At 44.4% G+C, this 59,114-nt stretch overlaps 2 long non-coding RNA genes across 6 annotated transcripts; one reads left to right on the top strand and one right to left on the bottom strand.

Moving 5' to 3' along the window:
- The first annotated feature begins 9,971 nt into the window (after positions 1 to 9,971).
- Positions 9,972 to 48,512, top strand: LOC307212657. 5 transcript variants are annotated; one of them, XR_013837057.1, is made up of 4 exons: positions 24,390 to 24,693; positions 27,168 to 27,225; positions 28,991 to 29,102; positions 48,220 to 48,512. It is a non-coding gene; the product is annotated as an uncharacterized lncRNA (long non-coding RNA). The 5 variants fall into 5 exon arrangements; XR_013837061.1 differs by lacking the exons at positions 24,390 to 24,693; positions 48,220 to 48,512 and adding an exon at positions 9,972 to 10,244 and having other exon boundaries at positions 28,991 to 29,515; XR_013837058.1 differs by lacking the exons at positions 24,390 to 24,693; positions 27,168 to 27,225; positions 28,991 to 29,102 and adding an exon at positions 36,860 to 37,014.
- On the bottom strand, positions 32,040 to 35,290 carry LOC307212721. Its single transcript, XR_013837140.1, has 2 exons — positions 34,578 to 35,290; positions 32,040 to 32,464 (listed from the first exon to the last, which is right to left on the bottom strand). It is a non-coding gene; the product is annotated as an uncharacterized lncRNA (long non-coding RNA).
- Positions 48,513 to 59,114: the final 10,602 nt, after the last annotated feature.

Below are 59,114 nucleotides of genomic sequence, written 5' to 3'. Positions count from 1 at the left end.
ATGTAGCCAGCATGACTAAGCCACTTCTGGCGAACCAGAGCAGTGCACGGAAATGCTGTTTACCTTCCCGCCGGAGCGGTACCTATTTATCTACTTGCACTTTGACGTGCTTTTGAACTGCTAGGTTGGCAGGAGCAGGGACCGAGCAATGGGAGCTCACCCCATTGCGGGGATTCAAACCGCCAACCTTCTGATCGGCAAGTCCTAAGCTCAGTGGTTTAACCCACAGCGCCACCCACGTCCCTTAATGGTTGTTGTAGGTGGGGCTAAAACATGGCCAAAACCACCAATATGCCTCACACATGAGTAACATGTGAAAGGGGCATGCATCTTAACATTCTGTATGATGTATATTATTACCGTACTTTTCTGTGTATAAGACTATGTTTCGTTACTTAAAAATTATGTTTAAAATAGGCGGTTGTCTTATACATGGGTAGTGCCTGGGGAGGGGGCTTGGGATTGGTTGATGCTGCGAGCCACAGATGGTCTCCAGCGTGTTATTGGTGTCTGTGGCAAGTGGTGGTGTTGATTGTGTGTTGCTGTGGCAATTGGGCGGGCAAAAGACTGCTTCTGCCGGCAAGGGGACAGACGTTAGGAGGCTGTTGCAACACGCGTGAGTGATAGCGTCGGCCAGGCGGGTGAGTGACTTTCACTAATCCCCCCTAAGAGAAGCTCAACTACTCTGTGCAATCCTCCGCAAAAGAAAGCTCAACAACTCTGGGGAATCCTCCACATTTTCTTAATTTTTAGTCCCCCAAAATAGGGGGCGTCTTGTACATGGGGGTGTGTTATACACAAAAAAGTATGAAATATCTGATCTGAACAAGTCAAACTACTGAGACCCTTATAGATACAGCTACAATTTCAAAAAGCCATACTCCAAAATGGATGAGGAACAAAGACTGTTGTTGTTGTTATTTTACATTTGGATACCACCCTATACCCGCTGTTCTCAGGGTGGTTGCAACATAATATCACAATACTGTGGTATTTTGGGTTACAGACGCTTCAGGTTACAGACGCTTCAGGTTATAGACTCCGCTAACCCAGAAATAGTACCTCGGGTTAAGAAATTTGCTTCAGGATGAGAACAGAAATCGCACGATGGCGACACGGCAGCAGCAGGAGGCCCCATTAGCTAAGGTGGTACCTCAGGTTAAGAACAGTTTCAGGTTAAGAACGGACCTCCAGAACGAATTAAGTTCTGAACCCGAGGTACCACTGTATAGAAAAACAAAACAGAAACAACCCAATCAACCTCCCCATCTGGAACATATTTTAAATGAGTTTTGGATGTCAATCAGCCAAATGTCTGGTTAAAGAGAAATGTTTCTGCCTGGCACCCAAAAGCATATAATGAAGGCACCAGCTGAATCTCTTGGGGAGGGGCATCCCACAGATGGGGAGCCATTGCAAAAAAGACCCGTTCTCATGTTGCCACCCTCTGGACCTCTCAAGGAGAAGGCACATGAAGCAGGGCCTCAGAAGATGATCTCAGGGTCCAGGGAGGTTCATATGGAAACCCTTAGTTAAGGCAGACATCTCCGAGGGTGGAATTAAATTTTGTGCTAATGTGACCTTTAAAGCCCTAAATGGTCTCGGTCCAGTAAATCTGAAAGAGCGTCTCCAACCCCATTGTTCTAACTGAGGTCCAGCGCCGAGGGCCTTCTGGCGGTTCCCTCATTGTGAGAAGCCAAGTTACAGGGAACCAGGCAGAAGGCCTTCTTGGTAGTGGCATCCTCCCTGTGGAACGCCCTCCCACCAGATGTCAAAGAGAACAACAACTACCAAACTTTTAGAAGACATCTGAAGGCAGCCCTGTTTAGGGAAGCCTTTAATGTTTGATGCATTACTGTATTTTAATATTTGGTTGGAAGCCGCACAGAGTGGCTGGGGAAGCCCACCCAGATGGGCGGTGTATAAATAACAAATTATTATTATAATAATTGCTCCGTCAGTGCAAATGTCTCTCCCTTCCTCCTGGCCTGGGGATTCTCTTGACTCCCTCAGAGCTGATGGCATGAAGAGGGAGCAGAAGGGGGAAAGACGCTGTTGAGTTAGTGGGGCTAGTTGTACCGACTTCTGCTAGTGCAACTGTTCAGCTGAATCCGGCCCATAGATATATTTCATTGGAATACAAGCATACAATGGCTTAGCTCAAAGGCCGTTCACCTGCAGATGGCTAATTTGCAATTTCAGTGATTTTCTGCAGTGCTAACAAAGGACAAGAGAGAAATAAATAATTGCTTTTCATACCAGGTGCTTGTTGAGTGGAAAAAGTTATTTGGACTCTGAATATCTGAATCAGAACAGTGTGAAACTCTATTTGAAGTTATCCCAGATGGTCATTTGTGAAATAAAAACTTCAATTTAATGTGCCAATTCAGTGTTACGGAGGCAGAGAATGTGTCACATTTGGATTCTCTATAGCATTGGCACAGTTTCCCTTCTAAGTGTCTGTGAAAGGCTTTTGACTACTTATAAAACCCATCCTTGCTCATTAATGTAAAATAAATTTTGAAGCCATCACAATATGTACCTCACATTGATTCAAATGAATAAGAATTGAAACCCGAAAGCAAAGCAGCCCAGTCATAGAATATAAATTAATTTTGGATTTGATTTATTGAATACATACTCTGACTGAAATGTTCTCCATTTGTCAGAGTCAGAGAATTGAATCAAAATAGGCTGCACTCGGATAACACTTTATTCCATGTTTTTAACATTTCTTGCATTTTATGTGATCTTTCACACCACATAAAAGCCATTCGTAGTTGAAGTTTAGCATTCATATTTGTGTTAATTGTTTCCAGAAAAAAAACCCTGCTTGCCACACTGTTAACTCAGAAAACCATGGGAATTTTGTGTTGTGATTTCACATGGCAAAATGCAACAGGTGGGAATGTAAAGGAATGCTGGAAATTGGGACAGAAGTGCTAGCATTACAATCAATAAAAGCAGTTCAAATTTTAATGCAAAGTTCCCTAATTCCCACTTCCTGAAACAATTCATGAATCGAAATGCAGCTTGTCCATTGAACTTCTCTGAATTTTGCTATGTGGTTCTCCAGGTTCGTGTCTCCGCTCCTCCACATGCAGCTGCTGGGTGACCTTGGGCCAGTCACACTTCTTTGAAGTCTCTCAGCCCCACTCACCTCACAGAGTGTTTGTTGTGGGGGAGGAAGGGAAAGGAGAATGTTAGCCGCTTTGAGACTCCTGAAGGGGAGTGAAAGGCGGGATATCAAATCCAAACTCTACTTCTTCTTCAACCAAATAATGTAAACAAAGAAATGTTTGGTGGGGGAAATGTACGTAAAAATGCATATATTTCAGGAAATTGCTTGCAAAGGTGTGCATATTAGGGAAAACTGCATACCAAAATATGTATAAGGAGAAAATGCTGATGAGGTTTCATCAGTTTATTTATTTTTTAGAAAAACCATAGACTGATGTGGAATGACCACTCCCTTCTTAAAACGGGGGGCGCCCTTTGTGTGGACGCACGCAACCCCTGGATCTGGAGCGGCTCCACCAGCACAGGCTTGGCTTTGCCTTCCCTCAGGTGGGATACCTGGAGGTCTCCGCCTACCTCAGTCGTCCAATCCCGCCTGGGGGAAGTGTTGCCAAGGAGACCAGGCCAGGTAGGGGAGGGACTACCTGCCCACACAATAGAGGGAGGATCTTACCTTTGAATCCTCAGTTGGCTCCAGAGCTTCTCCCACCCTACCCACCCTCAGTTAAGTCTCATTTTGCAGGTTAACTTTTCTTCACAGGTATGCGGGTGCTGCTACGTCAAGGTCGCTGTTGAAGGGCCAGAAAGGAATTCCCCATGCATTGGCAGGTTTTGCCTTTCCCATAGCAAAACGTCACAACTTTGGCAGTATCAGGCCTTGGGCGGAATCCTTTAGTCTATCTTCCTCTTTGCAGCGGCGATACCAGGGTTCCCCATTAAAGGGGTTTCTGAGGGGAGGCTTTGACCGTACACTGAGAGGTCGTCATTGCTCTCCCCTGCGACGGCGGCGCAACGGGGGCAGCTATCTCTGCTTGAACATATGTTCTCCAGAGCTGGCCCATTCCCCCCCACACACTGGATAACCCTGATGTTCCCTAGGTCCCCATCTGGGGACTGGGGAGGGATAACGTCCAATGCCTGAGCCAAGGTCTACCCACATCTGAAATATAATAAAGTTGTGGCCAATTTAATCCCATAGCACGTTGTCTTGAGTCGTTATTCCACATGACGGGGGGGGCGCCCGGGGTCTGGGGGACTCCGCCTGTCCACGCAAATGAACTGAACTTAAAATGAACTTGAAAAATGAAAGCGAGAAACCAAAATTGACAGGTTAGTCTAGGTTTTCACACAACTTAGGACTCAGCCACACCTCTGTTTACCGACCACTTCCCCCCAGGAAGTGGCTCTGAATCAGAACAAATGGTAGTTTGGTTTTCTGCTGATTGTGGTTTGTTCTGATTTAGTGCGAGAGCAGTGGGGAAAAGCAGTGGCGCAGTGGCAAAATCACTTGAACCCGAACCTAGAAAACTCAGAGCAAGTGGCAAACTGCTCAGACCTGTGTTTTCCAGGCACAGGACAAGTGGGAATGTGGATGAGCCCTTAGTTGAAAAAAAAATCCACAGCATTAGCCCATCTTTTCAAAGTAATGGACTCAAGGTGCGTCCGTGTTTTCCCCACATTCTAGGCCTTGCTTGGGGAGTCCCACTGCTATGTACTGAGTTGAATAGGATCCAAAATGCAGCCGTCTGATTGGTCCTAGAACAATAGGATCCAAAATGCAGCAGTCTGATTGGTCCTAGAACAATAGGATTCAGAATGCAGCAGTCTGATTGGTCCTAGAACAATGCAGCAGTATGATTGGTCCGCAGGAGCCACCCAATCCAGCTGCAGGTGGAAGTGAATCCACAATCTGATTGGCTTACAGGAGAATCCCGGAATTAGCCAATCACATGCAGCCCATTGTGTAAATAATGTATATAAAGCAGATATTGTGGGGGAACTTCCATTCCTCCTCACCACTGAGCTGAATAAAGAGCATGAAATCCACTCTCAACTCAGAGTACATTTCACTGGCGACGAAGGTGGGATCCCGCTGAGCTGACCGCCACACACAGCACCGCAGCACTGCCACCTGCCGCACCACTGCCTCGCACCGTGTATCCAGGCTTCAGCTCCGGGACCCAAGGAATGGCAACCGACAGCAGCTTCTCACCGTTCAAACCAGCATCTGGAGACTCGATCGCCACAAATGGCTTTGGGGGGGCACACTGGGCTGCAGTGGGGAGGCAAGTACAGTAGTACCTTGGGTCTCGAATGCCTTGGCTCCAGAACAAATAGGCTCCTGAACGATCAAAACCTGGAAGCTGAATGTCCAATGGGGCTTCCGCGGCTTCTCATTGGCTGCAAGAGCTTTCCGCAGCCAATCAGAAGCCATGCTTTGGTTTTCAAAAGTTTTGGAAATCAAACGGACTTCCGGAACAGATTCCATTCAACTCCCACGGTACGACTGTATGAGGAATTCCCTGTGTGTAAGCATCCTTGTGCATTTGCTACTACTGGATACAATCCTCAGAAGCCGGCAACAGAAATGATAATTAAAAACATTTCTGGAAGAAAGGATTTGAAATGAATAGAAGTGCCTATTCTTTCTTTGATTTGAAAGATTGTGGCAGCACATCACAACTTACGTAAACTGTGTGGGCATGTAATTGGAATACCTGTTTCAGCTGCTGCAGTTTCTTATATTCCATCTACTTAGAGCGGACCCATCCATTTGATAAGATTTTCTTCCTTCTGGGTTCAGGTTTCCTACAAAAGGCTTAGCAGAAGCCTTTGATCCCGGAAAATCCAAAGATCCTTTGGAAAGCTTTATGAACTCTAGAGAGGGCACATGAGCTGCCCCGGATTGGAATGACCTTTGCCTTTTTCATCTTTAGCTTTTAGGATAAGCCAGCACCCTCTCACAAGTCAGGCAAAAGAAAAAACCCTCTATCCGACTTGCAGTTCCTAATTAAGATTCCACTTTCCCACTCTCAGGTCACAGGAACATTTAACATCTTCAGAGAAAGAAGAGTTGACCAGGGAGGTGGGGAAACTCATACCATCCTATATTGTTAGCAATCACACACAGGGCTTGAACTATTGGGCCAAGGTGGGGGAAGGACTTAATGAAATCTACAAGTCCCACTTCCTGATTTTCCCCTCCCCTGTTTTAGCCAAATCTGCCCCACAGGGCTAGTCCAAGATACTTTGAAAAAGCGTCCCTTCACCACAAAACAAAGAGTATGTCTGGTTCCCTGTAACCTCACTTCTCGCAATCAGGGAACTGCCAGAAGGCCCTCGGCACTGGACCTCAGCGTCCGGGCTGAGCGATGGGGGTGGAGACGCTCCTTCAGGTATACTGGGCCGAGGCCGTTTAGGGCTTTAAAGGTCAACACCAACACTTTGAATTGTGCTCGGAAACATACTAGGAGCCAATGTAGGTCTCAGCGGCCGCCCCCAGTCACCAGTCTAGCTGCTGCATTCTGGATTAGTTGTAGTTTCCGGGTCACCTTCAAAGGTAATCCCACATAGAGCACATTGCAGTAGTCCAAGCGGGAGATAACTAGAGCATGCACCACTCTGGAAAGACAGTCTGCGGGCAGATAAGGTCTCAGCCTGCATACCAGGTGGAGCTGGTAGACAGCTGCCCTGGATACAGAATTGACTTGCGCCTCCATGGACAGCTGTGAGTCCAAAATGACTCCCAGGCTGCGCTCCTGGTCCTTCAGGGGCACAGTTACCCCATTCAGGATCAGGGAGTCCTCCACACCAACTTGCCCCCTGTCCCCCAAGAACAATACTTCTGTCTTGTCAGGATTCAACCTCAATCCATTAGCCACCATCCATATGATTTTATTTATAACCTGCCCATCTGGCTGGGTTTCCCCAGCCACTCTCGGCAGCTTACAGCATATTTATAAAGCATATCTGCCTCCTTCTCCAGTTACCCCCTTCTGTGTGAAACCCTCTTGTGCTGTGGAAATGGGGCAGATGGTTTGTGGAAAAGAGAGGTCATGTCCTAGCTTGGGAACAAGATTGGGGCAAGTCCGACTGCTACCCTGCTACCTTGCCATAGGCACAGAGACACTTGACTTCAGAACCTACAGACCCCCAACCAGGCTGGCATATGGGAGGGCGAAGGCTGGCAACTGTAAGTCATAAAGAATATATATATATATATATATATATATATATATATATATATATATATCTCAGATCTTTCTAAAGCCTTGAGATTTAATCTTGCTCTGCTGAACTGGGTGATGCATTAAAAATGTGACTGCTTATCTCAGCTTCAGCTTACATGCCGAAGTGGATGAGTGAACTTTGCACAGCTGGGTGTGTTTAAAGTAGTTAAACTGTAACATAGGTTGAAAAGGGTCCCGTACCATCCCCTTGGCTCCTCTTGTGTAAATTATTACTTTGTATAAAACTGTTACAGCTAGGTCTGGCTTTCTAAAACAACAACGTTAATTGGATATATGGTCTAGAAGGACCAAGCTCAGACTCCGGGTATTATTATTTTTTAAAGAAAAGAAAGGAATGCATTGTCTTAATGGGCACATACCTTCCAATAATTAAGCAGGCCATCACATTATTTTTGTCCCATGGTTTATACCAGGGATGAGAAAACATCAATCCTGTTAAGGGGTCTCTGTGAGAGGTAAACTATAGTTCCTTATATTCTTTGAGGAAATTCATGTGCTTTAAATATAAGGTGTGCACACAGCCCAGTTATCTAAGGACGGTAACTGATTATCCTGCATAGGTAAAAGTAAAGGTAAAGGACCCCTGGATGGTTAAGTTCAGTCAAAGGCAAATATGAGGTTGCGGCGCTCATCTTGCTTTCAGGCTGAGGGAGCCGGCGTTTGTCCACAGACAGCTTTCTGGGTCATGGGGCCAGCATGACTAAACCGCTTCTGGTGCAACAGAACACCATGACGGAAGCCAGAGTGCACGGAAATGCTGTTTACCTTCCTGCCACAGTGGTACCTATTTATCTACTTGCACTAGTGTGATTTTGAACTGCTAGGTAGGCAGGAGCTGGGACCGAGCAACGGGAGCTCACCCCATCACAGGGATTCGAACTGCCAACCTTCTGATCAGCAAGCCCAAGAGGATCAGTGGTTTAGACCACAGCGCCACCCGCATCCTGCATATATTAACTCTGTGATATTACAGCGTCTGTGGCCATATTAACTGATACCGGCGAAAAATTAGAGAAATGGGGAGATGTGTTTTTAGGGCCTTAAACGTGCCCAGTGCCTCTTGTTTCTTGAGACTTAACACAACAAGTAGTGTTTCTGTTGTTTTAATAATTAGAGATGGTAATGTTGTGGTTCTTTGGTCCCAGAAAATGAGAGGCACTGGATATTTTCAGGAGTAAAAAAATAGCTTTAAATTCTTGCCCCTGTTTGACGTGCTGGGGCCTAATTTGGCAATGTTTTAAAGCAGTTTCTCCTTGATAAGAAAGCTTTTCTGAGAACCTTCGGCATTTGCTCTAGAAGAATGTCGAATGACTGCCCAGGGACTCTCTCTCAGCTGCTCCTTGTTTATCAGGGAACAAAGGCTTTTTTCATATGTTTTAAAGTGGTTCAGAGAAGGTCTGGGATTAGCAAGCATGGAGTAAAACTGGGCCACTCTAGTGAAGTGTGGCGGAGATCTGAATTTACAAGCTTTTGCCCTTGACATAGAAACCTAGCCCAGCTCAAATAATATCATGTTTTTTGGAGAGATAAGCTCAAGTTCATTTCAGCTGAATATATATTGAGACTGATATATTGAGAGAACTACATTTCCCATAATCCCCTGTGTTCAGCAAACACTATGCGCAAGAAATTGTGCAATTTATTAAATTATTTATTGAATTTATATACTGGAGGTCTCAGGACGGTTCACAGAACAAAATCAAAATATAAAACCACAAAAAAACCCACATGTTGTCATGGTCCTGACAGACCTTCTTACTCAACCTGATAAGTTTCAGGAAAGGGTGTTGTGGTAGTGACAGCTCCCAAAATCATGGTGGAGACTGAGGACAATAGGCCCTACTCCCCAAATATTTATTATTATTGTTTTATTTTTAAAGTAAATAATATTTGGGGACACCGTTGACATTTGGTCAAGACTGGAGGCCTGAACCACCTTGGACCCAATCCATGTCCAAATTTTTGTATGTTTTGTATGTAGTTTATCCAATTATACTGAATTAATTCAAGAGTAGGCTTGGGTGATCTTACCCTTCATTAAACATCTGTGTGATTTGAGTTGGTCATTGTTTTCCGACTCTTGGTAAATTATTTCATTATTGGAACTGATAAATTCTAATTAACACCCTCAACAATCCAAGCACAATAGAGTTTCTTCATTAGTCAACAAGAGTTCATTTAACAAAGAACAGCACAGAATTGATTAGACTCCACCATGGCTTTCCCTGATTCACTGAAGTTTTCCAGTCTAGGGCTGGATCTGTAACCCTGCATTCACCAATTCTGGTCCAAATGATTTGGGCTGGGCTGGAACATTATTGACTTCATATAGATCTTGAGAGGGTAATATAGATTATGGTTAAAAGCATGTCCTACTTTATATACTCACGTCAAACAGCCACATTCCTCTTATAAAATTTAAGTACAGTGGTACCTCAGGTTACATACGTTTCAGGTTACAGACCCCGCTAACCCAGAAATATTACCTCAGGTTAAGAACTTTGCTTCAGGATGAGAACAGTAATCGTGTGACGGCGATGTGGTGGCAGCAGGAGGCCCCATTAGCTAAAGTGGTACCTTAAGTTAAGAACAGTTTCAGGTTAAGAACGGACCTCAAGAACGAATTAAGTTCTTAACCCGAGGTACCACTGTATCTCCATTCTGTATTCCAAGATATCAGTTCTCAACTGTCATGAGTGGTCATCTAAGGAACATAGGAAGCTGCCATATAATGAGTCAGGCCTTAGATCAGTCTTGCCTACAATGATCAGTCTTGCCTATCTAGATCAGTCTTGCCTACAATGACTGCCGGTGGCTCTCTAGGGTTTTAGACAGTCTTTCTTCTCCCAGCCCTACCTAGAGATGCAGGAGATTGGACCTAGGACTTTCTGTATGCAAGACAGATGATCCACCACTGGGGCCTATGAACATACATCCAATCCAAAGATTGTATATAACCTTCCCAGGAGTACAGAGGTGAGTAACAGCTAGGCATGATCCTTAAGATGATGGAGGAGTGTTTATGATCCATAACATGCAGTTGGTTGTTTAAACATTTTCTGTGATCCACATAAATGTACAATGGATGTGGATCGGAACTTTATTGCATCAAATGGTTGGGGCCAAATAATGGCTACCAACCCTGCTACAACATACAATGGTATCTTGGGTTACAGACGCTTCAGGTTACAGACACTACAGGTTACAGACTCCGCTAACCCAGAAATAGTACCTCTGGTTAAGAACTTTGCTTCAGGATGAGAACAGAAATTGTGCTCCGGTGGCATGGCAGCAGCAGGAGGCCCCATTAGCTAAAGTGGTATTTCAGGTTAAGAACAGTTTCAGGTTAAGAACAGACCTCCAGAACAAATTAAGTTTTTAACCCGAGGTACCACTGTATAATGTTGCCAGATTCTGCATAGCAGTATCCAAAATTCGTCGGATGATGACCTGTGCCACAAACTAGATTTAATAAACACTCATATCAGAGTGCTCTGTAAACTGATAGCTATAGTCTTTTCTATACAGTGGTACCTTGGAAGCCAAACGCCTTGGCTCCCGAACACATCAGCTCCTGGACGATTGAAACCCAGAAGTGAGTGTTCTGATTTTTGAATGATTTTCAGAAGCCGAACATCCAGCGCGGCTTCCACAGCTACCAATTGGCTGCAAGATGCTCCTGCAACCAATCGGAAGCTGCACGTTGGATTTGAATGGTTCCAGGAGTCGAACAGACTCCCAGGACACATTCTGTTCAAGAACCAAAATACATCTGTACTCACCTTTTATGCTCTTCCACATCCGTTTAATGCTCCTAACCCTTCTTTTAGCTTCTTTTGGATTCTTATAGTCTTTTATATATACCTTCTGCTTTAATAATTTTTAGCTTTCCAAGACATTTTACAGCGTTTAAATGGTCTGGAAACGATGTCAAAGGTCTGGAAACGATGCCTTATGAGGAACGGCTAAGGGAGCTGGGCATGTTTAGCCTGGAGAAGAGGAGGTTAAGGGGTGATATGATAGCCATGTTCAAATATATAAAAGGATGTCACATAGAGGAGGGAGAAAGGTTGTTTTCTGCTGCTCCAGAGAAGCGGACACGGAGCAATGGATCCAAACTACAAGAAAGAAGATTCCACCTAAACATTAGGAAGAGCTTCCTGACAGTAAGAGCTGTTTGACTGTGGAATTTGCTGCCAAGGAGTGTGGTGGAGTCTCCTTCTTTGGAGGTCTTTAAGCAGAGGCTTGACAACCATATGTCAGGAGTGCTCTGATGGTGTTTCCTGCTTGGCAGGTAGTTGGACTCAATGGCCCTTGTGGTCTCTTCCAACTCTACGATTCTATGATTCTATGATTCTATGATTGTATCCCTCCCCTACTTATGCTGGTCTATGACCGTAATAAAGATTTGATTGATTGTACATAACGGCTCATACACCTTGCTTGGGGTGGTTCTCTTCTCTACGAGATGTTTGGAATTTTATCTCAAGCTTTCCTTGGGTCATTTATGGATTTTCCCAAGCTGCTGGCCTCGCTTTAAGAGCCCTCTATTTACGGTGATGCCTTTGTGTATATTCCTTTCCTTTCCAGGAATGAGGCACTACGGATGCAGCTCCGCTAGGGCGGGGGGGGGGGGTGAGATTGTTCAGTGAGAAGAGGATATTGGTTGGAAATTAATGGTGACACTTGCTGAGGAGAAAGACATGTAACAGGAAGATGTTTACTTTCCAGCTCGTTAGTCAAAGGGGGACTACGTTAGGATCAAGGAGATGGGCATGTCAAGATAACGGACTTCAGTCCAAATTTCACACCAAAGCCATACTTTGTGATGCTTGTGAAGTTTGGCATAAACTCTGGAAAGGTTCCTTAGGCATTCAGCTTTAAGAAATAGTCAAATAACAATGTGACATTCTCTTGCGATGCAGCCATCATTCATAGGCTAGGTTCAGATGTAAAGGAAAACCGTTGCTGGCATTTAATTCATGAATCCCTTCAGCAAGAGCCCTGCATAAGGAGTCCTGATTGTGCAACGGGTCTTTCCCCCTCACTTTTCCCCCTGCAACTGCTGAAATGGGCAGGGGGAGCATTGGGAGAACCTCTGGAATAGCATTCTGTGGGAGGAGAGGGGGAATTAATAGCAAATCAATATTCCTGAAAAGTGTACAAGAAATGTATTGTGGAAACCACATGCCAAGCATGAGCTGTGACCCATGCTAATGAGAGGAAGGAATGGAGAGGAGGGGAGAAGCCCGGAGAAAGCTGTGAGACTTGAAAATATGAGCAAATTATACTGAGCAATGCACTTTAATATCATTTTAATCTCCTCGTTCTTTTTCATCCATTTCTGATGTTCCAATATCCTTGACGTGCTGCAGACATTCATATTATCCCACTGCAGCTAAAATCAGTATTCTCTTCTCACAATCACTTTTGCAAAACACAGAGGTGGGTTGAAGTCCTAAGGTAACTCTGGGCAGGGGCGAACAAAGGCATTGTGACACCCGGAATGGGGTGTCGCTACGTAGGGCGCATGTGCAGCATCGCTATGTACGATGCATGCACCCGATGCCGCACATGCGCTGTACATAGCGGTTTGCCGGCGCCACCGCTTCAGTGCCATATGGACGGTGCTGGGATCCTCTGCTTGTGACCGCAGCTGTGAACGGAGGATCCTCTACATGTGGCTGTAGCAGTGACAGAGGGATCCACCGCCATCTGTACGGCGATTGAGCGGCACCGGCGGCAAACTGCTATGTACAGCACATGTGTGGCATTGTTACGTACAGCGCATGCATGCGACACCGCACATGCGCTGTACATAGCAGTTTGCCGCTGGTGCCAGGATCCTCCACATGCGGCTGCAGCGGCATGATGGCTGCTCACTCCCTCGCGGGCCCCCGCGGGGTGCCTTCTTGTCACTCCCCAGACATGACACCAAACTGCAGATGACACCAAACTGGGAGGGGTGGCTAACACCCCAGAGGACAGGATCACACTTCAAAACGACCTTGACAGATTAGAGAACCGGGCCAAAACAAACAAGATGAATTTTAACAGGGAGAAATGTAAAGTATTGCACTTGGGCAAAAAAAATGAGAGGCACAAATACAAGATGGGTGACACCTGGCTTGAGAGCAGTACATGTGCAAAGGATCTAGGAGTCTTGGTTGACCACAAACTTGACATGAGCCAACAGTGTGACGCGGCAGCTAAAAAAGCCAATGCAATTCTGGGCTGCATCAATAGGAGTATAGCATCTAGATCAAGGGAAGTAATAGTGCCACTGTATTCTGCTCTGGTCAGACCTCACCTAGAGTACTGTGTCCAGTTCTGGGCACCACAGTTCAAGAAGGACACTGACAAACTGGAACGTGTCCAGAGGAGGGCAACCAAAATGGTCAAAGGCCTGGAAACGATGCCTTATGAGGAACGGCTAAGGGAGCTAGGCATGTTTAGCTTGGAGAAGAGGAGGTAAAGGGGTGATATGATAGCCATGTTCAAATATATAAAAGGATGTCACATAGAGGAGGGAGAAAGGTTGTTTTCTGCTGACCCAGAGAAGTGGACACGGAGAATGGCTCCAAACTACAAGAAAGAAGATTCCACCTAAACATTAGGAAGAACTTCCTGACAGTAAGAGCTGTTCGACAGTGGAATTTGCTGCCAAGGAGTGTGGTGGAGTCTCCTTCTTTGGAGGTCTTTAAGCAGAGGCTTGACAACCATATGTCAGGAGTGCTCTGATGGTGTTTCCTGCTTGGCAGGGGGTTGGACTCGATGGCCCTTGTGGTCTCTTCCAACTCTATGATTCAATGACACCTGGGGCACACCGTCCCCTGGCCCCCATTGCAACTCCACTGGCTCTGGGGACCAAAAGTGGCTTAACTTCCATATATTAAGATCTAGATGGCTCTCAGACATAAGACCAGAGGACTTCTTCTATTTTGTGGGTTGCTTTTTTGCAATCCTGCCCTGTTGAGTGGCATTTTGTTTCCCATAAAAGCGAACTCCTGAGCTGGTGTAAATATCTCGCCAGTTGGAAAGATGAGTGGTGCCATTTGGCAGAGAGAACTTTGGATCCTGGGTGTTTTCTAGTCTGCCCCCCCCTCCATCACCTGTGGTCTGGCCTGTGCTGGCTGAGCCAGGATGTTGAAAATGTCTGTGACAGAATGTCAGTCCAACACTGGATCTCTCTCTCTCTCTCTCTCTCTCTCTCTCTCTCTCTCTCTCTCTCTGATCCCAGAAAGGGAGTTCTAATACATCCTATAGGATTGCAGCCTTGATCCCAGGAAAGCAAAAAAAAAAAAAAAAAGGGGGGGGGGGTCCCATTCATCTGCTAAACCATCTGAACGCAATTAAAAAAAACAAGAAGTGACACGTTCCATATACATCTTCAGAGGAGACTTATACTGAAAAAGGCTGATTAGAAATAAGTATATCATGGAGTAGAGAGAAATATAAAAGACCTTGCCTGGAGGAAAGTATAATTCCTCCTGCTTCCCTCGCAAGACCCGAATCCTGTCATCTACAACCATTTGCATCTCTGTGTGGCTGGGAGAGCAAGTGGCGACTATGACTCATGCTAGTCGACTGTATCTCCTCCTTTGACTTCACTGTTGCTATTTCCTGATAATAATGAAAATAATAAAGAAGGATTTTGGAGAGGGGGAATAAAGTGCGATGATGACTTTTTGAATGTTATGTCTTTGGATGTCCCATTGACTGACACAACATCTGGCCCTAAATATATTTACTTGTGTCAGTACCAGTAGTTGGGGTGGGTGAATTTGGTGGGTTTTGAGGTTTTCGACATGTCTCAAACTGCTAATTAAATATGTAAAGTTAGTTTGAATTCACAGACTTTCCCACCACCCCTATAATTTAAAGCTATAATTTCTCCTACCCACAGATGATTCACTTTTAAAAAGAAAAACATGGTTTCCTTGTACGTTTGGATTAGGAAAGCACCCAGAAAAAGGCAGATTGACAATATATGTCGTGTCTCAATTTTGCTGTCTTCTACACACACACCCAACATAGATTTTTTTCCTTATTCTCTTCTACCTTTCACATTCTTATTTCATACATCTATTCTTTCAGTGAGTTCTGCCTCTTTTCTTTTAATAGTCTCTCCTGAATGTTTCCATTTATTTATTCATTTGATCGATCAATCGTTTTCTACTCCACATTTCAGTTCAAGGGGGATTACATAAAAATAGCAAAATGCAATTAAGCGGGGGGTGGGGGGTGGAAACTTTTAAAACCAGCAGTAGAAAACATCAAATTAAAAGCACCAACCAAAATCCAGGACAAAGGACACAAAATGCACGTTAATAATACTGGCAATTCACACCCCACCAAAAAAAGGTTTTATCAAAATTAAATGCTTTTTGACTGGCCTGATACTATAGTGAGACAAGACACCTTGATGACCCTCTATGAGCAGGGATCCCACAGCAAAGGGTCCATTTCTTAAAATCCCTTCTTGTCAGCCTCAGAAACCTAGGGTTCTTGAAGCACGTTCTTGCCTCTTAAAGGTAAAGGTAAAGGGACCCCTGACCATTAGGTCCAGTTATGGCCGACTCTGGGGTTGCGGCGCTCATCTCGCTTTATTGGCCGAGGGAGCCGGCGTACAGCTTCCAGGTCAGTTTGCTATATGCTGCAATAAGGCTCCCTTTTGGTGGGAAAGCCAGCCTATGAAATCTAAATAAAATAAAATACTAGTATTTGCAAATTGAGAAAATATTTTAAGAACACCCTCAGCCTCCAGTGCTCTTTGATCCAAAGGAAATGTCTGGACTTGGTGCTGTTGCCCCTGAAACGTCCCAATTCCTGCTTGGAAGTGGGGATTGTGTAAGAGTATTATTGGGAAAGATCCCAATTGTAGGAGTTTATAATCAGCCCACGTCCTTTTCGATGTCTTTAGTATCATTTTACATTCGGACTCTTGTTTCCTTTAGGAGCAGAACTAATGCACCAATAAATGTGCTTAAAACTAAGCCAAATAAGCACACTGATACAAATGGCAGTTTTCGACTTTTTCACTCCGCAGCCTTCTCTCCAGCTGCTCTCCATCGCCTGACAATCCCAATTCGATCAGATAGCAGTGCACTGTTTAGTAGAATCCCAAACCTGTTGTGAGCAAGAAACAGATTTTCTCAGTGTTTCAAGTTACTGACTTTTTGGGTGGCAGAGACTGAAATGGTGGAAATGGGGGAAGGGGCGTGTCAATGCTTAGGATCATCTTGTAAATGTGTGTGTGGTTTTCCTGGTTCAAGAGGACACAGCCTCTCTTTTAAGAAATGCCACCAACTGATAAGAAAGAGATGCTGGTGAAGGTTCTTCTGACCCAGACTAGAGTATGAAATTAATGGGCTTGTAGAAGCTTGCTTCAAATGAGAGGTGAGTTTTTAAAGCCCTGCTATGGCTGAAATGAAATTCTGAGTTGGAGATGAATTCTTGGTTTCCCCCACTGTCCATTGCTAAAAACCCTCCCAACCAGCCAACACACTTCCAAAACACATTCTCCCATCCCCTTCACTAACCTCTCAAACAGTGATTGGATCGACAGTGATGGTGGTAGGGCAAAAGATCATTTTCATTTTATTAGTTTTACCTAACTAGCTCATCTTTTCTCCCAGGAGCTCAAGGTGTTATCAGTCACACACTGAGGTTCATGGTTCAATGAACCCTGGTCTCCCGTGTTTTGTTTCAGTACACCACAACATGGAGAGGGCCTTCTTTACCCTTCCATCCATCCTTCTCCATCCCCCCCCAACATGCTGGTGAACCAGGCTTTATGGTCTAATGTGAACCCCACGTCTGAGAGAGCCAGTGTGGTGTAGTGGTTAAGAGCAATAGACTCGTAATCTGGGGAACCAGGTTCGCGTCTCCGCTCCTCCACATGCAGCTGCTCGGTGACCTTGGGCTAGTTACACTTCTCTGAAGTCTCTCAGCCCCACTCACCTCACAGAGTGTTTGTTGTGGGGGAGGAAGGGAAAGGAGAATGTTAGCCGCTTTGAGACTCCTTCGGGTAGTGATAAAGCGGGATATCAAATCCAAAACTACTCAAATCCAAACTACTACTGTATAGGGTGAAGACACTTGCCCTGGAGACCCCATTTTTGACATGAGGGTTCTGCCTCATGGCCTAATACATCTTCAAGATGATGTAGCCAGTTCATTTTACCATGACTTCCTTTTCCTTGTTCCTATATATGTGGTGGCTCCCCACAGATCTCCAGATGTTACTAGACTAGAACTCCCATCATCCCTTACCATAGGACATGGTGTCTGGGGATGATGGGAGTCCAGCAACACCTGGAGGACCACAGGTCCTCCATTCCTGTCATATCTGTTGCACCACCATTCAGTAATTCTGAAGGGTCCTCTCCCAAAGATCTTTCCATCTGCACAGCAAACCAGGAAGAAAACACTATAAGCAGCAGACCCACCAGCCCCATGACAAGATGCCTAATGGTCATCAGGGAGAGGAAGCAGAAGAGATCCTACAAAGTGCCTGAGGTGGAACCTACTGAGATCAAGTGTGTCAGGAGAGGGCAAGGGGGTGCCTTATATCAGAGCAGACAAGCTTATGCATTTGTCCAAAGTAGCACAATCTACCCCAATGACAAGAGCTGATGCTAGAAGGAAGTAGCGGCACAACAGGGCCAGCTCTAACATTTTACAGACTGAGGCAGCTGCCCCAGGTGGCGAGGGTCCAGGGGGTTCTGGGAACATTGATTGTCAGTGAGGTGTTGGAGGACAAAGCCAGACATGAAATGTAACCTGTCTTGAATCCCTGAAGGTTGTCTGCTGCCTTCCAGTGTGGTGGTGGATACCGTCCTGTTTGTCACCGGTGCTGAAGTAAAATTCAACTGCCAATCCATTCAGGATCTGGAACGGAAGGGGGCATCAGGCAAAACTGTGTCGGTGAATGGCCTGGGATTTGGACTCGGAGGCTGAACCTGAGGAATCCCAGCCTGCACAGGAGTCCCCGCCTCCAGAACCAGCTGAGCCAGGGCTGGGGCTTGAGCCTGAAGGGTCCTCACCTGTTCTGGATCCTCAGGTGCAGGCATCAGCTGAGTCTGCTCTGGCTCCTGAGGTGATGGAGGACCCATTGCCTGCAGGTGCTCCACTCTCAGCCCCGTCAGGGGAAGCTGAGGTTGCCTCTGGGTCCGGTAACCCTCCAGCCTCACCTGAGCTGCGGAGGGCGGAGGGAACTAAGTTCCTGCAGGAGGAGTGCTCGCCTCCAGGCCAGGAGAGGCAAGTTACCTGTGGACCGGGGCCGCCCTATGCCTTGGGGCAGATAAAAGCCAGCCAGCCCCAGTCCCAGGATGTGGGAGCAACATTGTTGGTAGCCTGTTCCTGCCTGCACCCTGTCCTGCTCTTCTGCCAGAGTTCCTGACCTCACCCAACTCCCTGCCTTGGACCCTGCTTCAGCTCTGACGGACAGCCTCCATACCGCACCCTTGACCTCAGACTGGACTCGGACCTCGGCGCACGGTTTACCCTCGGGGACCAGCACAGTCTGTCTCAGGCTGGCCCCGAGACTCAGAGAATGTATGAGGTCCTGAGGGGCCATGTCTCTCAGCAGTGCCAGAAAATTGCTCCCTGGCATTGCAAGGGGAGTGTGGGAAAGGGGCCTGTTTCAGTTCTGTCCTGGAAGGAGTACAGTTGCTAGATGAATTTAGTGTGGTAGCAGTTTACAAGACACATGTCATGCTCTTCTTTCTTAGTCTCTTTTGGCGTTTTTAATGGTGAATGCTAGAGCAAAGCCTCTCCAAGCCGGTGGATGGCAGGGTTCGGAGGCTTCATCGCACTTGTGTTTAATGCATTAGCTGGCAAAGCTTCAGCGCAGGGGTGGCTGGAAGGGGATACATTTGGTAAATGTCTCCTCTCCCCTGCTACCTATCTGATTTCTCTTGAACCAAATTTGCTAAGCTCCAGTCAATTTTCTAATCTCTGCTTGCTGACAGACTGCAGGCCAAGAGAAAGACAAGTTTAAAACCCTGAAAATGAAGTGCATTTTATTTATTATGCTGTCTAAGATGTTTTCAATGAAGCAGACAGAGATAGTGCCTTGCCAAATTAGTGTCATGACTTTCCAAAGGTTTTGGCTAGTTAGGAGACTTCCAGTAAAAATACACGATGGCGCTCAGACCTCTTGTGGGCGATCCACACCTCTCTTGGAGCCTCCTCTTATTATCTTGTGGTTTCTGGTGGAAGGAAAGGGAGGGAGAGCACAACCCCCTATGAATGGCTTTGGACCTCTAGTAACTGTTCTGCAAATTATATTAATAACAAATGGAGAACGAGTTTAATATGCCAAAACACTTGGTTCCTCCCCACCCCCCAGCCCCGTGCCTCTGGTCTTCCATAGCCGTGACAGCGAGAATATAAACAAACATTAGCAAGAAAGCCTGGTTTGATTAACGAGAACCAGGAATAGGAAGATAGACAAGAGCTGAAGAAGGAGAACAGGATTTCGGCAGGCATTAGAAAAGATGACCCTGCAGCTGATTCTTTGAAGACCCCAAATACCAGCAAATGCTCTTCCGGGCTCAAGAGATGCCTGCCCACTTAGACCTTGTCACTTGGCATGCAGATCATGCTCCTCACTGCTCAAACCTTTAAAAGCTGGTTTTGGTTTGCTAAGGCTTCGTAGTCCATAGGCAGCTGCTCCACTAGTTCTTTTCCAACTCCACCCGACTAATTTCCACGTGGTTCAAGTGGTTGCCCCCAGCTTGTTTCTGAACAGCAGGAAAGGGCCATAACTCAGTGACAGGCCATATGCCCAACAACAGGGGTAGTCGGTGCAGCGACTTCAAGATGTTGTTGGGTTCCAGCTCTCATCAGCCCCAGCCAACATGACCAATGGGCAGGCATGATGGGACCATCTGAAGGGCACCATCATGACTACATGACCATTCTACATGAATATGGTGCTGTTCAGCCCTGAAGCTATCTTCAGATCAAGGACCAGAGGCACCAGGGATTGCTATCTGCTCTTTTAGTTTTTGTTGTCTTGCAATATTAATCTTCATTGTCTTGCAGTATTATTGTATAGTGGTACCTCTGGTTAAGAACTTAATTCATTCCGGAGGTCCGTTCTTAACCTTAATCTGTTCTTAACCTGAGGTACTACTTTAGCTAATGGGGCCTCCCGCTGCTGCTACACCGCCAGAACATGATTTCTGTTCTCATCCTGAAGCAAAGTTCTTAACCCGAGGTACTATTTCTGGGTTAGCAGAGTCTGTAACCTGAAGCTTCTGTAACCTGAAGCGTCTGTAACCCGAGGTACCACTGTATTGCAGTATTGATCTTTAACAGAGTTATATTGTTGCATCTTTATTTGTCTTGTAAAGGTGGTCTTGGGATATTTTTTTAAAGGGCTGGGTACAAATAACTTGGCACAAGTTTACCCTGCTGTGTGATCGCTGGGGAGAGGGTAGGAGGAATAAGGTGACATGTGCCCCTCTGCCTGGTTTTACCAGTAGAGGCAACAGCTGCAACCAGGTAGGGAGAAAGCAACCCCTGGTAGCAGCAATCAGAAATACCCAAATGGGGCATTTCAGGGGCACTTGTGCAAATGTCTCATAGGTGTCCTGAGTTGAGCTTTGCAAGCCTGGAGCCAGGATAGTGAAAAATAAGAAAGGACTTACTGGGTTGCAGTGGTGAATCTGACACTCCCCTTTTCCTCTTTAGATTGCACAGCCCATGGTCTACAAGGTAGAGTTATCCACACATCAGCTCCATCAAATACAGTCAACTGAACAGGTAAACAATAGGAAGGCGACCTAAGGCTTCAGCTGATTCAAATGCATGAGCTTAGCCAGTCCTATATGATCCTATTCAACATCCTTTCTCTAGCTGAGTTAGTCCGCGGTTCAGTGCTTATTATGGTTGTACATATTGAAATATAAAGAGAAGTATGTGCATACTGTACTGAGCCATTTGTCAAACCTTCCTTTCATTCCTCCAATATGTATTGTCATCTGAAAATCAGACTTCACAAGTTAACCTGTGGTTTCAAAAATGTGAAGACGAAAGCAGTGTTGGGTGGTGTTTTTTAGTTTAATTTTTTTTAAGGAGAAAACACTACATAAAGTCAGTGTCTGTGTTGCTGGATCACTATGAAATAGACTTTTTTTTTTTTACCACCAGGAAAGTCTCTGAAATCTATTAATATTTCTGGCACCACCTTCAACAAAAAATGCCACTGGTTTCAGTTAACAGTAGGCATTTTAAATCTTATAGCAAGAATGTCAGAAAATGGCATACAGACATTATTTTCTTCTGAGAGATCCTTGAGAAAGTTGGGGGGGGGGGAGGCAGAGCCTGGTTGTGCACCACAGAACAATAATATAGCATTTTGACTTTTACAAGCAATCATACTTAACACAACCATTATAATTTACATCTCCAGATGTCACCGTCCTTTCCAGAAACTCATTGAGGGCCTCCAGCCTTGAGTGATGCCTGAAAAGAACAGGAAGATGCACAGAAAACATTTGGTCCTCCATGCCAAAATATAGTTATAGAAAGAATGACTCTTTAGGGATTCTTGGAGGCAAAGGCATAAATTAATGTTTCAGTGTGCAGGCAGGATTAGATGTATGATCTCATTGCAAGTTTTATCCTCCTATGCCAAGGCTGGGGAACTTGTGGTCATCTAGATATCATTGGACTGCAACTCCCATCATCCCTGACCTTTGGCTGTCCTAACTAGGGATGGTGGGAGTTGGAGTTCAACATCTTCCCTAGCCCTGTCCTAAATAATCAGGAAACCATGACGTCTGTCAGTGGAGATCAAATTTCAGAGATGCAACTTTTTTAAAAAATAAAAAATCTCAGGGCCAAAATATTAAGAGTACAAATTTGCATGGGTTATTTGTACTCATGGATTGGATGACCATGTTAATCATCCTTGGGGCTGGGGCTGATGGGAGTTGGAGTCCAACATCTGGAGGGTCACAGGTTCCCTCATCTCTTCCATATATGTGTGTGTGTGTGTGTGTGTGTGTGTTTTCCTGGGTAACCTATGAACAGTGGATCATGTGGTTCTTTCTCAGACTGTAGCAATCAATGAGCAGACACTTTGATGGATGCCTCCACCTACTTGTAAAGGTTACCAGCTCAGACATGGACTACAAGCAACAGCTGCTAGAAAGCCCCAACCCTTACCTGTCCTTTCAGCATTGCTGCTGACCACACCTGATCATCTTCAGTTTTGAGGCAGCCTATGAGGTTGGGCTATTGAGTATGCATCTGGATCCCTTCACTACTCCTACTGTGGATGCCTGTTTTGTTTCAAAAGTATACAGGCTATATAGGTAAAGGTAAAGGACCCCTGGACAGTTATGTCCAGTCAGAGGCGACTATGGGGTTGTGGCACTCATCTCGCTTTCAGGCCAAGGGAGCCAGCGTTTGTCTGCAGACAGATTTCCAGGTCATGTTGCCAGCATGACTAAACCACTTCTGTTGCAACAAAACACCGTGACGGAAGCCAGAGTGCACGGAAACACTGTTTACCTTCCCAACACAGCAGTACCTATTTATCTACTTGCATTGGCATGCATTCAATCTGCTAGGTTGGCAGGAGCTGGGACAGAGCAACGGGAGCTCACTCCGTTCTAGGGATTCGAACTGCCAACCTTCTGATCAGCAATCCCAAGAGGCTCAGTGGTCAGACCACAGTGCCACCCACTATATACAAAGTACAGGAAAGACATATGGCCTCTGCCCACTTACACACTATGTGAATACTCTCTCAGGACTTCCTTCTTAGCTAATTTACTATTATTCATATTTCTTCTTTTAAGACATAGCTTCCACACCTTTTAACACACAGCTTCCACACCAGGGCCGTTTCCCCTGGTCCTGACACATTTACTCAGTTGGCTCAGGTCAGACACCATGCTAAATCAGTTTGGTCTCACTCCAAATTGGAAAGTCAAGCCAAGGTCTGAAGGCTTTGACACACCCAAGCAAACCTTATTGTAGATCTGCACGTCTACTTTCATTATCTCCCATCAGGAGGAACTTTCTGGTGGTCAGAGCTGTTCGACAGTGGACAGGCTCCCTCAGAAGGTGGCAGGCTCTCCTTCATTGAAGGTTTTTAAGCAGAGGTTAGATGGCCAACTGTCATGGATGCTATAGTTGAGATTCCAGGGGATTGGACTAGATGATCCTTAGGGTCTCTGCCAACTCCACAACTCTATGATTCTATATCAACACTCTGATCTCTAGGTTTAGTGGCCTCAAGAGGTTGGACAAGAGTTGGGACTATGGTTGGTCATATGAACATACGGACAACTCTGCTGGCTCAGTTCAAAGACAAACCAATGCAGCACCCTGATTCCACAGTGGCCAATCAGATGCCCCTGGGAAACCTGCAATCAGGATATGGGTGCAATAATAATATTAAAATTTGTCATTTATACCCCATCCATCTGGCTGGGTTTCCCAGCCACTCTGGGCTGCTCCCAACAGAATATTAAAAACATGATAAAACATCAAACATTAAAAACTTGCATTCAGGTGTCTTCTAAAAGTCCCCAGCCCCTAGGCCAGGTGGAAAAGGGCCTTGCAGGGAGCAGCCTTCAGTACTCACAGCAGGGCAATGTTCTTTCCCATTTGTGAATCTCAGTGACTGCCCATCATGACCAGAAGCCATTAATAGCTTTATCCTTCATGAATCCTCTTTTAAAACCATCAAAGTTGGTGGCCATTTCTACACCTTGTGGGAGCGAATTCCATCATTTAACTATGTGCTATTTTCTAAATGAAAAAGGCCCAAACACAAGAACCTTTCTTCCTAGGGGGAAAGGCATCCAGCTATAGTTAATGTAAAACCATAGTTTTCCAGCTCATCACAAATCATAGTTTTCCAATTTAGACATCACTCACAGCCAAGCTTCCTTAACCATGACTTGGTGTAATATTTGAACTGAACAAATGGATGGGACGGCCAAGTTTAAAGAAATTGTGACCCTAGGCACCAATTAGTCAACTTGTAGCACTCTGGGCATAGTAGATCCAGCAAAAGACTTGTCCCAAGATTCTTTTCCCACTTGATGCCTCTGTGATTGTCCCATCCTTGGAACATTTGGAGGAAATTACTGGAATTATTTCCTGGTCCATTGCAAATAAATGAGCATTTGCTAAAGTCTTTCATGGCAGGCTAGTAGCTGAGCGAGAGGCTGTCGGAGGCTGTCAAGGTTATTCTCATGTGGATTAAGCAATTCCACATTCCAGGGGTTGAAGGCAGGTGATGTGTGAGGTTTCATCTAAGAGGTGAGCCATTAGGACAACTCTAATCTCTTTCTTCTTCTTTTTCTCAACGGTGGTGTCTCTTTTCTGTCTCTCCTCCACTTGCCACAGCTATCAGGGATGAACTTTGACAGAGGTAGTGATAATGTGTCAGGTACTTACAGCCAAACAGGTTGGTGAGGAAAACTCTTTTCTTGTCAAGAGTTACTTTTCTTTTCCCTGTGTAGGATTAAAGAATATATGCCAGGCCACAATTCAAGTCAAGAAAGCTTCCCAGTGTCCCTTGAGAATCCTCTTGTGGTAGCCAAAGACAGAGCAAAGCTCACATGGCCTCTTAATATTCGGCAGATGAAAATAAGAACACGTGTGTTGCGTTAAGGGACTAAACAGCTCAGAGTGTGGTAGTAAGCAAGGCTGAGAAGCAAGCTGGTTGTTTCCCAGGGGGCCTGGCATTATGCCTTCCCCACAGAGTATTTTTGAACTGGTAATCTCAATGTAAAAGTCATCGATAGATACAGCACTTAAATAATATGTATGCCACATCCACGTAGCACTTAAGGGCACAGAACAGCCAACATAGGATCCTCAAGAGGTTGCTGGACTCCAGCTCCTATCAACTGGCATGGCTAGTGACCACGGGTGATGGGAATTGTAGTTACGTCAGTTATCCCAGCTTGAGGATTAACTGTGCACATTGTAAATGTGTGGGACATTCATGACTGAGTAGAATGTTGCATCAGATCATCTTTTAACTTAAAAGTAATGATCAGGGTAGGGACATGGGTGGTGCTGTGGGTAAAACCACAGAGCCTAGGACTTGCTGATCAGAAGGTCAGCGGTTCAAATCCCCACGACGGGGTGAGCTCCCATTGCTCAGTCCCTGCTCCGGCCAACCTAGCAGTTTGAAAGTACGTCAAAGTGCAAGTAGATAAATAGGTACCGCTCCAGTGGGAAGGTAAATGGTGTTTCCGTGTGCTGCTCTGGTTCGCCAGAAGTGGCTTAGTCATGCTGGCCACATGACCCAGAAGCTGTATGCTGGCTCCCTCGGTCAATAAAGTGAGATGAGCACCGCAACCCCAGAGTCGGCCATGACTGGACCTAATGGTCAGGGGTCCCTTTACCTTTACCTAATGATCAGGGTGAATGAATGCCACAAAATAAATCTCAAATCATTTTTGACAACTGTTTGCAGATATTACACCACCATCTTTACCTGCTGATGGCTATTTTTTTTCTTTGTTACTTTTCTCCTCAAGCTGACCCAAGGCATTTTGCAGCCTGATGTGGAGCCCAGTTTATGTCTGACCCCCACCCCCACCCCCCACCCCAAGCCAGCCTTTTTGAAAGAACTGTGATGCGATTCAGAAACCACTTCCAGCATCCACCTCTTCCTTCCACCTTCACAGTGCTGCCTTGAGAAATAAAGGCCTGTGGTTTAGCTTTATAGCATCAAAACTTAGCCAATTCTGATTTGCAATATAATGTCTCCCCATGACAGCATTGCTTCCAATCCTCACTCTTAACTGGCTTTATGATATCACCAAAGAAGACAAATCAGATTGGCTATATGGCATGGTCATGAAGCCAAATCAGAGTGAGGGCAGGAAGCACCGATCCTGCTTACATTTGGCTCATAAAGACACCCAATAATCAATTGTATTTGATGTCTCAAAGCCAAATCAGAGGCATAACATCCCTTCCTGCCCTCTCTCTGGCACAGAGGAAGGTGAAATGAAGCAAATAGCATTATGAAACTCAAGTCACCCCGGTCAGGACTGCAAATAAGTGATGAAGAAGAGATAAGATGAGCAACATAGGGTTTCATTTGAAGGTTGCCACAGAAGACTGAGAGAACACCTAAGTCACGAAGTGCAACAAGAACTTTATTGTCTCTCTTAAACAAGAACAGAACAGACAGGGGACATGCCTTTCTCTATGCACATACAAATAAATCCAGTTCCACCTGGTGTCTAAACTCTATAATCCACAAAAAAAGTTAAACGTTTGTTACAGAATACTTGACTCACCCCTAGTTCTCGCTCAATATGTCATCATGGCAAAAAATAAAAATAAAAAAAATCACTGATCACAGTTATCTCCTTTGAAGAAACATGTAGCAAAATCTGGCAGAGTTTCTCAGGAATGTTTTTGGAACAGAAGCAGCAGCACATGGTGGCAATTATTAGATGATTAACAACCTTAAAGAATAGTATGCATAGATAAAGGAAGGGCATTCTTTTAATTAATAGAAGAGAGGTCTTGATGCAATGTTCCAAGTGGAGCAAAAGGACTTATGTTCACCACCCATCAGCCTACAGACTCCCCAGCCTTCTGAGAACAGTATCCCTTTCCATGTGCTCTGCACAAAGTATTTTCCGCATGTCAGAGAATCTGGAATGACTCCCAAACATGTGGGAAGATAATGTCTGATATGAACAGATTTTTTTTTTTAAATAAAAAAACAACAACATCTTGTTAACAAGCACTTGCCGGCTTTGTTGGAATCATCTTAAGGAGACTCCCTTTAGCTAATGTGATTTTTTTTTTAAAAAAAGTATTTTATTTGGCCTTGGAATGCTCATATTATATGGTGGTGTTTTTTGTTACCCCCCCCCCAATCCTCTCCAGACAAATTTCATTGTATTGTTGCTCCAGGAAATTCTGACTCATGGAATGCTCTTAAGAGGTAAGCTTCCTTTTGCAGAACATTTGAAAAACTGCCTGGTAGAATCTATAGATAACTGAAACTCTGTTGACGAAGGTGAGGATTCCCTAGGGTAATTAACAGGGGAAACAGTTAGATGTAGCTAATGACCGCTCCCCACATTAAATGGGGGGCACCCTTTGCATGGTCGCGCACAGCCCCCTGGACCCTTTTGTTGTTTAGTCGTTTAGTTCTGTCCGACTCTTCATGACCACATGGACAAGAGCACGCCAGGCATTTCTGTCTTCCACTGCCTCCTGCAGTTTGGTCAAACTCATGCTGGTAGCTTCGAGAACACTATCCAGCCATCTAGTCCTCTGTCATCCCCTTCTCCTTGTGCCCTCCATCTTTCCCAACATCAGGGTCTTTTCCAGGGAGTCTTCTCTTCTCATGAGGTGACCAAAGTATTGGAGCCTCAGCTTCAGGATCTGTCCTTCCAGTGAGCACTCAGGGCTGATTCCCTTAAGAATGGAGAGGTTTGATCTTCTTGCAGTCCATGGGACTCTCAAGAGTCTCCTCCAGCACCATAATTCAAAAGAATCAATTCTTCGGTGATCAGCCTTCTTTATGGTCCAGCTCTCACTTTCCGTACATCACTACTGGGAAAACCATAGCTTTTACTATACGGACTTTTGTTGGCAAGGTGATGTCTCTACTTTTTAAGATGCTGTCTAGGTTTGCCATTGCTTTTCTCCCAAGAAGCAGGCGTCTTTTAATTTTGTGGCTGCTGTCACCATCTGCAGTGATCATGGAGCCCAAGAAAGTAAAATCTCTTGCTGCCTCCATTTCTTCCCCTTCTATTTGCCAGGAGGTGATGGGACCAGTGGCCATGATCTTCGGTTTTTTTGATGTTGAGCTTCAAACCATATTTTGCACTCTCCTCTTTCACCCTCAATAAAAGGTTCTTTAATTCCTCCTCACTTTCTGCCATCAGGGTTGTGTCATCTGCATACCTGAGGTTGTTGTTGCGGCACCATTAGCACAGGCTTGGCTTAGCCTTCCCCAGGTGGGATACCTGGAGGTCTCCGCCTGCCTCAGCCAGCTGCCCAATCCTGCCTGGGAAGGCTTTGCCAAGGTGATCGGGCCAGGTAGGGGGAGGGCCTACCTGCCCACACAATAGGGAGAGGATCTTACCTGGGAATTGTCACGTATGAAGTGCCAACTCCATCAAAATGCTGATGCTTCTTCTTAAAGCTGATGTAGAGGAAACGCTTGCCAAGCACTTAACCACAGATTAGTAATCAAAACAGGGGCATGGATTTGTGCCTGCTCAAATTTCCATGGTCTTTCTTAACTATGGTTTGCTGTAACCGTATTTACTTGAGTCTAATGCACCATCAAATCTAATGCGCACCTCAATTTTCAGAACCTTGAAATAATAAAAAAGTATTTGCTGGTGAATGTAAATGTGCCACTGAATCTAATGTGCAACTTAATTTCTGTAATGTAATTTGGCCAAAAAATGTGAGCAGAAAGAAACATACTGGGCTTTAAAATGAATCTTGAGAGGTTTAGTTTAACTGCTTAATCTCTCTTCTGATGTATTTTATACTGTAATTGCTTTAAATTGTCACAGTTGCATCTGTGTTACGCTTTTGTTGCTTTTATGAGCGGTTCATTATGTACTGCTCTGTGATTATATATTAGTTTATGTACCCCCACCCTGGGAGAAGAAGGCAAGGTGAGAAATACTAGAATTTTTTTTTTTAAATGGTTTTATGGTTCATAGTCCTTGATTTTTATGTAGGTCACCTGGAGAACTTAGCTTATGGGGCAGCACAGAATACCACAAGGAAACAAACAAATAATAAATCACTGAGTCATCTGTTCTCTATTGCTCAAAAGAACTGGGATGAAAGGTAGATCCAATTTCCCTGCGAGTCAAAGTATGCCAGCGGAACAAGAATCAGATGTTAGTGTTTTCACTTCGAAAACTTGTCCCTGCATTTGCAACATAACAACTGCACCCTTTTTATGTCAGGTTGTCAACTCTCTTTGCATGTTTCCCTTCGACCTGTATGAAAATGTCATCAGAGCTAAACTGAGCTGTTTTTCACGCCCGCTACCCCATAAACAAGAGAAAGCAGGACAGTCATTAAATTTTATGAATGGAATCCATCTTTTCAGTGCACCAGAAGTAGCGTTCATAGTGGTGCATTTTGAAGCTTTTAAAGGCTACAACGCCACACGGACTAGAGTAGAGCTTGTCCTTGGTTATCATTGCAGCTTTCTTTTGAACTCCAAGGGGCTGATGTTCAGCAGAAAATACCTTGCTTATATAGGGAAATATGCACAGACATACCAACATGTCCTGGCGCAATCTTAGGTGCTTTTGGAGATGCTTGCTCAAACTCACCTTCTGTCCAATTATGTCTGATTCACTTTTGGTTGGGAAAGAATCCCTAGCCGGATGCTCAGACTCTCCTGTAAGACAGCCGAGAGTCTAAGAGTAGAGATGAGCATCCGTGGTCATGGACAGGATTTGGGGCTTGCCCAGGGTTGTTAACCTTCTTATCACAAGATGAAGGTATGGCAGTAATGAAGGTTTGGCAATGGATTGGATGTAGGTGAAGCCATACTTAGAGTGGATTCACTGAAATCCACGTGACTTAAGCTCCATTGACTTCAGTGGATCTAAGTCTGGAGCTCACCTTCTCTTTGGAGGAGTGGGATGCTTAGAAGATGCATAACATACCCTCAAACATTTCTCAGATGAAAACAGGGACATCTTATTCCGTTCTATTTTTCCTAGAAAAAGAGGTGCCGGAACTCACCATGAATGCCTCCCTTGTCCTCTTATAATGGCAACGGCACACAACTGAGAGGTGCCGGAACTGAGTTCCTGTGAGTTCTGGCTGGAAAAATGCCCTGTTTCTATTTTACATCAGTGTCACCCCTCCCCAGACCCTCAATATACATGCACTGCCAACAGCAGTGCACAATTCAAAGTGTTGGTGCTGACCTTTAAAGCCTTAAACAGCCTCGGCCCACTATACCTGAAGGAGCATCTCCACGCACATCATTTAGCCCGGACACTGAAGTCCAGCGCTGAGGGCCTTCTGGTGGTTCCCTCACTGAGAGAAGGGGGGTTGCAGGAAACTGGGCAGAGGAATACAGGAAAGGGATATGGCTGACTGAGCTGACCCAATGGTTGTTACCAAGAGCAGTATGTAGCAATACCGTACCGGCAAATGTCTTGGTTATATGCGGGGACTCAGATGATATATGGTAAAACTTCCACCATCCTACCTTGCGTGTCAGAAGAGGCGCCTCTACTGGATGTTTTCAAGGCCAGCAACGTAGTCTCTATGGTTGGTGGCCATGACTGCCAAAGGGCCTCCTGCCTCCACCATCACTGTAGTCTGATGTGTTGATCCGTACCAGTCGGAGGAGCTGAGGAGCACAGTGGAAACAGCTGGTGCCTCACTCTTCTCCCCATGGGTCCCGCTGCACCACTGTCCCCTCTTCCCCCTGACCCACACTTCCCCATCCCCTTTCCCTGCTTGCAGAATTTGGGACTCTGCATGATATTGGGAGAAGTCATGCTGGCTTAAGGGTTTTTGCGACAGTCCCGGCATCTGGAGTGCTCAGGAGATAGCACATCTAACTAGTTTCTTGGAACAGCTTTCATTTTGTTTAGACAGTATACTTTAAGTTTACCTGCCATGCCAGTTAATCTAGTCCTGGGTGAACTACAACAGCGGGGATATGCCTTTTTCAGACCGAGGGCCGCATTGCCTTCTGGATAACCTTCCAAGGGCCACCTGCCTGTGGTGTGAAAGGCCCCAGACAAAAGAGGTTGGAGCAACAAATGTAGGTGCCAACTTTGTGCAGCAGGCTAGTTTTGTCATACACTCACACAGGCCTTTTTAGATCAACAGTATCAAAGCAATGATTCTTCAACACCAACTTCATTGGACTGGTCATGTTGTTCCGATGCCTGATTATCGTCTTCCAAAGAAAGTACTCTATTCCCAACTTAAGAATGGAAAGCGAAACACCAGTGGACAACAAAAGAGGTTTAAAGACTCTTTCAAAGCAAATCTAAAAAAAGTTGTATAAACACCGACAACTGGGAAACACTGACCTGCAAATGCTCCAGTTAGAGAATAGCCTTTACCAGAGGTGTCATTGACTTTGAAGAAACATGAACTCAGAGTGAAAAGGAAAAATAAGCTAAGAAGAAGGCACATTTGGCAAATCCTCATCATGATCAACACCTGACTGGAAACCTTTGTCTCTACTGTGGAAGGATGTGTGGATCCAGAATTGGCCTCCACAGTCATTTACAGACACACTGCTAAGAGTGTGTTCATGGAAGACAATCTTACTCAGCCACGAATAAGAAATCTCTATCCAGGCATACAAGCAAGTGGCATTATCAATATTCAAGGATGCATTCAAGGCAGGTAAAAACACTCAAGGAAGGTGGTGTCATGAGATAGGCTGTAGGGGTTGAGGAAAGCACCCAGTGCCAGATAGAGAGGCCTGGAGGACAACATTTGATCCTGGTTCTAAGGTTTCCCATAATTGACCTAGAATACCAATGAAGCCACAGTGGTTGCTGCTGGATGCAGTTACTGGAAAATTGCATTTTCTCATATATATATATATATATATATATATATATATATATATATGAAGGCTAGGCTTTATTAATTATTTGAACAATGCAGCCTATCGTGAAGGCACCTGCTTAGAGCAAAGAAGTAGTTTTGTAGTTCTAAAATCTCCCCCCCACACACACACACATTGTTGCCAAAAAGGTAAGGATTAACAATGAATGACGAGAACAATTTTATATTAAAAAAGTAAATACAAACAGCAATTTATTTGGCAGAAAGAGCCACTTCCCATTTCTGGAGCACGTTAAACTGAAGATTATTGACCTCTGCAGCTGCTCTGGGCGCCAATGTAATATTTTATATGGCCCCATCAAACCTTTTTTTTTAATAGGTAAAAATGTTGATTGCTCACAGCTAAATACCAGGAGCTTGTGAACATGCCAACTGGAAAGCATTAGCTTTCCTCAACGGTCCCAACTGCACAGCCAGCATATGGTTTTCTTCACCAGTCAACGGAGCCTGTGGCAAAGGACAAGCAGTCAGCAGGGTTTCTGTCAGCATCTGCTGAAACAAGATGGCGGGGAACTAGGTTCTCCCTAGAGGAGTGGTCCTTCAGATTTCCAGAGCAGTGGTTTCAGCTCAGTTGCTTAGGAACACTAGAAGATAACAATAACAAAGAGTATTGTGGCATCTTCAAGACAAAGGTTGAGATCCAATGTTATGCCAGGATATGTTAGGCTCCACCCAATTTGCTCCAGAGAGACCCAGCTAGACAGAGCAGATCTTGGTGCGTGTGCGTGTGCAGGGTGCTGCAGTGGGGAGCAGAGGAAAGGGAAGTCCTGTCTGTAGGAGTAGGAAGGTCTGTTACACAAAAAGGACACCCCAACTGTATTTCACACTAACACATGTAGAATGGCATATACTTTCATGGACTAGACCAGAGTTTCCCAAACTTGGTTCTCCAGCTGTTTTTTGACTACGATTCCCATCATCCCTGACCACTGGTCCTGCTAGCTGGAGATGATGGGAGTTGTAGTCCAGCAACAGCTGGAGACCCAGGTTTGGGAAACCCTGGAGTAGACTCTGATCAAGGAGTTGCCAATGGGCACATCTGCAGACAATGAACATGTTCTGGTACAATACATATGCTATGGAACTGTCTCCCAGCTGAGATTTGACAGGCATCCTCCTTTTGACTTTCAAGTGACCCTTGGACTTTTTTGTGCTGGCAGCCCTTTGTAGCTGTGCAATTTATTTATTTTTTCAACAGATATTCAGGAATATTCTTTTTTTTTTAATTTACTTTGAATATTTTTATTAGGAATTTCAACATAACAATTTATCAAAAACATCATCCTCATTCCTTCCCCATTTTTTCCCTCCCCCCTCCCCAAAAAAGAACCCCCCCCCCCACTTCCCTCAGCTCCTTACTCTGGTTTTTCAGCACATGTTATTCTCTGCATATTATAAAATTGTAAAGATCCTTAATTTATCTATCTATATATTACCAATAAGAAGTTTGTGGATGTTTATTCAAAAGTAGCTGTGCAATTTTTGATTAGCCAGTCACCTAGATGATTATCAGTAGTTTAAAATTTAATTAAGCTATTTAAATGATATTTGATATTTTATGATACGACAGGCTTCTATTAAAAAATAAATTGATGTATTGATGTCAGATGATTGATAGATGGGAAGCCCAATCCACCTGTCAAAGTTGGCTCATGGGATGGTGAGGGAGATAAGGATCGTATCTTCCCAGAGAATCCAGTTCCCCACCTCTGAGTTAGCAATTGCACTGAGAGAACAGTTTTTCTTGTTACACAGGAAAAGACGCAAGACACACCTTTGTTTCATTCAATTGGCTCTAATTCTTAATGCTAAAAGGCAACATTTTGTTTGAAGATCCAAGCATCCCCACACTATCATTTGCATTAAGCCATATTGCTGAGAGTTGAAGCGGCAAATGGAATCACATGGCCTCTGGGTTCTTTGCCAGAATTGCTATGCTGTGATTTAAACTCTTTAGTTGAATTTAGGGTGAATTTAATTTTGGTTATTACTGTTGTCACTGGGAGTACTGCTGCATGCTTAATAGCTTTGCAATGCTGGTCTCATCTGCATCATGCCAAGCAGTGTCCTGAGTAATGGATACCACTGGAAGATTATAACAACAAAGAAATTTGCATGCCTTGTGGTCAGAATGTTGGAATACTCCAAACCTTGAAATAATATTCATCTGAATATCAGCTGAAACCATACGCTTTAACTCTTGTAACTTGTAAAGGTTTAAGTTGTGTATTCTAAGGAAGGGTGGGAAAAAATGTACAGTTCATGTTTTAATGTGAACTTACTCAGTTCAAACGTCCCTAACCAGCATGCAAGCTGAAACATAGCTCTCCTTTGAAATTCACGCTGACCTGAATTTTACGGCATCATTCTTCACAAAGAAAGTGAACAAAAATGTGGAGGATAAACATGTATATTTGTGAAAATGCAGCACAAAACTGCATTCCATTAGGGGGAAATTGCTCGGGGGGAGAGTGTTTATTATCGGCAAAATTTAATTCTAATAGGACAAACAGGGCTTAAAAATATATATATTAATTTTTAAGAATAGGAAAAATGGGGCTTTGCATAGGATGTTGGGTGTTTTGGAGTGGTGGTGAAGGTTTCAGAGAAGGTCTGTGAGAGGAAAAGTTTGAAGCATGAAGGGTATGTCACAAATTGTCCTTCAGCTGTTTTGGCCTCGGAGTACTTTATGCATACCAGCTCCCATTAGAAAATCGTCTCCTTTCCTCATATTCCCATCTCTCTCTCTCTCTCTCTCTCTCTCTCTCTCTCTCTCTCTCTCTCTCTCACACACACACACACACACACACACACACACACACGTTGTGGAAGAGCCTGGGAAAATGTAATGACTTATGACCGGGTTCACCTCAAGAGCCTGCTGTGTTGAAGGAAGCATATTCAGCAATCGCGGCAGGGGACGCCTTTATAAATATCTGGAAGAAAGCAGAGTAGGTCCGCTTATTGATTAAATCTGCCGATACCAAGGACAGTGGGGGGTAAAGGGTGGGAAGGAGTGTGACTCAGAGAGATTAATCTTCAAATTAAATACATGACCTTGTGGTATTCGTTGCCCTTTCGAGAATAGGCCGTTGTGTATGCTTAGCAGTTTATTTGCCTACGAAAGCTGGGTTCAGAGGCAGCATCTGGTTTTCAGAGGTTTCCCATTGTTTTTATTCAGTTCTCCAGCTGGGATGGTTAAGGCACTTCAAAGTCAGGCTTGGATTAGAATTCAGAACTTTTTCAGCTAGCCAAGGTTTTGATGGTCACACTGCACACTTCCTTGATGCCGTTTCACCAGATCTTCCTTATGGAATATTTTGGGTTTTGGCAACAGATTTTGACTTTAGAGCAGCTATACAGCAGAATGACCACACACATGTTGAAGCAATCGTGTCATGTCCATCTCATCTTGAAATTCTTGTACTTTCCTACTTGATCGTCTATCAGTGCAAACAGATTGTAACATAAGCCAATGAACATCACCAGGTACTTGGTGGAATAAGATAGTCCAATGAATGCAGTCATTTTAGACTGTTCATGCAGCATGACCCAAGGATACAGTAGGGAACAATAATAACTCACCTGTCTTCCCTCTTGATCCTGTTCTCTGAAGGAGTGAAGTGTTCCAATGATGCCATTGTAGTTGCTGTTTTATTTTATTTATGCTTTTCAGATTTATACATTTCACTAATTTTACAGTCATTTTATCATTTCAAAACTTGACTTCCTTCCCCCTCTTTCGGTGGTTCCTTAAATGTATTTATAATATCTTCTGCATATCCAAATCAACTTAATTTGCTCATTTATTCATAGAATCATAGAATCATAGAATCATAGAGTTGGAAGAGACCACAAGGGCCATAGAGTCCAACCCCCTGCCAAGCAAGAAACACCATCAGAGCACTCCTGACATATGGTTGTCAAGCCTCTGCTTAAAGACCTCCAAAGAAGGAGACTCCACCACACTCCTTGGCAGCAAATTCCACTGTAGAACAGCTCTTACTGTCAGGAAGTTCTTCCTAATGTTTAGGTGGAATCTTCTTTCTTGTAGTTTGGAACTATTGCTCCGTGTCCGCTTCTCTGGAGCAGCAGAAAACAACCTTTCTCCCTCCTCTATGTGACATCCTTTTATATATTTGAACATGGCTATCATACCACCCCTTAACCTCCTCTTCTCCAGGCTAAACATGCCCAGCTCCCTTAGCCGTTCCTCATAAGGCATCGTTTCCAGGCCTTTGACCATTTTGGTTGCCCTCCTCTGGACACGTTCCAGTTTGTCAGTGTCCTTCTTGAACTGTGGTGCCCAGAACTGGACACAGTACTCCAGGTGAGGTCTGACCAGAGCAGAATACAGTGGCACTATTACTTTCTTTGATCTAGATGCTATACTTCTATTGATGCAGCCCAGAATTGCATTGGCTTTTTTAGCTGCTGCGTCACACTGTTGGCTCATGTCAAGTTTGTGGTCAACCAAGACTCCTTGTCCACTTTAAATATATACTGTTATGAAACTGCAGGTTATTACAGTAATCCTGCCAATGTTCTTATCTGTTTACAATATATCTGTAAATATTCAGTAAACCATTTCCATTCTTTGTTGTCTTGATTTCTTATTTATCTGGAAAGTTTCATCATTTCTGCATATTCCATAAGTTTTTGTATCCATTCTTCCTTTGCTGGGACTTCTTCTTCTTTCCATTCTGGAGCAAGCAACATTCTTGCTGCTGTAGTTGCATGCATGAATATATTTCTATACAGTTTGGGTACTTCTGTCCCTATAATTCCCAAATAATGTTCCTATAATGTCGTGTGTTATTATTCATCATTCAGATTATTATCAGCACCAGAATGAGATCATAAATGCCAATCTCTCTCCTTCAGGTGGACAACATCAGCACGAGGACATAATGACCAGTCTCTCTCCTTCATTGGCCACTATCAACATGAGGTCACAATGGCCAGTCTCTCTCTCTCTCTCTCTCTCTCTCTCTCTCTCTCTCTCTCTCTCCTTCAGGGAGGCAGCATCCTCATGAGGTTACAGTGGCCAGGAGAGGGTCAGAAAAACCAGATCACAGCAGGTTGTGTGTACAGATGGTAGATGCAGGTGTTGCCTGGCACCCCAGATTCAATGGTGAGCCTTCAAAGTCGCAAGTTGAGGGCAGAGTAGAGAGAAGAGATGGACTAGGCAGCAGCTGATGGGCAAAGCAGCAGTAGAACAGCCAAGAGGAGACTACGGAAGAAGAGAGGAAGGATAGGAGGAAGCACCCAGCATATGGCGAGAAAGAGAGAAGGTAATTAGGACAGGAGTAGCAATGCTCACCTGATTTGTTATTCTTCTGGTAAGTTTCACCATTTCTGCACATTCCATAAGTTTTTGTATCCATTATTCCTTTGCTGGGACTTCTGCTTCTTTCCATTTTGAGGAAAGTAACATTATTGCTGCTGTAGTAGCATACATGAATAAGTTTCTATACAGTTTAGGTATTTCTGTCCCTATAATTCCCCAAAAGAAAGCTTCTGGTTTTGTATACAAAAGTTATTTTAAACATCCTTTTCAATTCATTATATATCATTTATCATTAAATATCATTTCCAATAGCTTTAACAATGGCATTACTGGGAACTGGTTCAACGGTGCCATTGTTAAAGCCAGTGTTTGTTTTCCTCGGGGGGGGCATGCAGGGGTATCCCAATTTGAAGTATAAAATGGTGATTTTCTTGAGTCAAAATGAGAGCACCCCAAAACATTTCTTTAGGAGAAAAAAACGCTGGAAAAAGTGTGTGCGATTCGGTGGCATCTCCAAATGAAAGGCTTGTCAGAGATTCTGGAGAGCCTCTGCCCATCAGAGAAGGTGACAGTGGATTCTCATCAGGTGTAGGGAAGCTGTGACCCTCCATTGCCCACGCTACCTGGGACTGATGTGATATGGAGTCCGCAGAGTCCCACATCCCTGGACTAGTTGGGAAAGTGTTCTAGCACATTGTAATATGTGTTTATGTGTTCAGGGATGACCTGTGAACCCATAAGAGAAGGAACAGACTGTGCACAAATAGCACCATCCTACAGAGCCACTGTGGGGTGGATTGGCACTGTGGGTTAAACCACAGAGCCTAGGACTTGCCGATCAGAAGGTCAGTGGTTCGAATCCCCGCAACGGGGTGAGCTCCTGTTGCTTGGTCCCTGCTCCTAGCAGTTCAAAAGCACGTCAAAGTGCAAGTAGATAAATAGGTACCGCTCCGGTGGGAAGGTAAACGGCGTTTCCGTGTGCTGCTCTGGTTCGCCAGAAGCAGCTCAGTCATGCTGGCCACATGACCTAGAAGCTGTACACTGGCTCCCTCGGCCAATAAAGTGAGACGAGTGCCGCAACCACAGAGTTGTCCGCGACTAGACCTAATGATCAGGGTTCCCTTTACCTTTACCTTTACAGAGCCATCACTGGATGCAGCCCTGTAGCTTGATGACGCTACATGTATAATGAGAATACAAGGTCAAATTTGTTGGAACAATGGAACTACTCAAATGCATCCCCAGCTCATTAAGGTTTTTGCAAATAGCAATCATGGATGTGTATGGATCTGGATCGAGACCCCAGGATGGTGCTGTCATTGAAGGCTTAGCAGGCACACCAGACAGGAAGCTAGGAAAAAACTTCGGTCTCTCTTAAGCAAAAGCAGAAGAGGAACCTTATGACTTCATCCATGAACCACTAAGTCCAGTGCCACCTAGGGACTAGACCATATTATTGCACAGTCCACCCAGGAGGAAAGGTTAACCCTTTTCTTCCTGTGCCATTTTCCTGATGAAATCACCTGCCTCCGAGATGCTGTTTGTTCTGGCTGGAAATTATGTGTCCAAGTCATGCTAGCAAGTAATATTTTACTTGCCATTCATGCTGCAACTGGAACGATATTGTTTGCTACACAGGAAGAGCTGCACCCATTTAGGACTCATGGTTATTCAGTTTAATTTTGACAATGTTGCTTTTTTACTGCCTAATCAAGTGATCAGTCGGTTAAAGGCAGCACAGTTGATCAGCTGGAAATTTTAATCAGTTGGCATTCCCCAGGTTTCATGTGTCAACAAGAACATTATTAATTTCCCATTTCTTCTCCCTCAGACTTGTAAAAAGAACCACCCACAGCTTGAAAACAATGCGCCCAGTGGCTTTCTTTCATTGCAGTCTTGAAAAAATAGATCAGGAGAGCAGGGGAGCAGAGTGTCTCAAAAAAGAAATGCATATGGTTGATAAGGTCTTTGATAAACAGCATTTTGTGAGGAATAAAGAGGAAATGAAGAGATTGGAATTTTCCCCTCCATAGTGCCACAGTTATTATTATTACTATTATTTGTTGAATTTATATACCACCCTATAGGTAAAGGTAAAGGAACCCATGACAGTTAAGTCCAGTTGTGACCGACTCTGGGGTTATGGCGCACATCTCGCTTTATTGGCCGAGGGAGCCGGCGTACAGCTTCTGGGTCATGTGGCCAGGATGACTAAGCTGCTTCTGGCGAACCAGAGCAGCACACGGAAATGCCATTTACCTTCCCACCAGAGCGGTACCTATTTATCTACTTGCACTTTGATGTGCTTTCATACTGCTAGGTGGGCAGGAGCTGGGACCAAGCAATGGGAGCTCACCCTATCGTGGGGATTCGAACCGCCGACCTTCTGATCAGCAAGTCCTAGGCTCTGTGGTTTAACCCATAGCGCCACCCGCGTCCCCATACCACCCTATATCCAGAGATTAAATATATTGCAAAGGAAGTAAGGTGATGTAGAGACACAGATGCCCAATGTTGAAGAAAACCCGACTTATGCTTAACACACTAGGCTAATTGTTCGAGAACAGCTTATCCATTTGGAAATGTGACCTCATCAATATTGTCAAGGTCATTGGAACTGGTGTCGATTTGCTAAACAGAGGATTGGCTGGTAAAATGAAATATGTTTTGCAAGAAGCTCTGTTCCCATCACTTTAAGAACTGAAGCTAGAAACTGAGTATGTTGGAATAGAGAATGCTAACAATACTATGTACCAATGTTGTACCTCGGAGAGGACGTGTAATTGTAAGCTACTTTGGGATCCCATGTGGACTGAAAAAAAGGTTATATTCATAATAAATAAATAAAATAACGCAAAGATGAAACAAGTACAAAAATGTATTTGTTAATGTAACAGAAATGTAAATGAGATATAGCATGGCCTCAGCCCGACATGCTCTGGGAGCGATGGCGAGGTTGCGCAACCTCGCCATTGCTCGCGGACCCGTTCTGGGGGCTGGGGTCAGGGGAAGCTCGGGCTTCCCCCGCCCCCAGCCCCGCAAGCTCCGGGAGCGATGGCGAGGTTGCACAACCTCGCCTTCGCTCCCAGACCACCAGCCCCGAGGCTAAAAACGAAGCCACGACAGCTAGCGGGATCCATCCCGCTCGCTGTCATGGCTTCTTTGCTCTTTGGGGCTCGGCGGGGGGGGGGGGGGAATAATTTTTTTTCTTTATTTCCCCCCCCAAAAAAAATAAGTGCGCCCTATGGGCCGGTGCACCCTATAGGGCGAAAAATACGGTATCTGACTTTTAGAAGACAACTGAAGGCAGCCCTGTTTAGGAAAGTTTTTAATGTTTGATGTTTTATCGTGTTTTTAATATTCGTGTTTTTAAAGAGGAGGGGCAGGGGTTGGCCACAACCTCCCCTCCCAAGAACCCAGCAGTGTGGCTCCTTAAATGCGCTAAGCCACTCCCCCCCGACCAACTGGATTGGTTGGCCAGGGGCTGTAATGCAGCCGGGTCTCCCTAATGGCACGGGGGCTTGGCCATGCCCCCACTGCATGCAGGGAGACCACATGGCCTGCCCGCAACACTGCCCCACAAGGAAGTGGAGTGGCCTTGTGACCTGCCCAAAGTGGAAGGGGAAACCCAGCCATATGGATGGGGTATAAATAATAAATTATTATTATTATTATTATTATTATTATTATTATTATTATCCACTCATTTCCCTCCCTGCACATGCCCTATGTGAATAAAGTACTAAGTGGCGATTGCAATCTTGGTGTAGAACCACGTACAATACCATTGGGCAAGTGTGTGGATACACCTCCAACCCCAGTGCCAGGAGTGCCTACATCTGTTTTCAAATGGTGACACTGTGGGGCGACACAGGACTCAGCTACATAGCTGCAAATAAAACCATTTAAGTGTGTTGTAAAGTGCAGTATACCCATGTGACACTAGATGGTGACAGTGAGCTATGGCAAATTCAATATATTTTTCAAAACGTGTTTTGTTTTTTTTTAAAAAGAATTTTCACAGCATTTTTTATATGCGTGTAGATTCCAACACGGATCAAACTGCAATGAGCTTTTATATCTGAAATGGAATGAGTTTCTCGAGAAGCACTTCTCAGGGACAAAAAATATATATGTGGTAGATCTAGATTGTAAGTGGAGTATAAAGAAAAAGAAGTACTCGGCTCCACTGATTCTAGAACAAAGTGTCATGTGTGTGCAGCCCAAATTTACCTTTTTCCTTCTCTTTGTTTTTCTGGAGGACAAACTGCTTTAGTTCTGCTTTGGCTTCTTTGAAATCAATGCCACCAGGTCTATCTATATCTATCTATCTATCTATCTATCTATCTATCTATCTATCATCTATCTATCTATCTATCTATCTATCTATCTATCTATCTATCTCTCTAAAATCCTGACCCAGTGATAATAATTTATAAAATACTTGATTGCATTTATATTTACTCGCAATCTCATTTATAGTTCAGAAGCCCCAAAATACTGTCTGTGGTTTAAGGCAGGATTCAGGACTGGGTAGCCTTCATTCTTAGAATGTTTAGGAAATGTGAGGGTTGAATGAAATAGATAGAGGTGGATGGATGGATGGATGGATGGATGGACGGAAGGACAGACAGATAGACAGATAGGCAATGAATCCAGTTGGTGATCTTGAACACAGGAAAGAGCTTTTGAACCAGTGGACGTCTCCACTAATAGAAAAAGAGGGAATGCAATTCACTCCCACCCCTGTAGTTCTTCACGTCACCTTCAACCGTTTTGGAGTTTTCTCCAGTTTTCTAAGACTGATAGGTGGGGATGGGAGGCTGTGTGAGAAAACGATAATCAGAAATGCCCTATATTCTTTTTTTCTATTAGGAGAGGCATCTGCAGGATCAAAAGCCCTTCTGTAAGCACAAGGAGACCTATCAGATCTCGATCTGTATATGTATGTGTATACGCATATTTTCTTTCTCATAGGCTAGTTTTGCAGATTCCAGACCTTAATAGGTCTCTTGACTGCACATCAAAACTCCATTATCACAAAGAACTGTTGCTAAATTCCTTTAAGACACTTACACTCATAGAGAAGTTTCACCAGCCTTCCTTATCGGAAAAGAGTCTTGGCTTGAAATCAAGCAGGCCTTTTGGGTTTAAAATCTGACAGGCTTCAAAGTCTCCCTTACGAGCACAAAAACTCAACCAATCCCATAGTGGAGTAGTGATTTTCCTGCCGCCCAGACTAGAGTATATCATGCTGTATGGATTAAGCATCTTAGAGACTGGCAGCCATAAAGCATTCTCTGCAGGCTCTGATGTGGCTTTGGAAAAAAAAAGTTTGGCAGGCACTTATGCCACATTTGCCTAACAACTAAAGCAAATTACTGGTAACATGAGAAACTTGCAAAGATCTCGATGCCATTAAGAAGTTGCTTTTGAGACAACGGTATCGGCCCACCGATAAGGTATCATAAAAAAACCTACCATCTCCACCCTTAACCATCAGCAGCTTGCAGCTTAGTCAGAGGCAGGGGGATGCCAGAAGGCAAAGATTTGTAAAAGGGAAAGGTAGATTGCAAAGAAGACTAGGCCATTTCAATTTGGAGTTGGGAAGAAAGGCAAGCGGAAGAGAAATCATGCAGAAAGGTCACTTGGCCTTGAGACGGTAAGGGTCACCCAGCGCAACAGCACAGAAAGACCAGAGGTGGGAAATGAAAACTACCAGCTCTCTCATGATACAAAGAAAGGACTTTAACAGGGTGGCATCTTTTGATGTAAAGAATATTTTAAAGAAGAGGCTGCTTTTATTTAAGACAGACGCACACACTTCATTTTTGACCCCCAAGGCGGTTTGTTTGTTTGTTTGTTTGTTTTGCAGGAGATTTAACTGAGTCCCTGTGCAAGGACTTCTGCTTCTGCAATGGGGCTTTCCCATCTCTCCTACCCCTGGGTGCCCTACAAAGTTGGCTCAGGATGTGTATGTGTGTCTGGAGACCCCTCAAAACATTGGATTGGGGAGGAGAGGGGGGAATCGTTCCATCTGGCAAGCCGAAATGCTTGTGCTGACAGTCAGCGGCGCACAATATTGAATTCCTCCCATAGGGTGGCATCCAATTAAAAACTTCTGTTTTCACAAGGATTTCCATTTGCGCGACAGAAATCCCCCTCCCTCTCCTTTCCCCGTGCCATGTCCAAATCTGCTCTGGAGAGCTGGAAGGACTCCCAGAACAGATTTTTTGGGGGGTGGGGGGGGGGAAGGAGTGGGCACATGGGGAGAGGAGAAAGTTGCACTGCGCAGCCAGAAGTCCTTGCACTAACGGAGCTACTTCATTTGATGCTTTTATTTATTTATTTATTTATTTATTTATTTATTTATTTATTTTGTAACAACGTTTGTAACCTGCCAACTCATATGGGGGGGGGGAATCATGGCGGTGTACAATAAAGTCAATTAAACTTCTTGAAATGTCATAAGATGTTTGCCCATCAATTCAACAGGGCATTCTCTGATAATTGCGTGAACAGGCAGAGTCCCCCAGATCCCGGGCGCCACCCCCCCCGTCATGTGGAATAACGACTCAAGACAACGTCCTATGGGATTAAATTGGCCACAACTTTATTATATTTCAGATGTGGGTAGACCTTGGCTTAGGCATTGGGCATTATCCCTCCCCAGTCCCCAGCCGGGGACATAGGGAACATCAGGGTTATCCTGTGTGTGTATGGGGATGGGCCGGCTCTGGAGAACATATGTTCAAGCAGAGATAGCTGCCCCCGTTATGCCGCCGTCGCAGGGGAGAGCAATGACGACCTCTAGGCGTAAGGTGAAAGCCTCTCCTCAAAAACCCCTTTAACGGGGAACCCTGGTATCGCAGCAACAAAGAGGAAGGGGGCTTGGGTCACTGCTGCACGCCCCCCCCCCCCATTCAGGGAAGATAGACTAAAGGATTCCACACGACGGAGTGAGCTCCTGTTGCTCTGTCAAAACTAGTAGTTTGAAAGCATGCCAGTGCAAGTAGCTAAATAGGTACCACTGCGGTGGGAAGGTAAACGGTGTTTTCCGTGCACTCCGGTTTCTGTCATGGTGTTCCATTGTGCCAGAAGCGGTTTAGTCTTGTTGGCCACATGACCCAGAAAGCTGTCTGTGGACAAACGCCGGCTCCCTCAGCCTGAAAGTGAGAGAAGCGCTACAACCCCATAGTCACCTTTGACTAGACTTAACTGTCCAGGAGTCCTTTACCTTTTACCTTTTTAAATGCTTAATGCCCTTCACTTTGTCAATGCATCCTCCTCATTCTCAGACAAATCAGTTGGCATTTTCCCTTTGCTTTCTAATTTTTCTCCCCAACTACAGGACATGGATACTTTATACCTAAAGCAGCCATGTCCAAAGTCCGTTTTGGAGGCCTAATCTGGCCTGCCAGTTCAACCCTAAAAATAGTTCAACAACTCTTTGAGGCAAAACCATTAAAAAAGCTCACAAATTCAATCCTAAAAAAAAAGTTTAGCAACTTTGGTCGGCCCTCATGACCTTTCACTTCATCAAATCTGGCCCTCTTTGACACCACTGACCTAAAGCATTTACCTTAGTGCTTTCCAGTACAGTGGTGCCTCGCAAGACGAAAAGAATCCGTTCCGGGAGTCTCTTCGTCTAGCGGTTTTTTCCATTGACGGCTTGGCGGATTAGCGCTATTAGTGGCTTAGCGGCTTTTAGCGGCTTTTAGCAGCTTATCAGCTTAGCGGATCAGCTGATAAGCGGCTTAGCGGCTTAGAAAAAGGGGGGGGGGGGAACCCCGCAGGAACTCGCAAGACATTTTCGTCTTGCGAAGCAAGCCCATAGGGAAATTCGTTTTGCGAAGCGCCTCCAAAACGGAAAACCCTTTCGTCTAGCGGGTTTTCCGTCTTGCGAGGCGTTCGTCTTGCGGGGCACCACTGTAGTGAACAGCACTGTGGGGCTGTGTCTTTTAATTGACCTCCTGACAAGGGAGTCACTGCTGTTTACCAGGAGGAAGATGGGAAGAGCAATGCAGCAGAGAGGTTAGTGTGGTGCCACCACACTGGTGGAGCCAACATGGCAGTGTTTGCACTGCACTGACCTTCCTGGTGCCTTGCCCATCGTGCTCTCCTTCCCAATAAGCAGCAACAACTCAGTTGTCAGGAGATCAGACAAGTGCTTCCAATCTATCCTGCCGTCCGCGGCTGGTACTGTGTACCCCAGCCATCTCCCCAATGGCTCACAGAGATAATACTCAGTCCTGCTAATTAAGATCCTTTAACCTCCTGCATGCAAAGCATGAAGCTATGGTCCCTGTAATTGCACCCTTTTGCATTTATTATTCTTGTCTTTTATTCTAATTTTAAAGTCTTGGTATGTTTTGTAAGCTGCTCCCACCCCACCCCAAATTTTGTGTTTTGGGTGTTTGTAGTAAGCCACTTTGGACACTGTGGGAAAGTGGCATATAAATTGATTAAGCTAATCATGAACATTAATTGCCTCCACACTAATAATGTCTCCCTTTGCCCCTAATAATGCTCTTCAAATGGAAGTGATTTCCTGTGGGAAAGAAATACAGCCGTGTGTGTACATTTGCCCTCACTCTCGCCCCTCATATTTATTTATTTATGTTTTCATTTAAAAAAATACTTTGTGGTTTTCTTTCGATATTTCCCAATTAAGTTGCCTAAGGTAGGGGGAGAATGGCAAGATCCTCTCAGTATATTTTTTCTATAATTCTTTACAAGGTCCTCTGTGACTTTGGTTAATTGTCACATTGCATAGCCCTTTTATTTTTGTTCTTTAAAAAAGTGAAAGAGAACCTCATTTACCTTAGGTATAGGAATTTTAATGTAGGAAGCGAGATGGTTTATTCATTCAAAAAATATTTTATGGGAACTTGTTCCAAGCTGAAGGAACTCATGTAAAAACTCGCTCCCTGGGGAACCACTTTCTTGCAGTCTCACATCTGAAACAAAGGAGGAATTTTCTTTGGGTAAACTCAAAGCAGAAAGCTCAGGGTCACAAACTAGGATTTCCCTCGCCTGCAGGACAGCTTGTATACTGAAAGGCCCTCCATTTCCAGCAGATGTACGGAGACTCTGTTATATAACCCACACATTTGTTGTCCTGTCAGGCCAGGATGTGGAGTCAACCTCAGCAAAATTAAGGACAGCGAAAGGTCCTCCTCAGATCACAAGACTTTAATGAATTCAGAATGGATATTAAAGACAGCTCTGGAAGGTGGTCTAGTCACTCATTATTCTCCTGTGGGAAGGCTTTAGCGGTTAAACCAGATTAGCTAAATGCTGTCATTTCATAAGTCACTTGTGATTAAGAGCAACCAGTCTGGTTTTGTGCTCCCCTTCTTCAAAGAGAAGCACATGAAGCAGGAATGAAGGGGTGGGCGAGTATTTATTTACTAGATTTACACTCCTCTGCCAATGTGCTCAAATCAAGTTTACAAAAATAATGCCTTACAACAACATGGCTGATGTTAAAGTAAAAAAAAATAAAAATAAAAGGAATAATGAGGGAAGGGGGCAAATTTATGCAGGGTTACATGGAGCAAATCCCAGGAAGCGCAGTGAGACTTATTTCTGAGAAATAGGCACAGGATCAGGCAGTCAAGTTCCAGTTCTTAGGTTGCATACACATTGTAGGCTTAAAGCACACCCAAAGCACGTTTAGCGCTGTGGTCTAAACCACTGAGCCTCTTGGGCTTCCCAATCAGGTCAGCGGTTCGAATCCCCACAGTGGAGTGAGCTCCCGTTGCTCTGTCCCAGCTCCTGCCAAACCTAGCAGTTGGAAAGCACGCCAGTGCAAGTAGATAAATAGGTACTGCTGTGGCGGGAAGGTAAATGGCATTTCCATGTGCTCTGGTTTCTGTCACCGTGTTCCGTTCACTAGAAGCAGTTCAGTCATGCTGGCCACATGACCCAAAAAGCTGTCTGTGGACAAACGCTGACTCCATCAGCTTGAAAGTGAGATGAGCGCCTCAGCTCCATAGTCACCTTTGACTGGACTTAATCATCCAGAGGTCCTCAACTCCATAGTCACCTTTGACTGGACTTAATCGTCCAGAGGTCCTCAACTCCATAGTCACCTTTGACTGGACTTAATCGTCCACGGGTCCTTGAACATTTTTTTTTACCTTCCTTCAAGAGTGTGGTGCTTGGCCCCAGCTAGGGCAGTGGAGGGGGCCCTTATCGCCACACCTGTCCATCTCTGATACAGCCAGGTGGTATGGCCATAGGAGGCGGGAATCTTATCTAAGCTCAAGGGCCACATTCCTTCATGGGCAGCTTTCCAGGGACTTCCAATGGCCTGGCTCAACAGAGGGCAGCTTAAAGCTCTCCAAACTGTGGTACAGCTTCAGTTTTTCATTCAGAGGGTCCCTGGTAGCTCCAGTTGCAGAGGGTCTCCGGTGGGACTTCTACCTGAGACCTGGCTGCCAGTTGCAGTGGACCAGGGTCAGTGATGATGAAGTCAAACAACAACTGGAGGGTATCAGGTTCCCCAACCCCAGAGTTGAAAATGTTGAGCTATGCAGACCAACGTTCTGACTCATGTTTATATGTTGTTCTTTTACATGTTCTCTTAACACCTTGTGTTTGATGGCCAGTTAAGTAGGAAATGCACTGCTAAATTAGGATTTGAACCAAGTCTGTGTCTAATCCACTTACCAGTTTTTAGCTTCTCTACCTTAATCATTTTACCCCTGAGGCTCCTGGTCTGCTGGCTGGCATCACCAACTGCCTTTGTTCTTTCCATTTCAATAACACTTCTAACCCCAAAATATGTAGAGGAGTAGAAAAATGTCCCTGCGGGTTTCCTATTGCTGTCACTTCTCTTCATCAGACAAATGAAAAGATGTTTCAGCTTTTATTGCATGTTTTTTTCTTGATGTCTGCAATTGAAAAATTATTGAGACAGGGCACAGATGTTCGGAAGGTTGGCATTTTATTCACATGAGTGTTAGAGTGGCACAGTCTGACTCACACATCTAAGACGCTACCTCACTGGGATCCTGATCCTGATCTCATTGTATTCGACAGGCCAAGAATTGATGAATCAGAAATAAGGAACAAAGAACCTTTGAAGAAACATGGTTCCAAGAATTCCTGGCAGTCTCAACCCTAGTTGTAAAGATTACAGAGAAGACCATCTAGACAAAGTTACAATGATATTTGTGTGGCGGGAAAGACTGGAGAAGAAAAAGTCTGGCATGTAGGGAGGAGGGCAGAAAACCCTCTGAAACAGATATTGGAAAATGTGGAAAATGCAGCTGATGATGCTTAAATTCATATGGATCTGAAAAAATAAACACTGACTTTTCAACAAAAATCCACTCTGCCCCAACCTCACCTTTTCCTTAAACTGCAATTGCTGATAGACCAGCCTTAGGGTAAGGCTGAGTTCACACAATCAGTTCTAATGACAGCAAGCACTTGATTGGCTTCTCCCAGCTTGCCTGCCACTGTGAGGTTATTGTCACAACTGATAGGAGAGGTGATCCTTGACAGCTAATCTGTACTTCCTCAAACCATCTTATAGCTATTCTTCTGCTTTACTTCCACTTCTCTTGCAAGGGTGTGAACTGATATGGGTTGATATTTGGATGCTAAGGGGCCTTACTATGCATTGATCTGGTATTGCACTACCTCCAGGAATGGTGGGAAAAGAAAGAAGTACAGCTTCTGCTCAGCTGGAATCTTTCAACATGGTCACCCAGTGAGACCCTGGATAGTTGACTTGCACCATGCCAGGGCTCAACTCTGGGGGATTCCCATGGAAGGAGTTTGGGAACGTCCCAATCATGACAGAGTGTCATTCCAACAGCAAGGGCTGAGTGGAATGAGGAACTGGATCCTTGCCCTACTGCCATGACAACCCAACTTTCTGCTGTAGTTAATAAAGTTTTGGCTTGGTTTTACCCAACACACGTGTCTTGTCTCAGTTATTTCACCGCTCTTGCAGGGCCTCAGATTGTGCCTGCCTGGGCAACCTGGCTATCCCTCTGGAAATTATAATATTTAGTTTATTTACAAATACACAGGTTGAACATAGCTGGAGATGCAGACAAACTATCCAATGCATTGCTTTTGAATCAAATTTCCAGGGAGGCAGCCAGCATCTTGAGGTACCAAACTCTGTATATGCAATGAAGAAGATCAGATGAGAAGAGTCTTAATTTGCATCAGTCACTAGCCATAGCAATAAAATAAAATAAGATATACTGATGATAGAGGTAAAAACTTAACTATACAAAATACAGTGGTACCTCGGGTTAAGTACTTAATCCGTTCTGGAGGTCCGTTCTTAACGGGAAACTGTTCTTAACCTGAAGCACCACTTTAGCTAATGGGGCCTCCTGCTGCTGCCGCGCTGCCGGAGCCTGATTTCTGTTCTCATCCTGAAGCAAAGTTCTTAACCTGAAGCACTATTTCTGGGTTAGCGGAGAGTGTAACCTGAAGTGTATGTAACCTGAAGCGTATGTAACCTGAGGTACCACTGTACATTTGGGAAGTTTACATCAATAATCAAATAATAGATCTTATTCTAATTGCCCCCGCTAAAAACCTTGCAGTTTTTGCTGTCACCTGATCATCTTGCTCTGCTAGAAGAAAGGTCACTGTAGCAATGGCTGAGTGACCCGGCATGGACAATAGTAGAGGGGTAATAACCTCACTCCTCAAATCTTTATATAGAATGGAAGCCAGAAGCAGATGAGCCACTGACACAATACCGCCATCTCCACATGGACATAATCATTTTTCCTGCAGAAATCGACCCTCAAGTACAGCCGAAGGCAGTATATTCAATCCTGCGAGAGTGAAAGCGCATCTGTATTTTGGAATTGTTAAATTTTGCAAATAGGGTGCCAAAGTGTTGAAATGACTCGATGGGAAATAATCATACCATGGACAAAATTTCCTTATTCTGCCCAAATTATTCTGTCGCTGTGCGAAGAAGTATTTCTTTTTGTCTAGCCTAAATTTTCTGCCATTCAACTTTGTTGGATGACTCCAGTCTCCTATTAAAAAACCCCAACAACTTTGTTTATCAGTGTTTGAAAATAATCTCCAAACAAGATGGCAAAGCCTGTCCCATGCTCCTGCTGATGCATTTGCACTGCACTGACATCCCTGATGCCTTACCCCTACCTCTCTTCATTTTGGTATGCAGCAGCGACTCAACCAGAGAGAGGTCAGCTAAGTGACACAGCCTCTCTGCACCATCTGCTACTGGCAGCATCCCAGAATGGCAGCTTGCTGAGTCTGGCACATGTGAGCACACTTTGAGGAGCAAACCGGCAGGCTACAGGTGAACAGAAGAACAGCAGGCAACGTTGGCATGGCATCTTAAATGCATGTGCCCCCTGCCAAGGGGTGGATTAGGAAAGGGAGACCAGATGGCAAGAGGCAAGTGGTTGAAGCTACAGCAGTGTGCATGAGCCTGTATTGCAGCCTAGTTAGCCAGCCTGCAGTTGACTGCAAATTGTGGACCAGGTAAGATAGGGTTGCCATGCTTCCAGATTTTCCCAGACATAACTGGCATTCAGCCCTCGCAAACAGTGTCACTGAAATGACTGGGGAAATCCAGGCGTATGGCAGCCCGTGTCAGTAGTGTAGATTTTGACAAATTTCAAATTTCATGAAAGATAGCTCAAGAACTCAAAAGCTTGACAACTTTGCAAACATAACAAAACAAAAAATCCTCAACAACTTTTGTTTCTGGATTTTCACTTTTTGAAATATGGCAACCCTAAGATAAGTTCTTCCAGGGGAAATAATATTCAGTTCGCAATATATATGAGCATTACAAGCTGAACAAATTCATATCCTAAAACAGATGATTCTGAGAATCAGTGACAGTGCTGCATCTAGTTAGGATTTGCTTCAGAGTAGGAAAATAAGAAGAGTCTCCTGAATCATGCCAGTGGCCCAATACTTCAAAAGTATTGTAAGATCTCAAGCCCACCCTTCAAGAACTCACTGAATTCTTTACAAATTTCAAGAAGATTGTTCCAAATTCCTCTTCAAGAAAATGGGGGGGGGGGGGGCTGGTAGCATGTGGCTTGCCAGTTTTGTTTTGTTTTTCTTTTCGCTGACACCAGAAAAGGGAGTCCCACTTTCCTGAGTAAGGAAGGTGGAATGACTCATACGGCACTGAGGAAAGCAAGACCCACACTGGATAAAAGACAAAGAAAATAATTCCTAGCATGAGCAATGCTGGCTGTGCCAAAGAAAGGATTTATCAGAAATGGAAATCCCCTACCTGACGGTAGAAGGTAAAAGGACGAGTGCAGCAAGTTTGCTCCTTCCAGTGTTTTAAAAGACAAACCAGGTGCATTTGGACATCTGACAACTAAGCTAATCCTATCATTTGTGCCAACCTTGGCATTTCCGATCCAGGAATCATTAATTATGTGGGTTAAACAGTAATATCACATATTGGACTTGGTAGGCTTAGAGAATTCGTACATGAGCTAAAGGTGTGATCAAGGCAGGCACCTGCATGATGCTTACTCTGGAGGAATCCCATTGAAAGGACTTCCCACGTTATATCACCAAAGCAGGGGCTAAAATTAACAGGCAAATCCTCCTGAAGGATGAGATGAGAATAGGTTGGGACTTGTATTACCAGGCAGTCAGTTGAAGTTTGCTGAAGTTGCACCAGAAATGGTGGCTTGGTGCAACATAGCAATCTTCACAATGGAACTGGAAGGAAAGAGATCAGGCATAGGCAAACTCGGCCCTCCAGATGTTTTGGAACTACAACTCCCATCACCCTTGACCACTGGTCCTGTTAGCTAGAGATGATGGGAGTTGTAGTCCCAAAACATCTGGAGGGCCAAGTTTGCCCATGCCTGGAAGACATCATAGCAAGAGCACCACATGAACAGGATCTGAGCCACTAAGAATTTTGAAAAGCAATGGCACCAGGATTTTCTGAGTTTCCTGGTTCTGAATTCGTCTGGCTTGTAATTTCCTACAGAATGGCTTGTCTAGCCTGAAATGCTAAACAAGACCCTGAACTGCCTCAGTCAGCATTCAACAGGCCAGGTGCCCAAAGCCAGCAGAATAGCAGGCTCATGGGCAGAAGCACTTTAGCATTAACCCCACAAGCTTGATGAAATTGCGTGCCAAGGCCCTGGGCCCCACAGTTCCCATAGATAATAAACACATGGAGATGAATATGTAGGTTTATGGGATAAATTAGGCCACAACTTTATTGGTTACAGATGTGTTTGGCTTAGGCATGGGGTGAAAACCAGGCTATATTCCAACTCCTGCCCGTCTTCAGGGAGTCTAACTAAGGGTAAACCACCAATAGGGGGAGCCCTATGACATATGTCAAATTGGGGCACCCTGTGGGGTCCCTGTTGGGGTCATGGCATGGCCCTAGACCACATCCAGGCTTTGGACAAGATCCACACCCCCAGATCGCTTTAACAGGATACCCTTATTGAGCTACAACCTCCCCTCCCTTAAACAAAAGCTTACCCAATGCCTCATGCCCTGGCCATGCTGATTGGACAGCTGGGCGCATGACGTGGCCAGGAGTAAGCATGATGAGGGCAGCATCCCTCAGTGCCAGACAGATCACTGAGAGGTCCTGGATGCCTGGCTGCAATGCCACCCACCAGGGAAGGTGAGCAGACCTCTCATCGATTGCTGCAAAATTGTATGAATTTCTTCAATACAATTTATAACATCCTGCTGCATGAACAAAGGGCATCACATCAACTTGTATTCCTTGTCACTTCAGCCATGCATGTGGAGCCAAAGAAAATACCATTCCCTACCTGCAGTGCACAGAGACGCAACACCGTCAGAATGCAGCCAGTAACGTTGAAAAGCCAGGAACGAGAACTTTCAGGGAAAACATAGGCTTTCCCCCAAATGCTCTCCAAGAAAGCTTGCAAGAACAGAGCTGCTTTCAAGATGAGGGGAACTCTCCCACTCATTTCTGCTATGCAAAGCCAAACATGCAAAACTGACCTGTTTTTATTTGCATTGAAAGTGATAGGGTAAGCTCGCACAGCAAAAACATATAGACGCCTTATACTTCTGAGTAGGGTTATTGATTGATTATGGTGTGCTCTGCCCAGAAGTAGCTCTTTCCAGGATTTCAGGACCTTTTACTGGTTCCACCTACCCGAGATCCTTTTAACTGGTGACATCTAGAATTGGACGGTAAAGGGAAAGGGAAAGGGACTCTTGACCATTAGGTCCAGTCGTGGCCGACTCTGGGGTTGTGGCGCTCATCTTGCTTTATTGGCCGAGGGAGCCAGCGTACAGCTTCTGGGTCATGTGGCCAGCATGACTAAGCCGCTTCTGGCGAACCAGAGCAGTGCATGGAAACACTATTTACCTTCCCGCCAGAGTGGTAACTATTTATCTACTTGCACTTTGACATGCTTTTGAACTGCTAGGTTGGCAGGAGCAGGGACCGAGCAACAGGAGCTCACCCCGTTGCAGGGATTCGAACCGCTGACCTTCTGATCGGCAAATCCTAGGCTCTGTGGTTTAACCCACAGCGCCACCTGCGTCCCTATATCCTATATATGTGTCCCTATATAGAATTGGACACAGGGTCTTAAAAACTACAGTGGTACCTTGGGTTACAAACACCTTGGGTTACAAACACTTCAGGTTACAGACTCTGCTAACCCAGAAGTAGTACCTCAGGTTAAGAACTTTACCTCAGGATGAGAACAGAAATTGCACGGCAGCTATGCAAAGGACCAGGACTGTACGTCATAAAGCATTGGACCTCTATCCATGAAATCACCTTTGAACACAAATCTCAAATGAAAATCAGGGCAGTTGTGAGTCAAAGGCTGCAGATCCAGGGAATTCAATGGGCCTAACTTCATAATCCTATGCAGGTTAACTCAAAAGTTAAGGCTAAATGAGTTCAGTGAGAGTTACTCTAAAGTAAACATATTGCAGCCTCACTTCTCAGTAAACAAGGATAAGATTGTGCCACAGTCCTAAACAGCTGCTTAGAAACTCAAATGAAAATCATAGTGATGTAACTCCAAATGAATACATTTCGGATAGGGAACACAAATTTAGGTTTTGGGCTATATATCCTTTCTCTAAACCCTCTGTTTGTTCCACTGTTTAACTCCATAAGCTGCAACTGAACATTTATGGCTACAACAGTGGAATTCTATACAATTCTACTCAAAAGGAAGGCCCATTGAGCAATAGAGCTTACTGTGGGATAAACAGAGGATTGCAGCGTAGATATTGTTTCTTCTCTGGAAGCTTCTGTTCAGCACTCATACAGCATTAAGACTGCAATCCTATACTTAACCTGGGATTATTTTTATGGTCCGAGATAAGGAGTAGTGCCTTTGATTTTATCAAACATATTTCCAGGTTTTTTTTTTAAAAAAATGATCTGGATCACTGGAGGTTCAAGAAGCACTTCAGAGGTACCTCTTTCACTCAAGCTGCCTCATACAGATCGCATTTCAACTCTGACAAGCTCTAAGTCCTCCCAAGGCAGCCCATTTTAGTTTAGAATTCATCCTCATCCAATTCACACCCCTAGTTTTTAAACGGAACGGTCTTAATCCTCTGTTTCATCCGTATCAGTTTACATAATGTCTTTGTGCCTTTTAGTGGTTTGCTATTTTATTTGACAACTTTTGAGCTCTTACGGTTTTATGAGTTTGTACTTTTTCCTTGTATTTTTATATGTTGTTCTGTTGTTCCCCGCCCTGGGAATTTAACATAATTTGGAAAGCAGGCTATAAATGCTCTAAATACAGGAGTATTGGCCATGGATGTAGTGACTGGTATTTCTCCACTACTTACATCTCTCACTTCTGAACAGGGAATTTGTGGGGTGGGGAGCGGACGACTAATTGACAGCAGACACAAGTTTTCATCATATCTGAATGGTGTCAGATGTGAACAGGATATATAGAACGTTCAGGCCTGTCTCATGCATCTAATCAAAATGACAGACATGCCATTTATCCCTTCCATTTCTGTGTTTTTGAGATGCAAAGAAGGAAACAGAACTAGCTCTGATAAAACCTTCCATCTATTCCTGCCATGAGCAATGACTTCATATGAGCGCTCTCTCTCTGTCTACAGCCTGATGCCCTCCAGATGTTGCCAGACTACTGCTCCCATCATCCTTGACTGTTGGACATGCTGGCTGGGGCTGATGGGAGTTGGAGTTTTACAACATCTGCAAGTCACTAGGCTGAGGAATGTTGCTCTATATGATGTTAACTGCATAAAATAGCCCCTCTTGGTTACACCCCATTCCTCCAAAACATAGAGGTCAGATGGGAAACACCTTTTTAAAACTCTTATAGGCAGAGGTTGACTAATAAAAGGATCTTAACGTATCAGAGATCTTCTTACTTTCCAGGCAGACGTACAGATAAATGATCTTCTGTGTTTATTCGCTGCCATAATTCACATGGAACATCTACTGAATCGAAAGGTGATGTTAGGGTCCAAACCCCTAGTCAATGTGAGTGTTGTGTGATTAAAAACTGCAGCTTTGGACTGCAGCCAAGTTTTTACAGGTCAGATAACATAGGGGAATATTTCAGTCTGCGCCACTTCCTGTACTCCCCATGAAGCATGTTGAGTCAAAACATAATGAATGCTGGTTACATTCCTCTCAAAACAATAGTCCCTATTTACCAAACAGAATTCAACGTATAGATGCTAGATATATATTTTGTTCAGGGAAAGTTTCCTGACAGTTAATTCCATCCCCTCTCCCTATATGCTCTACATCAGACACACAATATAGTGCATACATAGAAAGGGAATACTGTATATAACGTTTGGAGAAGTCATGCCATATTTAAAATATATGCAGAGAACATGCTGATTATTATTGTTTTACTTAACACGCCCAGATCAGATGGCCAGAGGGCATTGGAAAGACATGGAGGTGCCTTACCTTTGGTACAGAAGAGCTGCTTCCATGAAGCGGCACATCTGTAACATAAGACCCTGCTACACCAGCGAGTATCTCCCCAGGCATAGCGCTACTACTGCTAGTTCTTTGGAGGCAATAGTCACCATTATTCCCCCTGAATGAGGCATTATTATTATTATTATTATTATTATTATTAATTGAATTTATATGCCGCCCTATACCCGGAGGTCTCAGGGCGGTTCACAGAAAAGATCATAAAACATAAAAAAACCACAACATAAAAACCACAATATATATAATCAAAATAAAAACAACAACCCAATAACACTCCCCCCCCCAAAAGAGCCACATTTTTAAAAAGGTATAGGATGTCAATCAGATCAACCAAAGGCCTGGTTAAAAAGGACCGATTTTGCCTGGCACCTAAAAGTGTGTAATGAAGGTGCCTAGCAAACTTCCCTGGGGAGAGCATTCCACAGATGGGGGCCACTACAAAGAAGGCCCGTTCTCATGTTGCCACCCTCTGGACCTCTCGAGGAGGAGGCACACGAAGGAGGGCCTCAGAAGATGATCTCAGGGTCCGGGGAGGTTCATATGGAAAGAGACGGTCCTTGAGGTATTGCAGTCCTGAGCCGTTTAAGGTCAAGACCAGCACTTTGAATTGGGCCTGGAAACTAATTGGTAGCCAGTGCAGTTGCTCCGGTGAGCAACCTGGCCACTGAATTCTGCACTAGCTGAAGTTTCTGAACCATCTTCAGAGAACCATTGGAGAGGTTGTCCTGGATCTACTGAATCCAAGACCCATTCATTTTTAGAGGGAACCCCAGAGGGTTCCTATCTACAGCCTGGAGATGGAATATAATATAGCTTCTCTCCCCGCCCCACTAGAAGCAATGAAGGGTTATTTTTAAAAGTAAACGTCCACACAGTAAAGAAAAAAGGAAAGTCTACACAAAAGCAAGCCCCTACCTATCCCAGCCAGAACACAAACCCCACAGTTAGGATTGCACTCTTCACACTTCAGCCTTAATGCAGCAGTGAGTGTGTGGGCACACATTTAAACTTTAGTTAGTGGTGGTGGGGGGCAATCTCTCTGCAAAGACCAACCAATTTTCAAAATGTGGTAGATAAGCTTTGGCGTTACACAGAACTCTTCCTTAAAATGATGTCCATCAAAAAAAGAAGCATTGGTAGAGGCAGCGCTATTTTTCTAGAAAAAGAGGTGCCAGAAGTCACCATGAATAGCTCCCTCGTTCTCTTAGAATGGCAATGGAACCTGCCTGAGAGGTGCCAGAACTGAGTTCCAGTGAGTTCTGGATGAAAGCAAAGCCCTGGGTAGAAGATGTTTCTGCGTGAGGAGACAGTGCTAAGGCCTTGTCTCTTTCTATGTTAAAATGTTCTGGAGTCAGCTGCTGATTTAATTCTAGAACCATACATGCATTTCTGAAGAGAGCTCTTCTATGGCTTATCTCAGCATGTCTCTGGCTAACCTCAAGTCTTAATTACTAAGGCTCATAAATGTTGCATCACAATATGTATTCAGTCTGGAAGGGCTTCCTCTTTTATTATGTTGACCAAAATCAGCCATAGACATGGGGCAGACAGAGGGATCATCCAGATGACTTATTTATTGAGCATTCATCCTCATTTGCTTGTGTAAATATTGTATGGTTGCATTATGCATTTGTTCTGATTTATTTGTGGGGCAGCTATATGACAACAAACATTCATCATGATTTGCTTGTCGGGTGTTTTCACATCTAAATGTTAGTCATTTGTTCATGCCACACTTTTCAATGCTTTCATTTTCCTACCTGCAAGAAGTTTGCTTACTTTTTTTAAAGTGGAGTTGTTGTACCAGGATGACACAATTAATCTACTTGAATTGTGATATGCACTTGAATCCCTCCTGCAAAATACTATGAGTCTGGAGGTGCCTGTAGAGGTTTGGGATGGAGGATGTTGTTGTCTGAGCAGGCACTGAAAAGCCATAAGGGATGGCTTGCTATGCAATTCCCTCCTATACATGTGGACAATGTATAGGCACAGCCTGTAGATTTTAAAACTTGTTTTCACAATGATAAAAAGCAATAAGGGACTCTAAATGCTGAATCTAATATTTAAATTTGCAGTGATACCATACACATGTAATAATATGAGACCGATAAGCCTTAGGAAGAGGAGCCACACCAACTGGAAGATTTGTCAAAGGATGACAAAATGTGAACTTTCTCTTTGGAACCACAAAGGTGCTGTTCTTTTAGGTACTCAGACAAGGTCCCAATGAATTTAAAATTGCTGGGAATCTGAATGCAGGTTCGTCAGTGAAAGCAGATGAATGAAGAATGGGTCATACAGACCCACATTGTTGAGAATTGTGTGGGCAGTTTGTAGGGTGCCTGGGGAATATTAAGGGGGAGGAGCAATTAAGTAATTATCCTCATTCTGTCATTCCGTCTCTAAGCAGAAATATGAGAGGAATTTGCGTCCTGATTCAGCACTGAACCACAGTAGGTTTGTTCCCCTAGCCGCATGTAGACCCAATGACTTAGCCAGATTATTCACCTGCTTGAAGGCTGTTGCAAGCTTCATCATGTTCCTAAAGCAAAACCACAGACATTCTTGCTTGGCTGCTAAAGTAGGTCTGTGGTTTTGACCTAAGTAGTAGTAGTACTTTCCATAGAGGGATTAAATGATGGCATCTCAGTGGGGACCAATTAATACCGCAAAATATTAGCTTTCCTTTCAGGACCACACGTAGGAGTAGAGTTTACATAGGTATCCCACATCTTAGATCACCATGTAGGGAGTCTCTTAAAAAAGAAATGCAGGATATGCAAAGCTGTGCAATCTTATAAAATTTATACCCTTCCTGATTTTCTTAGCAACACATTCATGTCAGGCAACAACAGCTAGCAAAAGCTAGCTCTTCAAGATTAATTTTCTTTGTTATAACCAGTCGGAATCAGTGTGGGGAATTTTATGACACTTCGTAGACAGTTCTGAGGGAACAGTTCTGAGG

This window comes from Podarcis cretensis (genome assembly GCF_951804945.1).
Source record: "Podarcis cretensis genome assembly, chromosome: 3".
Classification (NCBI taxonomy): domain Eukaryota; kingdom Metazoa; phylum Chordata; class Lepidosauria; order Squamata; family Lacertidae; genus Podarcis; species Podarcis cretensis.
The sequence above is the reverse complement of the archived record's forward strand: the minus strand, read 5'-3'. Positions and strand labels throughout refer to the sequence as shown.